The 64,184-nt window shown below is 41.2% G+C and overlaps 2 protein-coding genes across 2 annotated transcripts; both read right to left on the bottom strand.

Moving 5' to 3' along the window:
- Positions 1-12,029: 12,029 nt before the first annotated feature.
- arrdc3a (arrestin domain containing 3a) lies at positions 12,030-18,867 on the bottom strand. Its single transcript, XM_079478437.1, has 8 exons — positions 18,346-18,867; positions 16,659-16,740; positions 16,424-16,571; positions 16,183-16,285; positions 15,532-15,788; positions 14,896-15,043; positions 14,485-14,627; positions 12,030-14,394 (listed from the first exon to the last, which is right to left on the bottom strand). The coding sequence occupies exons 1-8, from the start codon at positions 18,623-18,625 to the stop codon at positions 14,326-14,328; spliced, it is 1,230 nt and encodes a 409-aa protein (XP_079334563.1). The 5' UTR covers positions 18,626-18,867; the 3' UTR covers positions 12,030-14,325.
- A 1,148-nt stretch (positions 18,868-20,015) lies between these two features.
- Positions 20,016-23,962, bottom strand: LOC306891258 (arrestin domain-containing protein 3-like). The gene is made up of 7 exons (XM_079451357.1): positions 23,089-23,962; positions 22,867-22,908; positions 22,407-22,467; positions 21,975-22,122; positions 21,498-21,594; positions 21,087-21,343; positions 20,016-20,913 (listed from the first exon to the last, which is right to left on the bottom strand). Exons 1-7 carry the CDS (start codon positions 23,345-23,347, stop codon positions 20,575-20,577), a joined length of 1,203 nt encoding a protein of 400 aa, XP_079307483.1. The 5' UTR covers positions 23,348-23,962; the 3' UTR covers positions 20,016-20,574.
- Positions 23,963-64,184: the final 40,222 nt, after the last annotated feature.

The raw sequence follows: 64,184 nt of genomic DNA, 5'->3' as shown, positions 1-64,184 counted from the left end.
AAAGATTACTTTTGGGATCTTCAGTTCTGTATTTCCGTACAGAATAGTACCATAGCCTGACAGCAACTGGATCTTGAAATAATAGCAGGCAGTACCATCTCTCCACTGGTATTCACTACGGCAACGGATATCATAATTCGTACATACCGCTGGGTGGAAAATTGGATTGCGGTTCACTCCAATTAGGGCATACATGGATGATATGACTAGCATCACGACAAATAAAGCTTGCACTAAGCGGCTGTTGGATACACTCAAGGAAAACATCAGATGGGCACAAATGGAGATCAAACCTCGCAAATCTCACAGCATCTCCATTGTTAAAGGCCGCCATTAGTGATAGGTTCTATATTGCGGCTGAGCCCATACCTACAGTCATTGAAAAGCCCTTCCAGCCTTGGACACTGATACACCGCATACCTTAAAGACTCCAAACAGATGGAACAGCTCAGGTAAGAGACAGTCAGTGGAGTCAAGATAATTAACAACACAGATCTTCCTGGGAAGTTAAAGCTGAGGTGCTTCCAATTTTGTCTTTTGTCACTTTTATGTGGCCAATTTCCATATAGAAGCTCACTCTTTCTCATGCCAAGCACTTGGAAAGATTGGTGGACACACATATGAGGAAATGGATTAGGCTACCAAGATGCCTTAGTAACATAGGGCTGTACAACAATGGAGCTCTCTCTTTTCCTATTTCAAGCCTTGTGGAGGAGTACAAATGTGGCAAAACAACACTGGAGATGACGATAAGAAAATCCTGTGATCCAAGCGTAAGAGATGCTGCTCCAACCTTGGTGACAGGGAGGAAGTGGAATCCGGGAGGAAGTGGAATCCGGCTACTGCCGTTGCTGATGAAAAGGCAGCCCTCAGACACTGGTATATTGTGGGGCAAGTCCAATATGGCAGAGGGGGACTTGGTTTAGATATGGTTGAGGAGGTAAACTGACAGGAGAAAGCAACTAGATGCACCAGAGCAGTCTCCCAAGCACAGCAAGGTCACTGGATGAGCTCCACTTTAAGACTTTTAAAGTCGGTGGGCATCAGAGGACAGGTCCAGCAGAAGATAGTCAGGGAACTTGCCATTGTTACTGAAAGAAGCAGCCCCTGGCTGTGGCTGTAGGATCATTACAGTGCGGGCTGCCAAATTACCTAAAAACTATATTACATACACCCGGGTCTTATCAGCCTGGGGTGGGTAAGGCTAGGCTGAGGGTGTCCTGTGATAATGGGCTGAAACACCAAATGAGGCTGTGGTACTGAACTGATGATGTGTTGCATAGTTGTTCATTCCTTCTTGCAATATTAGTCACGCATAAAGCAATTGTAAAACCACAAATAAATATTGGAGGCAAGAACCATGGACATGGCACTAGGCCAATATCAGAGCATATCAGAGCATAAAAATCATGATGGAAACCCGAATTATAACATCTAGTCCTACTATGCAATGAATAAGAGACCCGAAATCACACAAGTACATGAGGTCACCACAAATGATCTGTGTCAAATCCCCTGGTTACCTACATACAGGATGATAAAAGAGATGGGTTGTAAAAACCCACAATGGCTAATAATAAAGGGAAATCTTGAAGGTCACAAGCACACACTTCAGGAAATCTTTAGCAAACCCCTTGGCGTAGAATAATTTTTCATGAAAGCAAAGAGGTCTAGCTAATGCGTGATTATACGTTGACTACAAGGCAACCCTTTGCTCTCTTATCTTGAGGCAGTTGTGAAGTTTATCTTTAAGTGGGTACAAGGCATTGGTAGAGGATGATGATACTAGTTTGACTGCTGCTGCAAGATTATAATGGAGAATAAGGACCCTGTTTACAAAGAGCAATGGCGGTTGACTGAACTTGACCTTGAGTTTAAAATAAAGAGAGACCTATATAACTATTTCAAAAACCGCAAACATTCAAAGGTCAATAATTAAACCATAATTAAAGTTTGAATGGTTGAAATGTTGAGTATCTTTCCTCACACAAATAACATCTAACTTATTATACAGCATATTTCGGTCACATTTCAGTATAGGGGCAATTGTCGCTATTAACAAACCATTAACCAAGACTTTCCCCCCTAAATAAACTCTTAATTTGTTGCTTATTAAGGGATTGGTAAGGTTAAGGTATTGGGTAGAATTAGGGATGTAGAATATGGTCATGCAGAATATGTGCTTTAAAAGTACTAATAAACAGCCAATATGCCAATAATAGGCATGCTAATAAGAACTAGTTAATAGTGAGAATTGCCCCCTATACTGAAGCGTTACCCATATTTTTAATAATAGTTAACTTATTAGTGTTTTTATTTTTACTTTGCTGCAAATGTTTCAGTTCAGTTCCAGTAAAGTCTATCCATGGAATAGTCTGACAATCCATTGCTCTGTGGCATTTTTAATACACATCATACCGGCTTCAACAAATGAGAGAGAGAGAGAGAGAGAGAGAGAGAGAGTTGGAGAGAGAGAGAGATCTCTTTCGAAAACATTTCTTCAAACATTAAATACATTTGCTGTAACAACATAAAAAGTGATAAAAGTCATAGATTAGGTTTAAGCCACAGTCTGGGACTTCAAGTTTGAGAATAACAACCAATCTCTCAGTCTTCCACCTCTCTTGGTCTTACCCCTTACGATGGTGGCTACCAAAGTACAAACATATACCAAAACAAACTTGTAATCAATCAGCAGTGAGGGGCGTGTCTACTCATGTTGACGGAGGGAAGAGAGTAAACGGGCATTGGAAAGAATGTAGAAAGAGCAATGACTTATTTACTACACAAGTAAAGGGTCTGTGGATTTTAAATATAAAAAGAAGGATAAAAGTCAGGCAGGAGCTAGGACCCACGTGAATATTATAGAGAATTTCAAGCAGATACCCGCAAACAATCCCCCAAAAAGTTAACCAGTACTACCTATATTTTAACTGGCAGATGTGGCGGAGGGTCCATATGTATCAATCGATGCCACAACATAGATGAAAAAGTTGTTGAGATGTGTGGTAAAACCCACTACACAGATGACCTTAAACTTTTTCTAAAATATTGTCCCGATTTTTACACACAAAAGACTTATCACCAAGATAAACACAAAGATTCTTAAAACCACCTTTACTCTATGATAACCCAAACAGTAAGGTTATCTTTTTACTTAACAGCTATTGGCTTCGCTTTTTCTTCAGTTAACTTAAGTAGAAGATAAAACACCAAAATGATTTACATCTTACAAGAATGATAATATCCTTTTTATTATTCACAAAAACGACAACATCGTCAGCATAAGCAGATAATTTCTCAACTAAGTAACAACCAGAAATAATTGTGCCTGTAAGAAGCATTCTTAGTTTATGTAAGAGAGGCTCAATGTCTAGGGAGTAAAACATACCATATAGTGAACAACTCTGCTCAAAATGACCATATACTGCCTGATAGTGTATAGCCTGTTGAGACATTTGGGCATGAGAGTGCGGGTTCGCACATTGATTTCACAATTAAATAAAATCCATGGTTGGATTTAGTTTTTTAATTTGGTTTATTTTTATCCCATAAGTCAGAATAAATGCAACTTCAACTATTTCTAAAGTGCCTATTTTATAAAGAATGCCGCTTTCTCACATAAAGCAGTCTGTGTAGAGTGAATTATTGATTGTCGAGCAATCGACATCCTTTAATTCAGCACCACCGACGTGTACAGCACCTAATGTGGCACGTAGGAAAGTAACCTCCTAAGGTATAGTTCGGGAAACACGTAATAATGGTATACCTGTAGTTAAGAGTCTTCGTTACACACTAAGAGACAATCGAGAAACAGCCCTATTCACTGGCAGCCATGCTGACCAGCCATGCCGCCACACACACAAAAACAAAGAAAGCCCGCTGTTGCTAAGAAAACGTGTGATGGACACATACTCTGATTTTTAGCTAAAACTAAAATTGATCAAAACATCAGATTTTCAGGCATTAAGAATTTACCTTCCCAAGAACGCATTTAAATGTGCATCAGAGACACATCAGAGATGCATGTTTACTCATGGATTCATGGATCATACTCAGGATTTTAAAAGTCGTGTAGTTTGTTCCAGCCTTTAGATTGTTAGAGAACTTACAAACTTCAGCACGCTCCCATCTGCATTCACCACGCTAGAGAGAGAGAGAGAGAGAGAGAGAGAGAGCAGTGTGCAAATATACTACATGAGGATGGTGTATAATTTTGTGGTAAAATTATAAAACGGCCTTCTCATATAAGACTGTATTTATACACCTAATAAACCACTGAACACTGAATTGTTCTGCAGCTGCCAAAATGATTCCTTCTCTGAACTGTAATGTTTTTTTGTGACTATCAAAAGATAGCTAGACCATAATATATCAAGACTCCTGTCTTAGGAAGACCTGATCAAATAGCAAAACATTAAGAATGTTAATTCCTTTGCACAAAGGGCCATATATTTTTGCTTATGTTCTGACTGACACAAGATATTCTTTTGAACATGCTGGGATATACTAATAATGCAAAAAATGTATATGTAAATAAAAAAAGACTGGAATGAGTTAAATGGAACATAAATTTTAGATCTAGTCACAACATTTTTTATAAAATATCTGAGGATTTGTCGGTTTCCATGTCTAACACAGTGTCTAAGACAGTTTCTACCTTATCATTTGAGGCACATGTAAACAGTAGCCTATAGTTAAACTGGATATTTAAATTTGTCTTGTCAACTTTTCTTGTTGTTAAGACATTTCTGAAAGAAAATATTAAACTTAAGTAAATGTATCTTGATTTAAACTTTTACAAAATGTAATATAAATCTTAGGAGATCACAGAATGTGTCGGCGAGACAATTTTCAATCTTATGTTAGGAGCTATTTGACGCTGTTGGCCAGAGATGTTTTTGGAAACCATGATCCGGTTGTGTAACTTGGTGATTCACTTTCCAATGAAGTATGCTTACGAAGGATATCAGATGTGGTGGAAAATGAATCAAGACAAAATCCTGTTCATCATCTCATCAGAACAGGAGCTAATGTGTCTGTAGTTTACTGCAAAAACACTATTTTTGTCTGGTTTTGCAGCAAAAATAAACAAAATATATTTAATCAATTTAATTAATATTAGTTATTAAATTAATTAAAAAAAAATGCAAAACAACCTTAGACGTTGATTCTTATTTTTTTAAATAAAATGAACAAAGTGCGTTAACTTATGCTTAAAACAATCAAAAATATCTGTCAATGTGGTAAACCTCAAACCTCTTTATTAATTCAAATGTATATACTACATTGGCAGATATGTTTTCTTGTCAACTTGTTCTTGTTGTTAAGACATTTCTGAAAGAAAATATTAAACTTAAGTAAATGTATCTTGATTTAAACTTTTACAAAATGTAATATAAATCTTAGGAGATCACAGAATGTGTCTGTGAAGTTTCAGCTCAAAATACACCACAGATATTTTATTAAACTATGCTCTAAAGGTCAATTTTTGCCTGTGAGGAAAAACTGTTTTGATGTGTCTCTTTAATGCAACTGAGCTGATGGTCTCCGCCCCCTTTCCAGCAGAAAGCACAGGGCTGTGTGAGCCTTTGCTTTCAGTAACATCAAAACTGAAGAGAATGGTCACATAAAGCGAATAAGAAATACTGTCTCATCTTTAAAAACCAAACACATTGTTTTCTATGAGTGAAAGTACAAATGCGTCTCTATGTGTGAATCCAAACTAATGGCTTGATGGCTGTTGAACGTGTTTCCAGGTTTAAGTTCCTGGGGACCCACATTTCGGAGGACCTGTCCTGGACCACCAACACCTCATGCCTGGTCAAGAAGGCTCACCGGCGTCTCTTCTTTCTGAGGACACTGAAGAAGAACCAACTGTCTTCAACTATCCTGGTGAACTTCTATCGCTGCACGATAGAGAGCATCCTGACAAACTGTGTCACAGTCTGGTACGGGAACTGTTCTGTTGCTGAGCGCAAGGCACTGCAGCGGGTGGTGAAAACAGCCCAGCACATCACAGGGACTACACTTTCTCCCATTGAGGACATCCAGAAGAAACGCTGTCTGCGTCGAGCTCGCAGCATTCTCAAGGACTCCTCTCACCCCGCTCATAGACTGTTTACTCTCCTGCCTTCCAGTAGGCGCTTCTGGTGCCGCCGGACAAGAACCAGCAGACTAAGAAACAGCTTTTTTCCCAGAGCTGTTTCATTATTGAACTCTGCCCCCCACTGATTCCACTACCTCTCTTACCTTGAACTCCAAGCTGCTATAACATCGTTTACACTGCACTACAGGGCCGCATGCATGACTGAACTGTACACACCAGTACTTCATGTTATCTGCTCTACTGGACTGTTTACACACGCACAGCATCATTTGCACTCTATACTGCTCACTTGCACATATGAAATATGCTCATTTGCACTAATGGACCACTTTCATAACTGCACTAACTTATCTACCGCACTGTAATTCTAGTAACTGCATCTACTCATCTATTGCACTGTAAACTTAATAACTGCACTAACTGATCTACTGCACTGTAAGTCTATTAACTGCATTAACTCATCTTCTGGACTGCAACCTATTATTAACTCTTATACTGCACCGTAACTTTAATAACCGCATTAACTCATCCACTGCACTGTTACTTCAACAACTGCTTTAACTCACCTATTGCATTTCAACTTTAACAGCTAATGTCAATAATCTATGCACACTTAAATCACTTGCACTATTGTTTGAATTGTTATCTGCTCATATCCAAATTGTTATCTGCTCATATCCACCTGTACATTAATGTTCATAGTGTTAATGTTCATAGTATATAGTCATCTGTATATATTGTTCATAGTACATACCTACTGTAACATATTTTCATAACTGTATAATATTTTCTCAATATTGTATTCTGTATTTATTCAAACTGTATATCCTGCACTTGCTAATTGCACTTCTGGTTAGAGCTAAACTACATTTCGTTACACTGTACTTGTATATGTGTAATGACAATAAAGTTGAATCTAATCTAATCTAATAAACCAAACAGTTATAGAAGAGCACAGAACCGATTCAATGACAGCTGAGTAAAACTGTGTCATCTGTGTTTGTGGCAGGTTGAACCTTTTTAGTTGACGAAGAAAGTATAACCTCTGTTGGGCCTTTTTCACAATGGAGTTGTCGTGAATGTCCCACTTCAGTTCCTGTGAGATGGTAGTGCCCAGGAACCTGAATGACTCCAGATGCATTAGTTTTGCCTTTTTATATTGGACCTAAATTGGATAATAATACAAGCAGATTGACCGGGAGACATTTGCAAGCAGTATCAGGTCCTCCACCGAATCAGCAGCAAGCAGATATCCTGAGACCATGCTTCATTCCTCCACCACCCTGTTCACCAGCAAGCCCCGCCGCCGTTCCTCCTATTGCGCTCCTTCCTCTCCTTAGCTTCCCGAGCCTACCTGCATCTCTGCCTCTGATTCCAAGCCTCCTCCAAAGGTTCAACTGCTCCACAAGGTTGACCCATTCTACATGGGAGAAAACCTGAGTGACTTTAAAGGGGACCTAGTATGGATTTATCCCGACTTCCGACGGTCCCGTCTGGCGTTCCAGAGTCACCTGAGCCGGTTGTGGCAGTGTTCTACCCAGCACTACAGCCGCTCTTCTTGGAGCAAGGGGTTTGATCTCTTGAAGATCATACACGGTAGTATTTAGGCCTTGCGTGCCTAATTCACTACACTGATCAGGCACTCTGTCATTTCTGTAATCCCCGAGAGGATTTCAAGGTTTTCGTGGAGTGGGTCATTCTCCAGTGCAGATGAATGTGTAGATCCGGGCCCACTTCGGAACCAGAGATAGTTAGCTTCGAAGGAGCCTCACAAGTGGACCTCAATGAGTCAGCCGTTTCAGAGTTCCCCATATTTGGTCCTGTCTGGCGTACCAGAGTTCTCCGATCCGGTACTGCCTGGCAAACCAGAGCTCAGTCCCGAAACCGATGCCCCTGCGCTCTGTCCCAAACCCGATGCTCCCATGCTCAGTCCTGAACCTGATGCCCCAAGCTCAGACCTTAATCTCCTCATCAGACCCTGCTTTGACACCCCCTGTCAGGGGCTTCCCCTAGTCCTGCCTCAAAGGCGTCCCCTGATCCAACCTCTGGATCTCCCTCCGGCTTCGTTCTACCTAAGATTCCAGAGGTCACCACGGTGGCCACCAGGGCAGTGGCTTGCATCCGGGTGGTGCGGATGACCGGTGGGCTCCCCTGGAAATTTTTGTGGGGGCAGTACCGTTCAGCGGTGGCTGTCCCGATCACTCCCCCTTCAGGCTACCAAGCCAGAGGTGCATGAGCACTACTCGCTTGCCATGTTTGTGGTTCCCTCGACTCCAACATCATGGTCACCATAGCAATCACCTCCTACCCTGTGCAAAGGCTTAATATTTATCATCCGCATTCCGCACCTAAAACCCATGATCAAACTCGCACCTGAACCTCATCCCCAAGGACACTATACTGAATATGCTTTGTGTTTTGTGTCTTCTAGTGACGACCCAATAGTTATTATTTACCCGTTTACCTGTGGATTACTCACCTGTTAACATGCTAATTACTTATCAGTGTTACCTGTGTATCTCTTACCTGTTTACCTGTGGACTTGTAATAAACTATTATAAGGTATTTGTGGTGTTGTCTTGCGTCCAGTAAGTGTGCTGACAATAGTCCATTGGTCCAGTCTATGAATGTATAAAGAGAATAAACACTTTTCTACAGCTGACTGATTTTAAGTCATATTTTAAATATATGCAGTAAGCTAAACTCATCCAAAACAGTTGAAAGGTAATGGTGTGTTACTGTAAAATTATTGCAAAAAAATAACATAAAATGTAAATCCCAACTGCCCTCAAATTTAGTTTAGACCAATTTAATATCATTTACAGTCATTATATCATTAACAGTGTAATAAAATACTTAATTAATTCTTAAAGGTGGAGGGGATGGGGTTGCTGTGAGGGGCCTCCAAAATAAATTTTGCCTTGGGCCTCCAAATGTTTAGAACCAGCCCTTCCCCCACAGTTAAAAAATCCCATCTGCGCCCCCTGGGTCAAGCAAGGGTCCAGTAATGTCCTTCAAGTAGGCTAACCAATCTTTCAAAATGACTTCATGACCACAGATGTAAAAGCAACAGGTATGTAGTCCTTAAGTCCTGTTATTTTTGGTTTCTTGGGTACAAGGATAATGGTGGAGCATTTAAAGCAGAATAGGACTTCACATGCTCCAGTGATCTATTGAAGATCAATGTAAAGAGAGATGACAGCTGGACAACACAGGCTTTGAGTCAGGCTGGAGAGACACCATCTGGGCCTTTGGCTTTCTTTGCCTTCTGCATTCTGAAGACTTTGCATACTTCATCCTCATAGATCTTAAATGCAGGCTGAGAGGCAGTAGGGGGGAGGCAGGGATTACAAGGTGTTGATGGCTGTTGTGATACGGTCAGAGAGGGTCTGGGGTGTCAGACCAGGTTTTCAAATCTGCAGAAGAACTTATTCAAATCGTTTGCTAAGAGTTTATTCTCCACAGTGCAGGGGGATGGTGACTTGTAACTGGGGATGGCTTTCAGGCCCTTCCATGTTGGGTTGTTGCTAGAGAACTGGTTTTCCAGCTTTTTGGTGTAGTTTCTCTTAGCCACTTTTATCTCACTATTCAGTGTAGACTACTGTTTATTTGGCCTGTTTGTACTAGGCTTTGTCCTCACTCCTTGGGGCACCCTCTTTGGCCTGGAGAGGCTGTTTGAGTTTTGCACTGAACCAAGGGTTGTTGTTAAATTTTTAATAAGTCCTGGTTGGAACTATATACTACTGGATGTAGGATGACACAGTGTCAGTGTCAGGTCAGTGACTGCAACCTCAAAACTCCCCAATCAGTGCAGTCGAAGCAGGATTTTAAAATCCTGTTCTGCTTCATTAGTCCATCTCTTAATAGATCTTACTCAAGGGTTAGCAGATTTAAGTTTCTGCTTGTAGGCTGGTAAAAGATGAACCAAACAGTGATCAGAAAGCAATATTCAATGCCCTAATTCAGCAAGGAACTGTATTCTAGCTATTTTAACTTTGCATTCATGGAACTGTGTGGGCATCCATATCCAGTATGTGTAGCAATGCTAATATACATATAATGAAATCATCTCGTAATGTATATATTTACCAATTTTTCAATCAAATCCTTTTTTCCATATACTTAACTTTTCTCTACAGTATTTTCTTAAGTCTATCTTGTTTGTAAAGCTACTTTGCAACAAGGAAAAATTGCGAAAAGCTATTTTTAGAAATAAAATAGCTCACAACGTTTTTATTGCTTTAAGAAACCCTGGTAAACTTCCAGACCTATAATGTAAAAATGAAAGAACATCACTACATGATGTCCATGCATAGTATACATTCTGTTATTGCCCTACACTTAGCATCTCATGTACAAAAGTAAAGGCTCACAAAGGAGTCCCCTGTCTTCAGTAGGCTACTGATACTTTGCAAGAAATTTGTTTGCTCTGTTGCCATGGTCACAGATTGATGTGATATGTCTTGTACCTTAAATGTTACAATATTAAAAACAATTGAAAACAATGTAAGTTTATTGAATGTGGTGATTGTTACACCCCAATTCAGGGATTAACACAAGAAGCCAGTCATTAAGAATATTGAAAAACAAGTCACTATTGGCAGCCAAATATTTAAAAGACACAACAAATAAGAAAAGGTAAAGCAACATAGGATATACATAAAGGTCAGGAATGGTGAGCTAACTCTACAATTCTTAAAGAGTAAAAACCTTCCTAACTCCAGAGAGAAAAACAAGACAAGTTTTTGTGATGATCTGTTTAAAAAGGTACACAACCCGAGTCAAACCATTGAAGTGAAGAAAAGCAGAATGGAAAATATTGGTGAGAGATTGAAAGCATCTAACCAAATTTAGTTAAGATGAATAATGGATAAACTAAAGAAGAGGGAAAGACACCGGCAGCATTCTTCATAATGCAATCATTCAGAAAATATGATTACATCATTATAAATCATATTCACCCAATCTCTACATTCTGAATACAGCCTCGTCATGGGGTCCATCCTAGACCACCCATAAAATCTGGATAATATGACCCTTTGATTGTGATAAGGTGCCTCATAAGGAGGCACAGTAGTAGGATTTGGAAGTTATTGGAAACAGCTTAGGATATAATCAGCTAAAATGCTGGGTCAAAGCTGACTCAGTATAGGCCTTTTCCCACACAAGGACCAGATAAAAGTCCTCAAGTCGTTTGTAATGATAATTCACTGTATTACTGAGGATATTTGGACCTCACAAATATAGCTAAACCTGTACACCCACATAAACAACATAAAGATCCATACAGACAGTGATCCAAGGTTTACAGCATTCCTGCAATGATGTGCAATAAATGCCAAACTGTTAAGTATAAATTACAAAAGTTAAAGTAACTTTTGACATGTAATGTAGGCTTAGCCATGCGTATTTATTTGTAGTAGGCTATGACTTACTGTAAGGCTCTATTTAACGTTTCAACCAACTGTTTCGGTTAGTTTCTGACCTCACTCAACCCATATCTTCTCTTGACCTAAGTACCAGATGATAAGATGAGGTCATAAGGTCAGCCCTCATAGACCAAGCATAGAGGCCCCCAAAACTGTTGGGGAATACTCGCGCATGCCTACAGACTGATCGTGTATATGGCGTCATTGTTTTTGGACAACGCCGCCTTCAGAGTTTACACGAAAACGATAATGCCATCGTTTTCAAATACTTGCACTCTGAGACCCATTTCCAAAAGATTGCGTTTTCAGTCCCAAATAAAAAGGCCGTTGTCATGTAAACGTAGTGTCAAAATGCATACAAAGTTTTAATGATGTGCTAGTTACACCTTAACTTTATTACCTTTGCATTGACATTATCTGACAGTTGCTGCATCTATACTTATCAGTCGTAATAAAGAGAGAACACTCACAGAAGAACAACAAAAGTTATATACATTTTGGAGGTTTTTTATTTTCAAGTTAAAACTAAGCAGTTGAACATATGTTTTCAATTATAATAACATCACATAATAATCACTGAAATTAAAGAATGAAACAAGACATAAAAAAGACCACAGAGACAAAATGAACTCAAACAAGAAATATTGCACATCATCTCTGTAACATACCATATTCCCACCACAGATCTTTCCAAGAGTTAAGCTTGACTACAAAAAGGCGTGTTGGACCACAGAAATGATAATGATCTTTGTGTGTTTAAGCTTACTCCTTCATTGGTGGCCATTTCTATTTATTTTAAAAACACTTCAGTAGGTAACTGTTCTTTTTGTAATTATCTTGAATTATCAGGATTACCTACAGTACTTCTTTAAGGTGTTACAGCATTGTTCCCATAATAACTGAGATAAGTGGACCAGAACTGTATAAGGCGTTGGAAAAACAAACATGAATGCCCGCAGTTCTCATCAAATCCTATAACTGAAAACATCATTTAAACCTGGCAATGCTCGCTTTGAAGGACTTTTGAGTTTCCTTTTTATCCATTGAAACTAAAGGGTACTTCAAGACTGACAACAACGGCATGGTTAGTGATATTAACAAAGATGATAGCATGTTAAGTACTCAATGATGGCCACTTTAAGACCACTTTGCAGTGATTTTAAAACTTGCCGAATCATAAACTGCACTTAACACACAAACCTATAACACATGCTGCATATGCACACATCATCTGACAAGCTTTACAAATCCAAACTACCCTATCCCACTATGCTTGTTAAGCAGGCCAAACAGTTTAAAACATCTATCTTGTTTAATGCCACATTCTCCAGACCTCAACCAAGATACGAGCAGTATTTATAGCTTCAACTCCGTATAAAAGTGCTTGAGCAAGGTCAAGTACTTTCTGCCCCTAGGAAACCTTTCAAGCTTAATGAGTTTAAAAACAAATGTACAACTCATTTCAACAATATGCAAAATAGAACTTGAGCAATATCCAGAGTCCTCTAGACTTACAGCTTGGCCTTTTAAGTGTTTGATTCATTCCTGGGGTACTTTCCAATTTCTAGTTCATTTCTTTAGTATCTCCTTCATATCTAGTTTCACTGGTCTGAAGAAACATTTATAAGAGCATATGAATATGAAACATAGACACCGAGACAAATGGAGTCTGCAGCAGGTCATAAAGGGAATGTCATTAGTCATTGAAAGCTGCCTGGCACCTCTTCTCTTATTCCGTTTTTGAATGTCGGACCCGATTTCTTTCCATACTTCTACTTAAACAGTGCAAAAGAAAATGCATAGTCCACACCATTTTGTATTTTCATCATCTCGCAAATGAAATCCCCTGAGAGTGCAGTTGTTTCAACACAGGCTATACAGAAACCTACACTGCTATATTCTTCAAACACTTTAGGATGTTCGAGAGCAGCCTGCCTATCGCTCCTCTCCCTCACACACATGGCTAGCAAGAGTGGGACTGCTTCTCTAGCACAAACAATTTTAACAAAGAGCAAACAATGTTTGGCTTAAAGGTATTCTAAATGAAGAATCTAAAATAAAGTGAACATGCAAAAAACAGAAGAAAAAATATCAACACGAGTTATTGAGGCAACGTTGCAAAGTGCCTGTTACCAAGCACAAGATTATTGTCGGTGTGCCCAGTAGGAAACACCGTCAAACCTCAGAAATCAGTGCATTACATCAGTCACTCAAATCTTTCTCCTCCTAATCTGTTCTCTGCGTTGTTCATAAGTTGTGTTCATAAAACAAGACTACCTTATTTGCCTGCAATCGCAGGTCCAACAAAGCGAGAGGATGAACTGAAATAAAATTATAAATCAACTCAAGTGAGGAAAACTAAAATGTGCAAAAATAAACAGAGGCAAGAATACGATTATGTTTCTCTCAGTTGTACTGTGAGTGGCTGTAGTTGTAGTGTTTGCCTACATTTCTCTTCTTGGAAATGGTCTGTTATGCTGTTCTTTGTCAACCCAACCCGACAGAAAAACATTTGCAACATAACTACTATGACAAAGCTCTGCAGGCTTTAATCAGACTGGATCCACAGGGACGCGACACAGACAAGCTTTTGTGTCTGTGAATCTCCGGGTTGGGCAGGAAGAAATTTGCCAGTGACTTCCTGCACTCTTCTGGATTTTCCCGTTTCCCAGTTTGTTTTCTCTCAGTTGTGCCAGCAAAGTGAACAAATGCTGTCACAGAGAGACAAACAACTATGAAAGCTCATAAAGCCCAACTGCTTTAGACTCGTTTCTTTAGACGCGTTTCTCAGCGTGATGGGCAGGTGTGAAGTCTCTGCTCTACAGCTGACATGGCTTCATCTGGATGCGGATCAATCTAAAGGCAAGAAATACAGTAGATAATTAATGAAGTTTAATGCCTGTGACATTGCTGGAAACTGTCACAACAAAACGGCTAAAAACTTACCTCAGAGTAGGGTGGAGGAGGTCTGAAGCGGAACTCTTGAATGTAGGCGAATAGTGGGCCATCAAAGTTCTCCCGGCCCGAGGACACTTCCAGACAGCCCTGTCGCTGCTCTTCTGTTACTATCTCTGCGTAGGCTGGTGGAGCTGCAAATAGCAAAAGCCAATGTTAACAGTTACCATACCAAACCTGTGACCAGCTTCTTCTGCTCCGTTTCTTCTTCTGGTGTCTAGGCAAAACAGTATATCCTAGGAAATCTTCTACTTCTATAATCTTAAGAGTCATCCCAAAGACATTACATGACCTCTAAACACACAGTCTTTGAAGACATCTCAAGGTCCCTCTAAACAAGTGGTTCTAAATGACAACCTAGATTTTCTAGATTAAAAGGAAGTATCACACAGAGTTTCATACCTTCAGGCATGCCTAACCAACTCATGGTCATGCTGCATTGGCTGCTGACAGAGGAGGTACGGCTGCCAAAGGGGTGAAGTGGGATGGTGCCAATCACCAGGGGCAGGTTAAGGGACAGATTCATGGCGCCAGGGATGTCCACATACACCTGCAGATAGAAATCCTGGGTCACCCAAAGCAATAACTTGTATCAAATTCTATATGTCTGGGTTCACCTGTTGAAGGCAGAGATTCAAATAACGAATATGTCAATGGACATATATTAGCAGTGATGTCCCATGCAGGGGATAGGGAGCCCAGTGAATAATAGGAACAGTGTACACTTATTACACAACTGAGCACTGTCCGATTGGTTTGTGTGGTAACAGGTCATCAACACTCAATGGCCTGAATTTTATAAGACATTTAAGGCTGAGCTTCTTATCTATGTGCTCTGGGAGCACTTGGAATGATCTCATTATCATTCATAGTGCTCCGTATGTGAAAAGAGCTTTTAACAGCTATACACTGATAAACTACCACATCATGAGTTGTAAAGCAACAGAATAAGTGCATTACGTAAGACTTCAATCAATACAAAAAGCTGAGGTCAAAAACTAATACATCCAATAAGAACTTCAGAAGCAAGGAACTTACCATGAGTGAGTACTCCACTCTTATGATACTGCAGTCTAGAATGGAGGGTGAAATGGGGGGGATTTTCAACATCTTTCCATTCCAAGTCTCAGTCTTTCCAGACGACAGAGAATCCCCCCGGATGTTGGCCACCAATTGCTTGATCTCCTTCATCTTGCCCTTGGCATAGAAGGTCTGTGTTTGGTAAATGGCAGCCTTTGGGACAACCATACGCGAAGAGCAGTTTTCAATTTCAGCAAAGATCTGTATGGACTCTCCTGTGGAAATAAACATTGAACTGTGATACAAATACACAGTACATCAACTGAACGCAGTTACAGTGGGATACCATTGTCTAATAATGAATCCAACTATGACACCATTACTGAAAATACTTCTTGACAGTTTGAAATGTATTATTATTAATTAAAAAAGAAACATTGTAATACAATAATAACAGTATTTGGTGTAATACTGTAATTTGGCTGGTATATGCATAGCTGATGATGTTCCAAAGAGACTCTCATAGAGAATCTCATGTCCTCAATAAAATCAGTCACAAACTTGTAGTCTTCACTTTCTCGAAATTAGACTATTGATACCCACTGTATAAGACACTCGATAAGTAAACATGAGTTGCAACATCAATTGCTAGCAGAAACTAGAATTTACCTGGAGTATAACCCTTCCGTTCAATTTTGGCACTTAAAGAGATTGGACCTGAGGTGCAAAACCAGCAGCATAGTGTCTTTTCTTTACTGCCCGCTTGGGGGGACTGTTGAAAGAAAAACAGTAACACTTTCAAATTCAAGAACCTTCTTCAGTTATTCCTCAACACTGACTGCATCGATCAAAAGATGATCCAAACTACAAAAACACAACAGAGACCGGTGTAAATGATGCAGGCACCCACCAGCAAGAGAGGAGTGTTGATGTCAATGTGTTCAAAGACAGTAAACTCTTTCTTGGTCTTCATGGGCAGAAGCCACGGCCTGTGCAGCTCAGCTTTCACCCAGTAGCGCACACTGCCGTGCTTTCCTTCAAACGAAGTAGCCAGCGGTCTGCATGTGTATGACAGAGAACAAATGAGAATTACAATAAACAGGCATGTCATTTTTGGCTTGGTTCCATATCCAACCAACACTTACGTTTGTGGAATCTCAAAGCTGAATGCATACTCGTGTCTTCCTGAATGAATAGTGGTAAGTCCCTCTTCGGAGTCATTGTCATCTGAAACAGAAGAGCACAAAATTCCAAATAGGCTACCTTACCTGCCAAAGCATTGATCTTCTTGTTTAGTACATGATCTAATTTATAGTAAGACCAAACAATAGTTGTCTTTTTCACCAAACCCAATGATTATATAACATGTATCAAGCTTTATTATACCTTTGATCAAACGATCTCAAATGATTAATCTACAAAACCGGACACAGGTGTAATGTTTTCCAGCGTTCATTTCCCTTGCTTGTACTGAAATGGAAATACTCATAACTAGACAAATTGTGTAGTGCAGTGCATGTTATAAGAAGAATGGGACTAACTAAAATAATATTAAAACATAAAGTCAAATAATTTATTTTTGGAACACCGATGGGCTTTGCTTTTAAAAGCCAGCTCAGCTGAGGCACAGAGAAGACAAGCTCTTAAGGGAGCACACACACACACACTCCAGCAAGAGAAGACCGGCCTAAACCGGAGCCAGCTGCATGCCGTGCCGCCGCCTCGCTCGGAGTCATTACACAGACAAGCCCCCATTCGGTCTGCGCGTGTGCCTTGTTATGAGTATTCTCCCGTTCAGTATAACAAGTGAATGAATAATGACCAAAGCATTTAAGTGCATCTTAAAAGGAAAAAGTCAACAACAATCACAAACGACAAAAAAACGAGCAATTTCCACACATCGTTCTTTATTGTAAACCAATCACGTTACAAAAGCATCAAACTGACACAATTAAACATATTTGATTAAAATTGTACAGATTTACTTAAAATTACAAAACTCATGCAGCTAACAAAGTCATCACATGCACTACTCGATTTAAATACAAAGAACTTCACCATTAGGCAAAACAATATCGACCATTGCAGGATTAAACTGGAAAAACTTAGAAACTAAAAATAGCAACTCATTAAGAATGATTAGATCACTTGGATCCATACAGGAACATTAATGCAGTCATTGAAACTCCGAATGCACTTTAATGTAACCCAAATAATGCATAAAGAAATAAGTTGATTACAAAAAGAATTATAAATACAGCCACTGGTGCAAAGTTGCTGCTGTTTTTCTCACTTTCCGCAAAAGCATGATGTCATGGAGGACACGTTGAAGCATCCACCAATCAGAGACAAGAACGGCTAGCCACTGCATCAAAACAGGATTGAACCGCTTCTAACAATGTGTGAAAACTTCATAGATTTGGGGAAAATACCGGTCATCGCTGCTTTTAACGCTGCTATTATACCAAGCGGATCGTGTTTCTTCTATAATAATGACATATCGTTGGAACAGTGAAGATTTGTTTTCGTCTTTTAAGATAGATCATGAGAGAACAGCAATAAGCGTTGCCACCATTCATTCAAAGCACTTACAGCTGATATCTGAGCAACTGAGAGAAAACGATATAATAATTAAAGATAGACAAAGCAAGCTGCATCTTTGTCCTTTTGAGGCGGACATGAACGGTTTCATACACGGGGAGCATTGTGATCACCGAGCTAATGAAAATACAACAGAAACTGTATATCTACAAATATGTCATGTAATCACTAGACATGTCAACCGTACATTTAATCGTTCTTCAAAATGAGCATTTCGATCTATATGCTTACCTCTTTCATGACCAATAAGGATGTCTCTATGACTGAGATATTCCACTTCCTCTGTGTAATTTTGTGTGTAGGCAGTGTTGGATCCAGCATTTCGCGATTCTGTCCAACGAACTTTTGCAAATCCTTTTGCATTAATGTTAAGTGACTTTACACGAATCTCCCCGGTCACTTCGATGATTACTCTTCCTGAGACGGAGTCCCCACTTGAGAAAACAGGTACATTGCTGTCGTTTAGACAGTCGTAGCTTATAATGAAGCTCTTTACCTTTCCTAGCACCATGGTGGCAACAACATAAAATGTACAAACTTCGCGCAGTCTATCAAAAGAATGTTCTATTAACAAAGCTAGAGTTAACACTGGATAGTGTCATTAAGACGCGAGAGCTAAATAACAGCAAATGCTGTTATCGCGTCTCGGTGAAGGGTTGACGGTCTGCAATAAAAGACGGAGAAAACACGCCACCCGGCTCACTTTAAACCCTGCTCGTGTGGAAAAACAACTTGCAGAGCATGCGCAAACCTTCAGCCGTCCCCTTCTTCCGCTTTTTGTTCAGAATGAGAGTTCTTTGACCTGTCGACAAACAACAGTGAACAGCTGAACAGTGTATTCAGAGAATACGTGGAAGTCTGGATATCTCTCACGTTTATGGACAGTTTTACATTAATGTTCGGTTAATATGTTAGCTTGTTAGGAAAAGCATGCCTGTGGGAATAAACAACATTTGCTGAAATAAAATATGCATTAAATATGACAAAATAATATGGTGATTACATATCTTGTTGTAATGAAGCAGTGAATCTGCAAAGCTCTTCCGCTTACTTCAATGCATGCTCAAAGGTGTACAAAACATAAACTGTTTATAATGTGGGAAAGCATAGACTTGTGTGACTTAAGTATTTAGATTCATATTATGTTGCCCTTTAAATTGATCCCCAAATGATATCTCCATTATAGCTGATGTAGGCCACGCGTTCATTTGTAATTAAAACTGCAGCGCCACACAGTGGCTTTAAAAACTCTTGCGTTTTGTTATTTTCTGTATGTGAATTAAGTTAATGTAGAATTCTGCTTCCCTCTGGTGGTTAGTGAGTTTACTTGATGTCGTATCAAAACGACTGCCGAACATTAGACGACATGTACTGCAAAGAGTATGTGAATTACTGTTATTAAGGAATTGGATTTGTGTTTGTTTGAAGGTTTCCAGCATCAAGACCTGTACCTTTGGTCCGGTAACAAATTGAATTTATTAACAAAAGTTGCAATAGCTGACATAAAAAGTCCTTGCACACCAAATATTCATTGTTATTTGGCTTATATGTAAATATTATAAATTAATGTACATTGTTAACAAAAGAGTGTAGTGGTGTAAAATATGTTACACGGTACTTTATGCCTTTTACAAATATTGCAATCAAAATACAACAGATTACAACTTGAAATATAGTTGACATTGTAATTGTTATGAATTAATCTAAATTAACTTTAATAAAAGCCTGCAACAATGTATTCGTGACCAAAATATAATAGCTCAATTATGAAATTACATATGATTGTGTTTTGGTAGTGACAAATATAGAAAACCTTAACCTGAAAATAGACTATTGGAATTTACTGCACACTTACTGGAAATGTTTAACTCCGTTATTATACGGTTTGCATACAGACAAAATCGAAAAAAACACCTTTATTCCATCAATTCCAATAAAAAAAGTTTTAATGCCTTACTATACAATACACCTTTGTTACAAAATATTTGACTTTTTTTTCTGTTCCCGTATACAAGTCAAGAGGGGTTTGAGTGTTAAGTGGTTCACTCAAAGCATTACAAGCCATATCAAAGTGAAGTGGTTCTGCTTGGTTCAGGTCTGGGCTTTATGCCGACCAGTGCAGTTCTTCCACACTAGACTGAATCAATCTTTTCTTTTTAATTTACTTTTTTCATTATTATCATCTTATGACAATTTCATAGATAGAGTAAATAGTGCAACAGCTGGAAAATGTGAAAATATTTTAAATGCACTTCTAAGTGGTTTGTATCAAAGTTTCTGCCAAATGCTGCACCAGGAGAAAGCATAGTGCACAGACACAAAGACTAAACATTAATATATTTTCTCAAAAGCAGCAATTTATACATTTTCTGTAAAATCAGGCACCATAAGAGATTGAATGGATGCATATTAAGCCATTTCGACATAGTTTTACTCTGACATTGTATCTGGTAAATGAGACTAATAAGGCATATTAGAAGAAGATCCTTGAGTGCTTTGATTAGAATAAAGATCTGGTACAACTGGAGCTGGAAGGAAACCAGATGACATGGCATTTGGATATAACTCTGCTGCAGCGGATGACATTACCCCTGGATAAGGTGGATTTGTGTATTCTGGGTTGTACAGACATGGGTACAGCCCTTCAGCTTGTGCAGAAGGAAGCCCGCCGGGACCTGGAGGTGGATAGGGAACAGGGTTAGGTGGGCCTAACCAGGGAGAAAACTGCTGGACGACTGGAAGAATGACCACAGGTAATGTGACTTCTGGATCCGAGGCAAAGGGCACATCCAGATAAATCTGAAAGAGAATAATGTGCAGAACAGTTTAAATATACCATGAAATGGAAAATAATTGTATGCATATTAGAAAATAGAAAACATTCAATAGATTTGTTTTACTTATTGGTTGATTGGGGGCATAAAATCGATGGTATTAGATGAAACATTAGAGAGAAATACATTATTAGATACCTTGAGTGTATATTGCACTTGAATAATTCTACAGTTTTCAATAGTGACCATTAGGTCCGTTGGAAGCTTCAGGTCTATTGGGACTTTCGTCTTTTCTCCAGATGGAATGCGTTCCTTAACTTCTTTGACTATATTGCTATATTCGTTTTTAGTACTCTTCCCGGCAATGAAGGTCTGTTGTTGCTTGAGGCTGTATTTTAGCTTGACATCACGAGACAAAGAGTTGTCAGCATCGACAAAAACTCTGATTGTCTCACCTGCAGCAGTAATACATAATAAGTAATGTAACTGGGACAATGAATGCTAACAATGGAAGAATACTGACATTGACATTTCAGGTTGTAGCATCTTTTGTGCAGCTTTGATTGATGCACTTGAAAGCTGCACCTTTCTTTCAGAAGATAACCTTACCTTGCATATAACCAGTTTTGTCAGTTGTTGCGGTCATTGAGGTTTTTCCTGAGGTAAAGAATTTCATCTTCTTGTTTTTTGTGCCAGTTTGTGGTTGCTGTATAAAAACAACACATTATCTTTATTTATTTGTATATCTATGAATCATATATATTTATTTAGCAACTTAAAACCACAGTAAACAGCTCTATAATAGTCACAAGCAAATTATCTAATGCAGAAATTAATTTGAGTTATAAGCAGCCTGCAAAAAACATCTCATACACTATATATATATACCACATTTACTGTAGTATAGTTACTGATCTCTGGAATCTGTATATTTGCGTGAATTAGCATAATGGAGTGTCAACGAGATTAAAATACACAATCCATTGCAGTGCGTTTTGAAATGTTAAACATAAACTGTGAAAGCATGCTGATCATTGGCACAATTTAATAAATAAAAGGAAATTTAGAAAAAATATGAATTCATACCAGTAAATGATCGCTGGTACCATCATTTCTTGGCACAAAGGTCAATTCTTTTGATTTAGTACACGCCATCTTCCAAGACCTATCAAGCTTTACTTCCACAGTGTACTTTACCCATCCATGACTTCCCTGAAAAGATGGGGGCATATTTCTGAAATATAAAAGCAAAATCGTTTGTTTCACACAAATGACTGAAAAGCAGTGTACAGTATCAGTATACCATATACTGTACAGTATGCTTTATACAATGTTTCAGTCATCGCGGCTAAATAGGAAGGACAATTTACAAGATACACCACTTTAAGTCATCTGTTAAGTTCAGCACACAATTTTATGCCCTTGAAAATGTGTCCTGTATATTGATATTATGGGATGTAAAACACATCTGCTAAATCTTTTCACTGAGAATTAAAACAATTCTGCAATATCACTCACACTTGTGGCAGCTGAAATCTAAATGGAAAAACATGGCTTCCAGGTTTAACAACTTGCCCATCTGAGAAGTATAAAAAGGAGGATGTTAATACCACACACACACACACACACACAAATATATACACTGTACTAAATTATATACGCAACACTTATGTTTTTGCGCCCAATTTTCATGAGCTGAACTCAAAGATCTAAGACTTTTTCTATGTACACAAAAGGCATTTATAACTAGCATAATACACAATAAAATATTCATTTAAATTAATATGACTCAAAATTAAACTATTAGTTATATTATAACCAAATATAGACGGGAAGTTACCCTCAGGGCAGGCTGTGTCCAATGAAACTGTCTATATGTTAGACGGTGTGTATGATATAGCAAATTCCTAGTATTTTACTGGTTATATCATATATATTATTTATATCTGTAAAATGACCATAAAATGCCCATACTTACACGTCTCACCAACTATAAGAGTGGTATTCTTTTCTTCTTGACCTAAAGGCATGAAAACAAGAATATAGTCACATTATTTTTATTTTCAAAGACTGCTCCATCACTCTTTCATGTATAATTTATAACATGAACACATGCACACGTTTGATATAATTTACTAAATACACATAGGAAAGCATTTTTTATTAAGGTTTATAAAAGCTTAAGTTAATGTATCTTTACCTTTCTTGGAGCTGTCTTGTATGAAATACTGCTTGAATTTGAAGTATCTTTCATGGTCGCTGTAGCTAGTGTCCGAATCATCGCTTGAGCTTTCTGTCCAGTGTACGTGTGCATCCCCCGTAAACTTGACGAAAAAACTATTCACCTTGATTTCTTTGGTTACTTCCAATATAACTCGACCCTCCACAATGTCACAATTAGTGAAAGTATTACTTTCGTTTACCGGATCGTAATGAACACTAAGCTCTTTGATGGTCATTTTCGATATCGCATTGAGCTGCTAACCCGATCACCTTGTTCCTGTAGGAAGTTTCTTATCAAAATGTGACAGAGATCACGCCTTTGTCCGACACTAAAATAGCAACTTTTAAAGGCGTTGCCTTTACTGTTACAGATTTCCATGAGTTGTTGAAAGAGGGTTGCGACACTTCCATCGACTTCTAAAATCAGGAAATGTCAAAACATTGGTAGTGTCCGAAATCTTACCACGTAACCCGGCTTTATTCACCCAGAAGTACAGGAAATGAAGTGAGTTCTGAAAGTGAATGCGCCGGGAAGGCTAAGGACGTCACCTCCTGCCGAGACGCAGAATTGCATTCGGCTAGTTGGAGTGGATGTTTTCCTTACAACGGGATATTTTTCACTTGAATGTTTAATAACGTCTCGTTCATTTACCAGCAGCTAGTGATTATTGCAAGTGAGGTTTGAAAGAAATTTAAAAGCTAAACCTACAGCCCATCACATGGTGTTGGTTCCTCTATCACTGATGAAGTGAGTATGATATAAATACCTGTTTTGCATTAAGAGCACATATAAAAAATCATACATGTGGGTAGGCGTAACCCGACAGTGTCAGAATAAACATGGAACGTCCTACAACGAGAGACAATGGTCATTTTGAGCAACGGTATGGAAGGCCAGTTGGGCCAAAACGTGTGAAACTATAGAAGACCATTTGGACCAAAACACGTATCTAGGTGTAAAATTTTTGGGATGTGATGACCACGGGTGCGTTTCACTTCACTTTTAGACAGACTCTCGTGAACTTCCCTGAGCACCTTGGGGGAATCCCCGCCGCCATTTGGAAGTGCGTTCCACTTCGTGAACAATGGAAGATTTGACGGAGGGTGCGAGTCTACTTCATCTGTACACTTCAAGCTGCTCTAAATCCCACTATTAAACTTGATCTGACGTCACAGCAGATCGCTCAACTGTAGTCTATGGTGTAGTCTCCATTATTTGTAAAATAAACGTATATTACATATATTGTGAGATTGAATTGCATACTTCTAGTTAGTTTGTCCTGTGTTTACAGTCAAAGTTTATACTATTGTTGTTATGATTTTGTAATTGTATTTTCTCCGATAGCTACTAGGATTTTAAATATTTTATTCAACAACTGGTCCCCACGTCCTAACAACCAAACAGTAACATTGTTAAAATCTATTTTTAATTTAATTTAAACTATTATCAGACCTCACATGGAGGATTTAATTATTTTGTGATTTAATATGTGCGTTTAATATGTAAAAATTCAATTTTATGCATAATAAATATCTAAAACTATAATAAGCTATTAGAAATTTATAAAACACAGTATAACGATAAATAGAAGTCTACACAGCACTGTACATCACAAACAGATATTTTATTTAGATACTGAAGTAAATTGCATAAATAATCAAATAATTAAACACAATTTAAAGCAGATATTTATTGACAGAGATGAAGAACAGCTCAACACGGGGGTGCCACAGGGCTCCGTGCTTGGACCGCTACACTCTTCTCCATTTACATGACATCCCTCGGCTCGGTCATTCGGAAGCATGGCTTCGCCTATCACTGCTATGCGGATGACACACAACTCTACTTGTCATTTCAACTGGATGATCCGACGGTCTCTGCTCGCATCGCGGCATGCCTGAGTGACATCTCGCTTTGGATGAAGGATCATCATGAACCTTGCAAAAACAGAACTGCTTGTGATCCCAGCCAACCAAAAGAATCACCACAACCTTGCCATTCAACTAGGCTCATCAACTTTTACACCGTCCAGCACAGCCAGAAACCTGGGGGTGGTGGTCGATGATCGGCTTAACCTCACAAGTCATGTTGCCAGTACCACCCGATCCTGTAGATTCATCCTCTACAACATTAGGAAAATTTGACCTTTCCTATCAGAGCACCCTACGCAAGTCCTAGTCCAGGCTCTTGTCTTGTCCAAACTGGACTCTTGCAATGCGCTTCTGGCTGGACTTCCTGCTTGCACAATCAAAACTCTCCAGATGATCCAGAATGCGGTGGCAAGAGTAGTCTTCAATGAACCAAAGAGAGCGCATGTAACTTCATCAGGTTACACTGGCTCCCTGTTGCCGCCCGCATAAAGTTCAAAGCTATGCTCCTGGCCTACAAGACCACCACCTAGTCTGCACCATCGTATCTTCACTCGCTAATACAGACATATGTTCCTGCCAGATTCCTGCGGTCTGCAAAGGAACAACGACTAGTGGTACCATCCCAAAAAGGAAAAAAGTCACTCTCCCATACCTTCTCTGGATCTGTTCCACATTGGTGGAATGATCTACCTGCTGCTACAAGATCAGCAGACTCTGTTGCCATCTTTAAAAAACGCCTGAAAACGCATCTCTTCCGTCAACACGTCTCTGATTGATTTATCCTAATTCTTTTCCCTTTCTTCTCATTCAACAAAAAAAAAATACAAACTAACCTCACTATTTTTAGTTTTGTATACTTTAATGTAATGGGCTATAATGGACTAGTTTTGATGCACTTATGTATTTTGTTGCCTATGTTGTTATAATTGCTTCCAATGTTTCCTCATCTGTAAGTTGCTTTGGATAAAAGTGTCTGCTAAAATGACTAAATGTAAATGTAAGAAACATTATTTTTAAGTTTCCCATTATATTCTTGTCTTACCACATAAGTTTAGCAGGTTGTCCGTTTTTAGTAACAATCATCAAAGCCTCTTTAGTCACAATTACAAACATAGGGTCCGTTCTTTTCAAACGCACTAAAACGATCGTAAATTACTAAAACATGCGTTTACTTTTACATATGTAAGGTGTCACAGATGGTGTGTGTCACAACCTGGCTCAAGTGTCATGACAAAAGAGGGAACGAGGCAGCATAAATAATCAAAAGTGATTTATTTAACAAAAGAGTAACCAAGCATAACTCTTTAAATGTAGATGGTAAGTTTCTATAACATAAGTAAACCCAAAACAAGATATGGCAGTCGGCGTGATCAGGCCATGGTTGACGTCTGGATTGCAGAGAAAAGGCGGCCCGCATTGACCAAGTGAAGCTTTATCTCCCTTAGCTCACAGGTTCCAGGTGCATTCAATCAGCAATCACCTCAACAGAACAAAATGTATTAACACAGGGGCCGTCACACCTGTGACTTATGACTAAAAGGACTTTCCTCAATGCTTAATGTTTTGTTGTGTTATACGATTTAACATTTAAAGAAACCACACCAAACTCTTGTACAAATGTTAGTAGTTTATTTCCCCTGTAATAAACTAATGTAGTGGGATTGCCCTTTTAAGATTAGTCTGCGTGGCCCTTTTAAGAAATAGCAGCTCATTAAGTGGGTGGGTACGTCAGGTAATCAACCAGCTATATAAACTCAGGTGAGTTAGGTGCTTCATGACATTCAATTGATGTGACCTGTTGGTGTAGGTCTTGGTTCTCCTTCACTCCTCGAGAAAGGTATGTGTTATATTAAACTGGTGGCTCAGAGATGGGGAAATATAAATCTAGAGTATGGGTGTTCGTGGGAATTTAACTTAATTCACATGTTTTCTTAGTGTTCTTGCTTGATGTAATTTTAGAGTAGTCGGGTGTGTCCAGACATTGCTAGTGAGCATGTGAGTCAGTTTTTTACACGTGAAAGGTAATATGTTTCCCTTACCTGGTTTGTGTGACTAAATCTGAGAGAAGTGGGGAGGGAGCAAACGAAAATGTCTTTGTTTTTCAGAGGTTGCCAGCTGCTGTTTTGCTGCGGTTTAAATAGCGTTTCCAGTTTGGGACGCTGGATTCCCCTGTTGTTAAACGCTCACGATTGTCGTGAATGCTCGCGATCGCCTTGAATGACTGCCTTGACAACTGTACCACAATCACGGATGCGCTCTAAACCCGTGGTCGTTGACTCTGGTGCTACCGGGTTCGCTCACGTAGCTGGCGTAATTCCATTTGATTTGCGTTTATTCGTTGTCTGTGTATTTTGTTCAAATGTGGGTGTAATGGAGTTGAATTGAAATCGCTTCATTGTGTTATTTAGTATTGTTTATTAACCAATTTAGTTGTTTTTGTTACTTGGGTTGGTTGTAATCCTTTCGTTGTCATGCTTTACATTTATGCTGCTCTATTACGGAGTTGAGTATTTATCTGTTTTGTTGTTCTGTTGACCTTGGTTCATTTAATGGTTGTTGAGTGGGTTTAAATTTACTATTTCTTTTTGGGTTTGGTTGGTTTGAAGTGTTTTGATTTGTATTTATTTTGTTTTTGAATTGAGCAGTGAAATGTGTATGCAAAGACATAATATCAAAGAAGGAAACCAACTTTAATTTATTTTTGTTGTGCATTGTATTTTGTTCTTTTGGCCAGTGTATGGGTGGCCGGCCCAGGGAAACGGTGTAAACGAAACCCATTGGGATGATTCATTGACATTTATTAAATTTTACCATTGATATTGAGTTACAGGTGTTTTTTAGTAATTTTGATAAATAAATTTAGTAGTCTATGGTTTTGTCTCTGCTTGTCCTTTTCATTCAGTTGAAAGCCTGTAATTGGGGAGGCTCGATAATTGGGCTTTGAGCAAGGGCTTTACCAGTATAAGCTAATGATCGTCATACGGTCTCAAGTGGCGTAGTCGGCAGGGTTCTTTTTTTTTCGAAGTTACAAGCAGAGACTGACCAAAAAAAAAAAAAAAACATTATATCTATATTTTATTTGTGGTGTGTTTCCGTTACAGCAAAACAGCAGCTGGTAAGATACAGACAGGAGTGTGGTAGTGGAGGAAACTCTGGTTAAGTGGTAAGGTTTTTTTTTTTTTTGGTGGGGAAGCGTGTAGACATGGAGGGTGAATTGGAGGAGTTGCGAAGACAGGTGCAGTCATTGAGGGGAGAAAATGAGCGGTTGCACCAACAGCAAGCAGGGCAGGCAACGGGAGGTGCGGGCCCCTCAACTGTGAATGTCCTACCTGCCCCTAGTCCCATAGTTGAACGAGTGGTCTATGTCCCTAGGGAACGGCGGGGCCGTATGTTTAGTGGTAGAGGGGAAGACAATGTGTTCGAGTGGGTGGAAGAGATACACGCTTGCTTACGGGTCCGACATCTGCCTCTGGTTGAACAGACCTTATTTGTTTTAGATCATTTAGAGGGTCCTGCTAAAAATGAGATTAAGTATAGGTCAAGGGAAGATAGGGAAACACCAGAACAGGTGTTTTCCATCTTGAAGGAACTTTATGGGTGTTCACAGTCCTATATTGCCCTGCAGCAAAACTTCTTTTCCCGTAAACAGCGTGAGGGTGAGTCTTTGCAAGAGTATTCCCATGCCCTTTTTGCACTAATGGATAAGGTGGTACATCAGGCCCCAGGAGGTATGACTAATTCAGTGGTTTTACTCCGAGACCAGTTTGTAGAGCATGTGCTGGATAGTGGCTTACGGCGGGAGCTCAAACGTTTTGTTCGATTGGATCCTGACTCCACCCTATTGGATGTTCGTAAAGAAGCCATTAGATGGGTGGATGAGGGGTTTCATTATGAGATGAGGGAGAGGAGTCATTCGGTCCCAAATTCCTCTGCGCTCCAGTATAGAGTACAGGGACGGATAGAGTCCTCTGGCCCATCGGACGGTAATGTTTCGGAGCTTACAGAACTGAAGAGAATGATGAGGGCCCAGCAGGAACAACTTAATGAATTGACTCAGAGTCTACGGCAACTACAGTCTCAGAGTGTAGGAAGCCATCCTAGGCGGCTTGGCCCTATCATTTGTAGGCGATGCAATCAGCCTGGGCATATTGCTCGGAATTGTACATTAGGACAGGCTCCGTTTAGAGATCAACAGGCTCGTTTGTCCCATGTAAATGTATTGTCTCTTAATGGGCAGGCGGAAAACTGCAACCCTCTGAACTGATGAGCCACAGTTCAGATGGGATAGGGCCTGGCTCAGGTGCTCATGCCCCCACTGGTAGTGGACCTTCCACTTTGTTGGGTAAGTGCCCCTCCGTCATAGTTAATATGGGTGGGGTTAACGTTCCATGCTTATTGGATACAGGGTCCATGGTAACCACCGTCACAGAGAGCTTCTTCCTGGCACATTTTGAACCCTGGGGTAAGGAACGGTTGAATGATTGTGGATGGTTGCAGCTTCGGGCCGCTAACGGTCTATCTATCCCCTTCGTAGGGTACCTGGAGTTGGATTTTGTTATATTGGGTAGACGCATTCACAATAAGGGTGTTCTTATTGTAAGAGACCCTCCGCAGGTCCTTCCTACATCGGGGTTGCCGGGGCTATTGGGAATGAATGTTATAGGTGAGTGTTTTCAGGAGCTGTTTAATCAACATGGCCCAGAGTTGTTTGAGCTCCCTATAGTTAAAGAAGTTCCAGCGTGGACATTAGCAATGCAATATTGCCAGACTGGTTGCTCTCGGAGGTCGGAATTTAGCGGGGGGCCTGTACGTGTTCGGGGCAGACATACGGTCCGCATTCCAGCCAACTCCCTGCAATTTGTCCAAGTTACTTGTGCTGTGCAGTGTGGGTTCTTATCTATGGCTCTTTATGAGCCTTTGGATAATGGGAATCCACTTCCATCTGGCTTGTTGGCGTCTGTAGCACTGGTTCCGGTAAGAGGTGGTATCACTAAAGTCCCGATGGTTAACATAGGTGAACTTGATGTCTTTCTGCAACCACGGCAAGTGGTGGGAACATTGTGCCAGGCCCAGCCCATGAGCTGGCCAGGAGAGATTATTGCTACTCGTCCAAATGCTGCCAGTGACCAACAGGCTGTAGTTTCCTCACAAGTTGGAAGTGTTGATGGGGTCGAAGAGGTGATCCAGCAAATGGATCTGTCGCATCTCTCCGTAGAGGAGCAGAGTCAGGTGAAGGGTCTGTTGGGAAAATATAGATCTGTATTTTCAACAGATGATTCTGATTTGGGGTGTACCAACCTGATTACACATGAGATTCCACTATTGGATTCTGCTCCTATACGACAGAGGTATCGTCGTATCCCTCCCTCTGACTATGTTGCGGTTAAAGAACATGTGCAACAATTGCTCGCAAGTCAGGTGATTAGGGAAAGTAGTAGTCCCTTTGCTTCCCCCATAGTCATTGTTAAGAAAAAGGATGGCAGGATACGGTTGTGTGTCGATTACCAAAAGTTAAATCAGAGGACTAGGAAGGATGCTTTCCCATTGCCACGCATCGAGGAGACCTTGGATGCCCTTTCTGGGGCTCAGTGGTTTTCAACTGTTGATCTAGTAAGTGGTTATAACCAGGTTCCAGTGGCAGAGCAAGACAAAGGTAAGACAGCTTTTTGCACACCCTTTGGGCTATTTGAATTTAATCTGATGCCCTTTGGGTTGTGCAATGCCCCAAGTACATTCCAGCGGTTAATGGAACGCATGTTTGGGGATCAACGATTCCAAACTTTGTTGCTGTACTTAGATGACATCATTGTCTTCTCGACCAACGTAGCTCAACACCTTGTGCGATTGGAGTTGGTTTTTAGCCGCTTACAGCAGGAGGGCTTAAAGGCCAAACTGGAAAAATGCTGTTTTTTCCGTCAGCAGGTTCACTACTTGGGGCATGTTGTCAAGAGAAGGAGTTTCCACTGATCCCGGTAAGATTAGCACAGTGGCAGAATGGAGGCGACCTCTTAACGCGGCAGAGTTACGATCTTTTTTGGGCTTCGTGAGCTACTATCGCCGCTTCGTAGAGGGGTTTGCCAAGTTGGCTGCCCCTCTGCATCGCCTGGTAGCAGAGTTGGTCGGCACAAAGAAAAAGAGGGGCTCAGGCAGACCCATAGAGAGCTGTTGGACCCCAGAGTGTGAGCAAGGGTTCCAGTCTCTAAAAGAGAAATTGGTGGTAGCTCCTGTGTTGGCCTATGCTGATTTTGCTAAGCCCTTTGTTCTTGATATCGATGCTAGCCATTTGGGGCTAGGGGCGGAGCTTAGTCAGGAGCAAGATGGGAGATTACGGCCATTGGCCTATGCCAGTCGAGGGCTTAGGCCTACGGAGAAGAATATGGAGAATTACAGTTCCATGAAGTTGGAATTCCTCGACCTTAAATGGGCGATGGCAGAAAAGTTTAGGGATTATCTTCTGGGCCATCAGTGTACTGTCTATACAGACAACAACCCACTGAGCTACCTGAATTCAGCCAAGCTGGGTGCAACCGAGCAGCGTTGGGTGTCTCAGTTGGCAATTTTTGATTTTGAAATTAAGCACCGCCCTGGTCGGGTTAATGGTAATGCCGATTCATTGTCAAGGCAGTATTCCTCTTGCATTCCGACACAGTCCTTTGGTACACCATTGCCTAAGACACTCTGCACAGTTGACATCCGCCAGGAGGAGGGTGAGTTGGTAGGCGCAGAGCAGCATGCTATTGTCGCCTTCCCATCTCATTCTAAGGAAGAGCTCCAGCAGATGCAGTTGGAGGATCCAACGTTGAGGGGATTTCTTGCATTTTTTTCCGGAAATAAGTATCCATCTAAGGTGGAGCGACAGTCAATGTCTAAGTCTGGGCTGGAGCTTTTACGACAATGGGGCCGATTGTTCTTCAAGGAGGGATTGTTGTACCGCCACCTTCAACTTCCTGATGGTGGAGAGGAGATAGATCAATTGGTATTACCAGAGGTTTTATGGAATGAGGTATTTACGCAGTTACACGATGGGCATGGCCATCAAGGCAGGGAACGGACCTATGAGCTAATTCGAAGGAGATGCTATTGGCCAAATATGAGTGCCTATGTTCAAGAACATTGTCAGAACTGCCGGCAGTGTACTATTTCAAAGTCCAGTTATCCAGTAGCTCGTGCTCCCATGGGCCACTTGTTGGCATCTAAGCCAAACCAAATATTGGCTGTTGACTTCACCTTATTAGAACCATCTAGTGATGGACGGGAAAATGTCCTTATTATAACAGACGTATTCTCCAAATACACATTGGCTGTCCCAACTAGGGACCAGAGGGCAACCACTGTAGCCAATGTTCTGGTACAGGAATGGTTTTACAAGTTGGGTGTGCCAGCCAGACTTCATTCTGATCAGGGTCGGAACTTTGAGAGTGCAGTTATTGCCCAATTGTGTAATCTGTATGGGATTCAGAAAACTCGCACGACTCCGTACCATCCTCAGGGTAACGGACAGTGTGAAAGGTTCAATCGAACACTGCACGATCTTCTTCGTTCCCTTCCACCCGAACAGAAACGTTCCTGGACTCGGCACTTGGCACACGTGGTCTTCACGTATAACACCACGTGCCATCATACCACCGGTGAGTCTCCGCATTTTCTGATGTTCGGACAAACTCCACGGTTGCCGGTGGATTTTCTGCTGGCAGGAGTGAAGGATCCGGTGGGGGGTAGTGTGGAAGATTGGGTGGCTGAGCATCAGGAAGGGCTTAGAGTAACCTATGGAAGGGTAAAAGCCCGTCTTGAAGCAGCTGCGGAACATAGGAAGAACTTGTACGATCAGACAGTAAGGGGTCAATCACTGATTGAGGGCCAGTTAGTACATTTACGTGAGCATGGAGTTCGAGGCCGAAATAAGATTCAGAATCATTGGTCAACGGCTCTGTATAAAATTGTAAGAGCCCCTCGGGAAGGTGGTCAGGTGTATAGTATATCTTCACTGGATGAGCCCACTCGGGTAAAACATGTGCATAGGTCTCTGTTGAAGCTGGCTCCTGACACTGTACAACAGGCTTATCATATTGATCTGGGCTTACAGGGACAAGATTTTCAGGAAGGTTTGTGGGACGGGGACTCTGTGATGGTGGTTATTGAGCCCCCATTGCCTACCCTTGTAAATGACGCTTCTGTGGAAATTGTTCCAAAGGTGACCACCGAACGTATCTTCCCTTTGGTATCCGGTTTAAATTCACCGTCTTGTGAGGCCTCTACTTCGGGGGCACAGGGCGTACGAAGATCAACTAGGACAACGGCAGGGAAACATCCGAATCGTTATAATTTGCCCAGAACAGTAATTGGTGATGTATCTGCTAGTCTATCACTACCGGTTGAGAACCCCCTCCTGGGACAAGGAAGGGACTGTCATTTCCGCCCTTGGCTGTAGAAAGTTGAATCACTGCTAGTCTATCACTACCTGTTGAGAACCCCCCTCTTGGGACAAGGAAGGGACTGTCATTTCTACCCTTGGCTGTAGAAGGTTGAATCATTGGGACAATGATTGAAAATCCTGGGGTAGATTGTAGTGGGATTGCCCTTTTAAGATTAGTCTGCGTGGCCCTTTTAAGAAATAGCAGCTCATTAAGTGGGTGGGTACGTCAGGTAATCAACCAGCTATATAAACTCAGGTGAGTTAGGTGCTTCATGACATTCAATCGATGTGACCTGTTGGTGTAGGTCTTGGTTCTCCTTCACTCCTCGAGAAAGGTATGTGTTATATTAAACTGGTGGCTCAGAGATGGGGAAATATAAATCTAGAGTATGGGTGTTCGTGGGAATTTAACTTAATTCACATGTTTTCTTAGTGTTCTTGCTTGATGTAATTTTAGAGTAGTCGGGTGTGTCCAGACATTGCTAGTGAGCATGTGAGTCAGTTTTTTTACACGTGAAAGGTAATATGTTTCCCTTACCTGGTTTGTGTGACTAAATCTGAGAGAAGTGGGGAGGGAGCAAACGAAAATGTCTTTGTTTTTCAGAGGTTGCCAGCTGCTGTTTTGCTGCGGTTTAAATAGCGTTTCCAGTTTGGGACGCTGGATTCCCCTGTTGTTAAACGCTCACGATTGTCGTGAATGCTCGCGATCGCCTTGAATGACTGCCTTGACAACTGTACCACAATCACGGATGCGCTCTAAACCCGTGGTCGTTGACTCTGGTGCTACCGGGTTCGCTCACGTAGCTGGCGTAATTCCATTTGATTTGCGTTTATTCGTTGTCTGTGTATTTTGTTCAAATGTGGGTGTAATGGAGTTGAATTGAAATCGCTTCATTGTGTTATTTAGTATTGTTTATTAACCAATTTAGTTGTTTTTGTTACTTGGGTTGGTTGTAATCCTTTCGTTGTCATGCTTTACATTTATGCTGCTCTATTACGGAGTTGAGTATTTATCTGTTTTGTTGTTCTGTTGACCTTGGTTCATTTAATGGTTGTTAAGTGGGTTTAAATTTACTATTTCTTTTTGGGTTTGGTTGGTTTGAAGTGTTTTGATTTGTATTTATTTTGTTTTTGAATTGAGCAGTGAAATGTGTATGCAAAGACATAATATCAAAGAAGGAAACCAACTTTAATTTATTTTTGTTGTGCATTGTATTTTGTTCTTTTGGCCAGTGTATGGGTGGCCGGCCCAGGGAAACGGTGTAAACGAAACCCATTGGGATGATTCATTGACATTTATTAAATTTTACCATTGATATTGAGTTACAGGTGTTTTTTAGTAATTTTGATAAATAAATTTAGTAGTCTATGGTTTTGTCTCTGCTTGTCCTTTTCATTCAGTTGAAAGCCTGTAATTGGGGAGGCTCGATAATTGGGCTTTAAGCAAGGGCTTTACCAGTATAAGCTAATGATCGTCATACGGTCTCACTAACATACATATACACATATAAAATACTATTGTACTCACATTGTGGGTCACCTCTCTACTGGCAAACCCATATGCAGCGACTTTGAATGTGAAACCTCACTATTCTTAGCTTTGTATACTGTGCTAGACTTTAATGGACTAGTTTTGATGCACTTATGTATTTTGTTGCCTATGTTGTTATAATTGGAACACACATAGGGGGATCACACTTCTCAGCCTTCCCGGGAAAGTCTATGCCAGGGTACTGGAAAGGAGAATACGGCCGATAGTAGAACCTCGGATTCAGGAGGAACAGTGTGGTTTTCTTCCGGGCCGTGGAACGCTGGACCAGCTCTATACCCTCTACAGAGTGCTGGAGGGTTCATGGGAGTTTGCCCAACCAATCCACATGTGTTTTGTGGATTTGGAGAAGGCATTGGACTGTTCCTTAGAAGCATCCTGTGGAGGGTGCTTCGGGAGTATGGGGTCTGTGGTCCTTTGCTAAGGGCTGTCAGGTCCCTGTACGACCGAAGCAGGAGCTTGGTTCGCATTGCCGGCAGTAAGTCTGGCTTGTTCCCAGTGCATGTCGGACTCCGGCAGGGCTGCCCTTTGTCACCGGTTCTGTTCGTAATTTTTATGGACAGAATTTCTAGGCGCGGCCAGGGGCCGGAGGGTGTCAGGTTTGGGGACCACACGATCTCGTCTCTGCTATTTGCGGATGATGTTGTCGTGTTGGCCCCTTCAAACCAGGACCTTCAGCATGCATGCATGAAGCGGCTGGAATGAAAATCAGTACCTCCAAATCCGAGGCCATGGTCCTCAGTCGGAAAAGGGTTCCTCCGCAGGGTGGCCGGGCGATCCCTTAGAGATAGGGTGAGAAGCTCGGTCACCCGGGAGGAGCTCGGAGTAGAGCCGCTGCTCCTCCACATCGAGAGGGGTCAGTTGAGGTGGCTTGGGCATCTGTTCCGGATGCCTACCGGACGCCTTCCCCGGAAGGTATTCAAGGCCCGTCCGACCGGGAGGAGACCCGGGGAAGACCTATGAAACGCTGGTGGGACTATGTCTCCCGGCTGGCCTGGGAACGTCTCGGTGTCCCCCCGGAAGTGCTAGAGGAAGTGTCTAGGGTGAGGGATGTCTGGGCATCTCTGCTTAGACTGCTGCCCCTGCGACCCACGGCCCCGGATAAGCAGAAGAAAATGGATGGATGGATGTTGTTATAATTGCTTCCAATGTTTCCTCATCTGTAAGTCGCTTTGGATAAAAGCGTCTGCTAAATGACTAAATGTAAATGAAACAGGGGCTGCTCCCGGTCTCGACGATCGGTTCAGATGGCGGTTAGACTCGAGACCCATCACCGCTTCCCTCAATGGTCGCACTCGCAGCGGAATCCGGGTCGTTGGTTGAAGATGCTGCTGGGGGCTCTTCGCTCTCAAGGCTGCGAGTGGATTCAAGTGGATCATGGGTTCTACTACAACCTCTACTACTGCATCAGCTGTGGCATTGCAGGTCTTTTTACTTTGGTCCACAGCACAATCTAGCGGGTGCCACAGGTTTCCACCTAAACAATTTGAAGGACAAAATGTAAATATGACAGGAAATGCATCATTATATTTGTGTCATGAAATATTCATCAAAGTTTTTTTCCAAAATAATAAAAAAGATATATACTTGTAGTTGCAGCCTGTTGACTTGTTGATGTTGAGATGATGTTTCTGTTGAATCAGTGGTTGGCGTCAAAGGGGTTTGTTCTTGGATTCTGATGATGGTGGCACACTCCGCTTTTAGCCTTCTAACAGCTTCAGTCATTTTATTTTGATTGAGGAACCCAAAGGGTTTAAACCTTGGGTCTAGCAAGGTTGCCATGGTCATTACACTCATAGACTCTATATTCCATATATGTTCTCTCAGTCATCTGGTCAGGTTTTCTGTCAGTTGTTTTAAATGATCCATGGTCAACCTTATTTAAAATGGCTTGGTCACATTTGCAATATTAACATTAATATGAACGTTTTAACTGCTGAAGAAAAACAAATAAATATCAGATTTTTTTCTCCCTGTAAACAATGGTGTATCTTTTTTATCAGCGGAATGACTTTTGAACCTGAGATATGTTTCTCCTCAGACAGTTCTACTGTAGCCTGCTGGAAAGTTGAGAGCACACGGAGGACTTAATCTATTGCTTCATAGTCCTGTGGATAAATTGGACTGATGTCTGTTCTGAGAGAGGCTAAGGATGCCCTCACAGCTTGCCTTTCTCCATAAAGGCGTTGAAGCATCAGAAAAGTGCTTTTCCACCGTGTTTCCACTTTATTGATAAGTTTAAGGGCAGGTTTTGCACATGTCTTGCTGCATCTGGTTCAGCTTCTCTTTGGCAATGGTGCTGGATCTGAAATATGTGACAATTTTCTTTGCCTTGGTGCGGATGTCACAGAGGGTAGAAACTTGATCGAAAGATTTTTTAACCATTAAATTAAGTGCATGCGCAATGCAGAATTTTTGCCTCACTTGTAGGATCTTTGCACAAGCAATCATATTTGCTGCAGCATCTGTGACAAGGCATTTGACCTTTGCCTTGATTTCCCACTCCTCCATATATATATATATATTTTACGAGGGCTATATTTTCAGCTGTGTGATTATTAGGAAACTTCTCTACCCCCAACAAGACAGTGTTGAGCTTATCATTCCAATCAATGCAGTGGCAGGTTATGGTCAAGTAAGCTTCCATGTTAAGTGATGTCCACATATCTGAAGTTAAAGACACAGCCTTGTTATTTTCCATTTCAGCCTTTGCCTTGATCTTGGCTTCCTCATATTTTGAGTCCAACATTTTCTTCAAGGCCTAAATGTGCAACAATAAAATAAATGTAAAAGAAAGGTTATTATTAAAATATTATCCAGTGTAAATAGTTAAATTGGACTTTTCTACACACCTGCCTGCTTGGCACAACATCCGTACGATCCAGAGCATGGATGAGACCCCTGAAGCCTTCATCCTCCACCAGTGAAAATGGCTGAGAGTCTTTGATGATCATATTTACCAGTGCCTCATCAATCATCTGCTTTCGAGAACCTGAAGGGAAGGGCATTTTTGATGACAAATACAAGTCACATGTAAATGTCAAAGTGAAATTATGATAATGCACCTTGTGTGTGTACAGGATCGGTATCAGGCGCAGTCTCATGCAGAGCTCTAAAGTGTCTGAGCATGGAGGAAGTATTATTTGAATACTGAAGCTCCTTATCACACACCAAACATTTTGCCTGTTACATCAATTAAAAAAGATGTAGATGTCCTGGGAAATATTAGTGAAATAGTGATTTGCATTATATAACAAAACATACTAGGAGATATCTTCTCAAAATGTTCCCAAACAGGGGATGTTTTCCTTTTTCTTCCAGATGTCAGCATTAGCTGACAAAATTGTAAAAACTCAACCTCCAAATCTGTCCTATGAATTAGCACCAACCATCGCTCCAAAACAAAGGCTCCAGCGTTTTACACCTATAAAACAGGAAGATTTAATTAAACTTATCGCAACTTCTAAACCTACAACTTGCTTATTAGACCCCATACCAACTAAATTATTAAAAGAGCTACTACCTGTTGCAATTGAGCCCATTTATAACATTATCAACTCGTCAATTAATCTAGGCCATGTCCCAGGACCCTTTAAAAGGGCCGTCATTAAGCCTCTAATCAAGAAACCAAACTTAGATCCAAATGAACTTGGAAACTATAGACCGATTTCAAATCTCCCATACCTGTCTAAAATACTAGAAAATGTAGTGTGCACTCAGTTGTGCTCTTTCTTACAAAATAACAACATGAAAGAAAAATTTCAGTCAGGCTTTAGACCGCATCATAGCACTGAAACTGCACTCGTTAAAATTACAAACGACCTGCTTATAGCATCAGATAAAGGTAACATCTCACTCCTGGTCCTGCTTGACCTTAGTGCTGCGTTCGATACCGTAGACCATAACATACTTCTAGATCGCTTACACAATTATACCGGTATTGAGGGACAGGCACTACAGTGGTTTAGATCTTACTTGTCAGAAAGACATCAATTTGTCCATTTAAATGGGGAATCATTCAATCTAACGCAAGTAAATTGTGGATTACCTCAGGGATCGGTTCTGGGACCTGTGCTGTTCTCCATATACATGCTTCCCCTCGGAAACATTATTAAAAAACATGGAATCAGCTTCCATTGCTATGCAGATGATACTCAGCTATATATCTCATCAAAACCAGATGATTCCTCCCAGCTATCCAAATTGGCAGAGTGCATTGAAGATATACAACATTGGATGACCTGTAATTTCCTTCTTTTAAATTCTAATAAAACAGAAATATTACTTATCGGACCAAAGACACGCAAACCGAATATTTCTGATTATAAACTGCAAGTTGAAGGATGTACCGTTACTCCAACAAATACAGTAAAATATCTAGGCGTTATATTAGACAGCAACCTGTCATTTCGAAATCACATCTCAAATTTCACAAAAACAGCCTTTTTCCACCTAAGAAATGTTGCCAAGTTACGAAATATTCTGTGTGTTGCTGACGCAGAGAAGCTTATTCATGCATTTATGACCTCAAGACTTGACTACTGTAATGCTCTACTTAGTGGTTGTCCTGCATCACCAATAAACAAACTACAGTTAGTTCAGAACGCAGCTGCCAGAGTTCTAACCAGGTCCAGAAAATACGATCATATAACCCCAATTTTATCAACCCTTCACTGGCTACCCATTAAGTATCGTATTGACTTTAAAGTTATTTTAATCACTTATAAAGCCTTAAAGGGTTTGGCCCCTACCTACCTTACAGAGCTTCTATCACACTACAACCCATCACGCTCTCTAAGATCTCAAAATGCAGGACTTTTGATAATACCTAGAATATCTAAATCCACCAAAGGGGGCCGAGCTTTCTCATACGTAGCACCTAAACTCTGGAATAGCCTTCCTGACACTATTCGAGGATCAGACACACTCGCCCAATTTAAATCTAGATTAAAGACACATCTTTTCAGCCAAGCATTCACTTAAAGCAAATATGCTTAAAAAACCACCAGGAGATGCTGACATTAGATATTATTTACTAGAATAATTGGATTTATTATAAAACACACCATGTAGTGTGTTTTACCCTTTCTTGGGTTTTTCGTTTTTCCCCTGTAAAGCTGCTTTGGAACAATGCAAATTGTGAAAAGCGCTATATAAATAAAAAAAAATTGAATTGAATGCCATTTCTCATATACTGTAACTTACCACCACCTCACCAAAACAAAAAAAGGAGAAAGAGAAAAAGAAAGCAATGAAACTTAAGTAAAAATATTAAACTAACTAGCTAGCAATCAAAACCAGAAAGTAACTAAAAATTGAATATTGATTTATTTAATATTATCTATGTCTTTAAAGTTTAACTACAAACTACACTACACTCCTTACAGTTCAACCAACCAGACTGTGCCAGATAGGACCATTAAAGTAGGGTAGGAATTTGACACGCAAAACGAAACACTCACGTGATTGGACAGAAAGTGAGGCTTCGCTTGTCATCGACCACTTGATTCAGTGAAAACAATACACGTCTCAAAACGGTGCTTCATTGGATATTGCGCTGCGTGCTCGATATGCGCATCGGGTCTTCGGTGTCATATGTAACATCACTACCTCTTATAGATTTATAATAAATTTATTTTGCTTTAATTTTTGTCCCTGTAAATATTTTGCTTGGGAATCACTTTTTTACCAAAAGAAACACCCTGGATCGTGGACTGAGAAACAGAAACAGCAGCTGATGGGATGCTTACCTGGCCAACTTTTCATTGAGTCACCCGGTAGGACAGACCTGATCAGTCACTCTATCATTCTGAACGACCCCAAACCCATCCGACAGCCTGCGTGTACCTGAAAGACTGCTGCCAGTGATGAAAGAGTAGTTAAAGACCATGCAGAGTCTGGGGGTGATAGAACCATCCACCAGTGAGTGGAGCAGCCCTATTGTGCTGGTACCTAAGAAGGATGGTATTCTCTGGTTCTGCCTGGACTTCCGTAAACTGAATAGTGTCAGTAAGTTTTACCCTTACCCCATGCCAAGAGTGGATGAACTGGTTGAAAGACTTTGAAGAGCAAAATACCTCAGTACGTTAGATCTCTGCAAGGGGTACTGGCAAGTTCCATTGAAGCCAGAATGCAAGGAGCTTATGGCATTTAAGACCCCCTTTGGACACTTTCAGTTCCAGGTTCTTCCATTTGGGCTTCATGGGGCTCCAGCGACATTCCAAATAAGAATGATGGACCAGATTCTCCAAGGGACTGAAATGTTTGCTGCAGCCTACTTGGACGGTATTATCATCTTTAGCCAGAGCTGAGAGGAACAACTAGGGCAGCTCCAAGAGGTGCTTAAGAGGATAAAGTCTGATGGATTAACCATCCGCTCAAACAAGTGTGGCCTGGCCAAGGCTGAGACCCAATACCTGGGGTAGTTAGACCACAAGTTGGTCAAATTGAAACCATTAACAATGCTGAGAGGCCTGTGACCAAAAAGCAGGTACGGTCCTTTTTTTGACCAAACTTTTTAGCTAGGGCAGTTGCCCTGATTAACCTCACCAAAAAGTGCCAGCTAAACAAGGTGAATTGGACTATGGACTGTGAAAAGATCTTCCAGGATTTGAAGGACTCGTTATGTAAGAAACCACTGCTTCAGAGTCTTGACTTTGAAGAGCTGTTTACCATGCAGACTGGTGCTTCAGAGCCTGGCCTAGGAGCTGTGCTGTTGCAGGGTGAACAAGGGAATCTAAAACTCATTGCCTATATTAGCAGGAAGCTCCTTCCCCGGGAGACAAAGTACTCAGTGGTGAAGGAATGCCTTGCAATTAAATGGGCATTAGACTCTCTGTGGTACTATTTGCTGGGACGAAAGTTTCGGCTAGGGACTGATCATCGTGCACTGGCCTGGTTGGGCAAAATGAGGGACACTAATACCGGAATAACTAGGTGGTTTCTTGCCATGCAGCCCTTTGATTTTGAGGTGATGTACAGGAAAGGAGCACAGAACTGTACCGCTGATTTTCTCTCAAGGACACTTCAAGAGGTGTCAGGAGAGATGAGGGGGAAATGTCACCTGTGACTTATGACTAAAAGGACTTTTCTCAATGCTTAATGTTTTGTTGTGTTACATGATTTAACATTTAAAGAAACCACACCAAACTCTTTTACAATGTTAACACTTTATTTCCACTGTAACAAACTAATACTATTGTACTCACATTGTGGGTCACCTCTTTACTGGCAAACCCATGTGCTTTTGAAAGCTTCTAATTGCCCAGTAGGAAGGGCACTTTCATTGTCAGTGACATCACAGGGGTAAATCAGGGAAACTATCATTTTTCAGACATTTTCTTTGCAATATTTTGACATCAAGTTGTAATTAATAGTGTGATGCATAGGTTGCATGTTAATACCATTTGGTTAAAGTATTTGGGTAATTTGATCTTGCTTTAAAATGTTCAATTACTGCTACATGGTATGTTCCAGAAATGGGAGGAGCCCAACTCTATAAAATGGCTCCTGGTAGCCATTTTTTGGTTGCCTTCTTTTTAGGAGTGTGGGATCGCTTCTTGTATTTTTGGGCCTGAATATTGGCATAACGAGAATACACACGCTAACCTCTTATAGATTTGTAATAAATTTATTTTGCTTTAATTTTTGTCTCTGTAAATATTTTGCTTGGGAATCACTTTTTTACCAAAATGAACACCCTGGATCGTGAATTCTTCTCCATCGTCATTGATTTTACACCTTCACCGACGTTACACCCTAACATAAGGTATAAAGTAAAGAAAGAATATTAATAAAACGCTAAAGTAATATATCAGGCAGTGAGGTAAAGAGAAATGACATGTGCCTGACATATGCGCGCAGCCCTGCGACTTGTTCGTCAGACACAGCGACGCGACCTGTTAGACACATAGAGACGTGGGCTTGCAGAAATAAACATGTAAAGAACAGAAAGTAGAAAACGTACTTGGTTACTAACGTAACCTCTGTTCCCTGAGATACGGGAATGAGTACTGCGTAACAGGACGCTATGGGGAAAACTTATTCTTCTCCGATGACTGAAGCTTTTTCAATAGTGCAGTGAAAACAGAACGGCCATTGCTACCTCAAATAGCACTGTGGAAAGTTCGGGGAGCCAGTGAGAGTCCGAAAGGAAGGAACATGTATTGATAATCAACCCCCTCGTAGGCGAATCTCAAGAATCGTGTGTGACGGGGGGCTATCTGGATGTGCTCAACTGAATTTGAGCTCTGCACTCGGTTGGGGATCACCCGTGGAATCGCTGGGGTCTGCGAGTGAACTGAAGTGAATATACTTGAGATATTATTTCCAGGACCCAATCCGAAACACCAGGGATGGCCCGCCAGGCCTCGGCTCGTGTAGCAAGGGGTTGGGCGTAATGAGGAGGTAAGAACAGACCTGGTACCAAAACACATTTCCGCCGGCACCCGGAACTGAACGGGGTGACTGGGCGCACACAAGAGCCTTTTTTGAGGGAGGTCCAGCCATAGCGGCACCTGGTCCCTTCCTCTGCCTCACCTTGGTCTCAGGAAGGAGCCTGAGGTGCAGGGTTCAGTGTGATCTTAGGCCAGGGTCCCTGTCGTTGCGGTTGTGGGAAGCATCTCCCTGAGCAGGAGTGTTGGTGTGTCTCAGCTCCTGTAGTCTTCTGAGCAGCAGGGGTGTTCACCGGCTGCTGAGTCGGAGCTGGCTTGGGACGTGTTGCCACATGCTTCATGGCCTGTGAAGATTTCTGCGATGCCGTGAAGCGTTCTGCGAAACCCTCCACTGCCGGTCCGAAGAATGCATGTTCTGCATGGCTTAGAGGGATGAGTTGCATTTGCTGTCCATCCGATGGCCGTGGGCGGACACAGATGTGCGGCCACTGACTTATCTAGGGGGGGCAACTTCTCGTAGCCTTTCTCCTCAGCGCCGTCAATTGAGGTGAGAGCGGAGGAAGAAGAAGGTCATAGATGGGCCGTGTAGGGGGCGTGCCATGACTTGGTGAGTTTGTTGTGAACTTCCAGGAAGAACGGTGAAGTCCGTTGACGAGGGGCCTGACGGCGCCCCGGCAAGAACCATTCATCCAGGCGGCTGCGAGCGGGTTCCCCCGGGGGAGACTACTCCAAACCCGAGAAATTCGCTCTCTGAAAAGAAAGCTATCAGCGAGCGCAGAGAGGAGGGACTCATGCTCTCACAATGAGGCGGGTGCCCTCGCCATTGGTCCGTGCAGCTTCGGTGAAAAAGCTTCAGTCATCTGAGAAAAACAAGTTTTCCCCATAGTGTCCTGCTACGCAGTAGAAGTGAAATATCGATAGGGAACTTGTTGATGGGCGTATGGTACACGGATTACTGTATGTTTACAAGAGCTTTTCACAACATACACATGTGACACAACATGTGAAAACATTCATTTAGTCTCAGATCAGTTTGTTCTTCATATACCAGAGTACTGCATGTTTTAGATCATCTTAACAAATGCTCTGAGTTTAGTTAAATGCATTATAAACCCAAAACTCAGGTTCACAGTTGTGTAGTCTACATTGATATCAGGACTAGATTACATTTACAGAAATGCTTGTCTCTTCTGTGTTTATCTATTCTTTAGTCTCTGTGTGTATATTGCAAAATATCTTCTTATGATAATAATAATTTAAAATATTGATTAAATATCACATTAAAATACTGGCGTTAATATTAATTTAATGAATAGTCTATATAGGCCTATATAATCAGAGTAACTAGCTACTTGAGTAGTTTTTTCATTGCATACTTTTTACTTTTACTCAAGTAATTTTTAAAATAGTGACTTTTACTTGAGAAACAATTTCTCTAGTTACTTGTAAAGATTTTGGCTACTCTTCCCACCTGTGAACATAATAAATTGAAATGACCAGATTCATTAATCAAATGACCAGTGTTTAGGTTATCTGAAGACCAGTACATCATGTCACTACAACGTCTCCATGAGATTAATTCACAACATTATTTGAAGAGTTGGCTAGGACGTTTCTGGGATGTTTGCAAAAATTCTAAGAATTGGAACGTTGCCAAGACGTCCTCAGTACGTGGTCACAAAGTAATGTCACGGTGACCAAAGGAAGATGAACTGGCAATGTCGTTAGAACGTACTGTTTGCTGGGGAGGCATTGTGAGTTTGGCCCACGTCACTTCAAGTGTGTATCTGTGTAGTGTCAGATGACCACTAAATCGGGGCACCAGCTAGGGAATTTCACCCTAACAGTGAAAATTATCCAAATAGATCACAAAATAAGAAAATGTATGTAAATTGTAAAACCTGGTTTAGCTGAAGGATTTTGTGAGATTCAGATAACCTTTTAAAGCCCTCTGACCATATAATCAACACAAGGAAGACACAGATGTAATAAAATAGAATTTATTAACAAAAGATGTTGTAGGGTCTGGGTCATTGAAAATTCATTGAAAAATTACGTTACTTATGGTCATGAGATAACGTTAAGTGTATTAATCATTGATGCATTTGCTGGACGAATGAATACCAATATTGTTATACTGTACATTACTAATCAGAGACTGTAAAATATGTAAATTTAATCACAGTTATTATACGTATTTTACTTTGAGCTAAACTACCATTGGCTCTACTGCAAGAGATGTGGTTAGAAAGTTCGGAAAGGGAAGACTCTACCAATGTTGTCTCTTATGTTTTGCAGATGAGGGAACGTCTACAGGAAATGACTACTTTGAGTCACTTGGCGGAAGCCACAAAACCCTTGTCGTTAGCAAATAATTTTGGCGTTTTTTATTCTACATTTACATTGAGTCATTGAGCAGACGCTTTTATCCAAAGAGTTCAGCGGATCTATAAGCGATATGTCATACAAAGAGCAATAGTACAATAGGTGCCAATAAAAAGTTACTAGTTTCAACAAAAGCTAGACCACTACCTATTGAGAGAAGAGGGTTAGTGTTTTTTTTGTCAGGTATTGTTAACAGAACCGGGTTAATATACTTATCCTTTTTTGAATGTGTCATGATTCTGCTGCATCATGTCATGTTTCTCTTAGTATAGTGGCAGGATCATGACATAACCTCATGTTTAATGTGGAGAGAGGCAATTATTGTTATTGCCTTCCATACGCTCTCTCCGGGTCTCGTCTCTGTTCCCATCCTCTCGTTATTGATTAATGCCCTACACCTGTTTCCCTCTTGGTTTGCTCCCTTATGTAATGCCCTTGTGTCTGCTGTCTTGTGCTGGTTCATGTGGTGAGTTCGCGTGTCTAGTCTAGTCTAGTTTTGATGTTCATCTTTAAAAGTTTATTTTAGTCTTGTTTAAGTCTATTTAGTATTAGTTCTGTCATGTTATTGTATCCCTGTTTTGTTCTGTTACCCCCACGTGGGTCTTTGTTTTATTATATATGTTAACCCCTTACCCGCTGTCTGCACCTGGGTCCTCTGTCTTTCTCATCACTCGAGAATCATGACAGAATGAACCAGCCATAATCGGACCCAGCAGACAGAGGGATCGTTGTGGCAGCAGTTGAGGCTGCCGGGTTCCCCTCCAGGGTTAGAGGCTGCCGGACTCCCTTCCACGGTCGAGAACGCCGGACTCCCTACCAGGGTTGAGACTGCCGGATTCCCGCTCAGTGCCGAGACCGCCGGACTGCCTTCCAGGATTGAGACCACCAGTCTTCCCTCCAGGGTCGAAGCTGCCGGAATCCTGTGGCCGCCAAAGATCCCCAGCCGGGCATTCCAGGTCGGTGCAGCTGGGCGTTCCAGGTCGGTGCAGCCGGTCATTTCCGCCCTGTGGAGCTGGGCATTCCTGCCCGGCGGAGCCTGGCATTCCAGCCCAGTGCATGCGGCCATTCCAGCCCAGTGCATCGTATCCTTTCTGTGTCTGCCGGCTATCCTGTCTGTGTCTGCCGACTTCCCTTTGGACCCTTGTGTGCCCCTACCCTTGAACTCTTATTTCCCAATTTTGGTTTATTGTATTATGTTGGCATTGTCATAGTCTGTCTTGTCTTGTTTGTGCCTTGAGGAGCATCAGGTTGCTGCTCCTTAAGGAGAGGATTTCTCACTTTCATGATATACTGCTAGCTAAGTTATATCAGCAAGCAGTCGGGACTGCAACGGCATGCAACCAGTGCCACGTTCCCACTTACCGTTTTGTGGCTGAACTCGGTTTATTCACCGAAGGCTTCAAACTTCTGTGAATGAACAACTTGCTTGCTATAACGTCAATTTAGATACAGGTGTCTTTGTTTCCGTCTCTGTTCTGTCTCAAAAGTCACTCAACTCAATTTTTGGCAGTCAATCCGTTGCTATTAGTAACAGGCAAAACTTGATGATATTGAGTTGTTTGAGCTCAAACACATAATTACAATAAGATAGGCCATTAAAAAGTACAGTTTACTCAGAATTCTTAATTAATGTAAAGAAATAAAACATGTTTAAGTAATACAAACTCAGTTTGTTTGAGTAGAAACTACTGATTGGACTTAAAAACACAATTACAATGAGAAAGGACATGAAAAAGTTAAGCTTAATCAGAATTAACAAGTAATGTCAACAAATTAGACACATTTAAGTAATATGAACTCAATCTGTTTGAGTTGAATCAAAATCTGGGTTTACAGTGAACACTTCGCTCAAAAGATGTGTCTTTAATCGATATTTAAATTGGGAGTGTGTCTGACCATCGAATAGTATCAGAAAGGCTATTCCAGAGTTTAGGTGCTACATTTGGAAAGCTCTACCCCCTTTGGTGGATTTAGTTTTTCTAGGTATTATCAAAAGTCTGGAGTTTTGAGATCTTAGAAAGCGTGATGGGTTACAACGAGTGAGCCATCCTTCTAACCTTTTTATATCTTTTAACGGATCCGAAGACTCGCGGCAAGGCAGTTTTCATCACAGACATGCAATTCCTTTCCCACATTGAGGTGTAAAAGAAAGGCTGCTAAAGATGCCACTTTCCCCCTCTATTGAATGAACCTGGTTTCATAGCTCTGTCTTCCTGCTGGACAAAGCTATTACAAAAAATAGGTTAATTTTGGATGTGCAATTTCCTTTTTTCGCTAGTAGGGGTAAAAAGAGTGGTTGTGAAAGATGGACAGGGCTATTACAAAAAGGTTCATTTTGGACGTGCAATTCCCTTGTCCACCTGTTGGAGTAAAAAGAGAGGCTGTGAAAGATGGCCCCCTCTACAGAACTACTCTGGTTTCATGTCTCTGTTTTCATGTTGGACAAAGCTATTACAAAAAGGTGTAATTTTGGACTTGCAATTCCTTTTTCCAACAGTGGGGTAAAAAGTGAGGTTGAACTGGTTTCCTGTCTCCTTCTGTCTAATGGCAAAAGCTATTACAATTATTTCTTAACATGTTGTTTGAGAAGCAGAGAAGCTGTGTGCTCAGTGGATAGAGCATGGCACTAGCAAAGCCAAGGTTGTGGGTTCGATCCCAGGGGATTGCACGTATAATGAAATATAAGACACTTTCATTTAAAAGCATCTACCAAATGTGTAAATGTAAATGAGTGAATGTTGTACATGGTCCACCCACTAAAGAACGACACTGGTCCCATGTCTTTATGCCCTGTAACAAGAAAGCTATTACAAAATACCCACCGGGCTATATAACAAACACTCCCCCTGAAGCCAGAATTGCCACAGCCTGTGCTTCCATCTCGTAATCTGCCTCAGCAGACACCTCTCTTCCAGAAGCCAATATCCCCACAGCACGGAAAATACGCATGCCTTTCGCCCACTGCTCCATTGTTATTATCTGCATAGGCAAAAATCGTAAAATTATGTTTAATTAACAAAGTCCGGGAGGAGCTGGAGCAGATAATCAGCCCAGCTGATCCGCTATCAACAATCACTGCATCTACCCTATCAGCTCCAGCAAACCAAGCCTAACCAGGGGATTCCAGTTCCCCTCTGGTAAAAGCTGCAGAGTCTGCACAAGCTCGACAGCAGGGGTGTCCCTGTCTAAGTATTTACATAGTCGAATCAGAATTATCAGGTCTTGACTATAGTTGACTGATAGTCGAAGCATACGTGTGTTTGGGGGGACGACACCAGGTGGTTAAGAGTACAGCGCAAAGTGCAGTGCAACTGTCACGGAACAGGTGGTGAGAAGAACCCAAGTGCAGGCAGCAATACGGGGTAAAACAGGATTTAATAAATAAAAACCGCAAATTACAAATAATACACCCACAATGGGGGGAAAACTGAACTGAGGCACAATACAAAAACAGAACGTAAAGACTTCAAAAAATACAAGGGAACACGAGCCAAGGTACAGGTAAGGAAACATGTACAGAGCGGGAAACATATACAACCAACGAGCAACAAGACAATAGACAAATGGGTATATATATAGGGAAACTAACAAAGGAGATAACGATGGGCAGGTATGGGTAATAAGACACAGGAGGAAAGCTATACTAGAAACGAGAGGGGCGGGGCCAAATGACGAGACAGGAGAGAACGCATATTATGTTCTGATTGACAATAATATGTTTCTCTCCACATAAAACACGTGGGTCTGTCATGACTCTGCCCCTAGACCAGAAAATCAAGACAAGAGAAGGCAGAATCATGACAGAATCCCCCCGCTTAATGAACGACTCCTGGCGTTCACCAAGGGAGCAACTAACAAGACAAGACAGACTGGGTAACAGACATAAACCAACAAAACATTGCAAACACGACTAGGGGCATACAAGAAATAATAACAAAAGGGTTGGGGTGAGACAATAAAAATAACAAACAAGGGAGGGGGGGTGGAGGCATAGAGTGCCTAGGGGGCAGTCCAAAAGGGAATGGATGGGGTGGAACAGTCTTAGGGGGAGTCATAGAGGCTCTAGGAGTCCCCTGCTGTGACACCGGCTGAAAGGCCGGCTGAAAAGCCTGCTCAAAGGCCGGCTCAAAGGCCGGCTCAAAGGCCGGCTCGAAGGCCGGCTCGAAGGCCGGCTGGAAGGCCGGCTGGAAGGCCGGCTGGAAGGCCGGCTGGAAGGCCGGCTGGAAGGCCGGCTGAGACACCGGCTGGAAGGCCGGCTGGAAGGCCGGCTGGAAGGCCGGCTGAGACACCGGCTGGAAGGCCGGGTGGAAGGCCGGCTGAGACACCGGCTGGAAGGCCGGGTGGAAGGCCGGCTGAGACACCGGCTGGAAGGCCGGCTGGAAGGCCGGCAGGGCAGGACTTGACGCCGGCTGGAAGACCGGCTGGGGCTGAGACGCCGGCTGGGGCTGAGACGCCGGCTTGAAGGCCGGCTGGGGCTGAGACACTGGCTGGAAGGCCGGACTTGACGCCGGCTGGAAGACCACCGGGACCACCGGACTTGACGGGACCACCGGACTTGACGGGACCACCGGGACCACCGGACTTGACGGGACCACCGGGACCACCGGACTTGACGGGACCACCGGGACCACCGGACTTGACGGGACCACCGGGACCACCGGACTTGACGGGACCACCGGACTTGACGGGACCACCGGGACCACCGGACTTGACGGGACCCCCGGGATTGACGGGACCACCGGGCTCGACGGGACCACCCTTCGAGCCGCCCTCCGTTGCCTCTTCCTCAGCCGAGCCCCCCGCCTGGAGGCCGGCTGCAGGAATGAAGAGAATGGGATGAGCGGCTCGGGATTGGAGGTCTCAAACGAGGACCCCCAGGATTCCCGTCTCCCTCGCTTGCCAGTGAGACTGGGCGGTTGTGGAGAGGCTGCAGAGGTTGGGGAGTGGTGCGTGGCGATGCCCACATTCCTGATCTGCAGAGGACCACTCTCTGGTATCGCAACCAGCGGAGATGAGTCAAAGGAGTTCGATGAGGTCGTGGACCACGAACGACCTGTGGCGGCATCCCACACAGCGTCGAAGTCCAACGGCCTCATCGCCCTCATCACCGATCGAGAGAGTGGCTCTCTGAGACCGGTGTTAAACAGCACCGCCAGCTCCTCCTCCCCGAAGACGCCCTGTCCTGCGATGTCCAGGAACCTCTCCACATAATCATCCACAGTCTCACTTCCCTGGCGAAGGCTGCAGAGGCGGCGGGCCAAGCTAGACCGGCCAGTGTCCATGCTGCTGCTGGGTTCAGTCTTGGCTCGTTGGTTCTGTCACGGAACAGGTGGTGAGAAGAACCCAAGTGCAGGCAGCAATACGGGGTAAAACTGGATTTAATAAATAAAAACCGCAAATTACAAATAATACACCCACAATGGGGGGGAAAACTGAACTGAGGCACAATACAAAAACAGAACGTAAAGACTTCAAAAAATACAAGGGAACACGAGCCAAGGTACAGGTAAGGAAACATGTACAGAGCGGGAAACATATACAACCAACGAGCAACAAGACAATAGACAAATGGGTATATATATAGGGAAACTAACAAAGGAGATAACGATGGGCAGGTATGGGTAATAAGACACAGGAGGAAAGCTATACTAGAAACGAGAGGGGCGGGGCCAAATGACGAGACAGGAGAGAACGCATATTATGTTCTGATTGACAATAATATGTTTCTCTCCACATAAAACACGTGGGTCTGTCATGACTCTGCCCCAGACCAGAAAATCAAGACAAGAGAAGGCAGAATCATGACAGCAACATTGATGCACAACAAAACAATCACACATTAATTTACAGAATTGGTTTAGAACAAAATTGAACTTTAAAATAAATAAAAATAAGAAATTAAATTAAATAAGCTAGTATCAAGTCACAATGCGCTAAATAAATTGGATATTTTCCTTAACCATCAGGTACATATGCTGACCAGATCTCGCCTCAAAACTATTTTACAAACGGAAATACAAGTTCATTACCAATAAAGTTACTTTTACCACATGTAAAGGAGGAATGTAATAAAGCATCTTATCATTTGAACAATCAAAAAGTCCCTTTCACCTTTTTTCCTGCGCACTGTTTCTCCTTCCTCCTGACACGCATGCTTGCTTTCAGGTCAGAAAGTCTGCGCCGTGCTTTCCATATGCATTGATTTTGGTTATATTACTTTATTATTATTTTTGTATGATGCAGCGCAAAGTTCAGTCTAAAAAACAAACTATGTGCATTTACAGACAAAGTGTTAATTAATATTTAAATGCTCAAACATACAAAGGTTTGGAAACGGTGTACAGTGTTCATTTGCGAGTTATCTGCGGGTGCTTGTGGAACGAGCTGCTTCTCGTTACCGGTCTCCGGAGATCCAGGGTCACCCCTACTTGACAGTGCTTGCACAACATCGCAAAATAAAAAAAAGTTAGATGTAAGATTATCATTAATAATCTAATAGCGGCTGAAGTTTTTTATAGTCGCCACGTCCTTCATCCAGCTCTATCATCACAGCATTTGTCAGGTCAAGCCCAGAGGAGCAACTATGTCTAGCATTTCTCAGAAGGTAGCATTAAAATTTTCAAGTCAAGATCTTCAACGTTATTACTCATGCTAGAGATTTGAGACAATTCAGGCAAATTATCAAGAAACGCACCTTTTGTAGTAAGAGTTATTGTTCTATCATATTGGTAACTAGGAGTTTGATTTTCCACCATAGGGTAGTGAAGCAAGCATGATACCAGATAATGATCTGAAATGTCTTCGCTCTGCTGAAAGATTTTTACGTCGTCCACATTTATACCGTAAAACAATATTAAATCTAAAGTATGATTACGAAGGTGAGTGGGTCCTGACACATGTTGACTAACGCCCATGGAGTTAAGAGTGTCTTTAAAAGCCATTCCATTCCTTTCTGTCAGACAGAGCATGTCTATTTTATGATCTGTTATCATATCGTTAACAAAAAGTACTTTATTAGAGAGAGATCTTATATTTAGCAATCCGAGTCGTAACAGTTGATTATCTGTATTTTGTTCATGTTTAGTTAGTTTAACGTTAATTAAATTACCTTTGAGAGGTTTACGCATTATTTTATGTTTGCTAATCCGGGGAACAGACACAGTCTCTAGTTTATGATGTTTGGGAGAAAGAATTATCGCATGTTGTGTATTTAGTGTATTCTGCGACGTGAGACGGCAAGCAGACAGTTGGTTATGCCATTCTGTCTGCTTCCTGACCTGGTTTTGCATTAAGACTATGTGTCATATTTCTAGACAGAAGAAAAGCTCCTGCCCAGGAGAGGTGGAGACCGTCACTTTTCAACAGGTCAGGTCTGCCCTCAAAACTCGTCCAGTTATTTAAGATTATTTGAGCTTGTTTATTTAATTACTCGTTGACTGAGTGTTAAGGTGTTAGCGTTTGTTGTTCCGTTTGAGTACTGTGATACTGTAGTAACATCAAGTTGCCGTTAGCCGCTCGTTACGACTAGACATTCAAGTTTTTCATTTAAAAGCGGGGAGCAAGTTGATCGCTGTTTGATCCGTGGCCCATTCAAGTCGTTCAGCTTTTGTTTTGCTAATCGAGAAGGCGTGTTAAGCTCTTTTCTGTTCGCACTCATCTCAACAAATACGTAAACTGTGACTCTGTGCTGACGCGGTAAGCGTGTGCAGCCCTCCTCGTGTGAAGAACGACGAGAGCAAAGACCTGCGCCTCTACCTGCGCGACTCTTACTGACGAGAGTAAAGACCTGCGATTCTAACTGCACAACTCCACCGAGCAAAGACACCGGTAAGGCACATCATTATATTTAACATACCTTTCGTTTATATTTTAATAGTAAACTAACGTCATGTGTTTCCAGTTTATTCCTGTTCTCCATCAGAGAAAGTGCTCTCGCCGAAGACGCAAGGCATGTCGCATTCGCTCTCATGCCCATCCCATTCATGCCTCAACTTTGACACCCCTGACTCTCTCTGTGGGTCTCTGGAACTGCTAGTCAGCGGTGAACAAGACGGACTTCATCCATGGATTTGCTAGCCAGTCTGACATTCCCATTCTAGGTATTACTGAGACATGGATTCGTCCTGAGGACTTTTTTGACAATAAAAAACAAGTACAATCAAGCCCAAAAGACAAATTCATACACATTTTAAGAAACTGTCGAGGATAAAATACACAAAAAAGCCATGAGCTTATTTCCATTGTGGTCCTCTGTATTCAAAAATGGACAAGCAGTTCATAATGGGAATGAAATCAACAGCACACATCAACATATCATATAATACTTTCAAACATAGTTAAAAAGCCATTTCTTAACTTCTCTTCTAAAAAGACCCGCTTCTTGAATTTGTTTTAAGCAATCAGGCAATTCATTCCAAGCAACCCAAATAGACTCTTAAACCGACACAAGTATTTATTGTTTATCCTTGCCCTTGTAGAAAAACCATGAGCATCTCTTACGAAAACATAGTAGTCATACAAATACTTTGGAACATTTCTCTGTAATATTTCATACACCATCATCAACTTTAGAAAAAATAACCTCTTATCCACTTTTAAGAACCCTATTTCCCTATAATGATTAGTATTGCAAATCTTTTGCGGATAAAGCCTTAGAATAATTCTACACAACTTGTTCTGAGCAGTCTGTAATTGATTTTTAACTTGTTTCGTAGAGCCACTATACAAGAAAGTTGCCGCATAATCAAAATGTGCTTGCACTAATGCACCAGCTAACGCTATTAAAGTTTGTTTATCTGAGTAAGTAGCCTGTCTTGCTAAGAATTTTATTCGATTACATACTTTAGAATGAACTTGAACAGCCATACTATCCCCAGTTAATTTATTATCCAAAGTACATCCTAAATATTTTAATTCTTGCTTAGCAGTATCTGTCAAATCTCAAACACTCACTTCTAATTTGAAACATTTCCTCAATTTAGTCGCAGAACCAAATAAAATAGCTTCAATTTTCCCTAAATGTAAAAACAGCTTATTTTTTTTTTAAAACAGTTGGATACTTCAGCAATCTCTCTACTTAATTAACTTTCTGTTATTTATTTCCTCTTATCAGTAACAATTATTGTAGCATCATCAGCATATAATAAAAGGTGGCTAGAACAGGCCATGTTTAGATCATTTATATACATTAAAAAAAGTAAGGGTCCCAATACATAACCTTGTGGTACTCCACAGGAAATGGGCAAATTATCTGAAAACACACCGTTTCAGTCTACCATTTGACTCATATTTGAAAGATAAGAGTTAATCCATTTACATGCTTTAGAGTCAAAACCCATGGCGTTTATCAAAATATTATGGTCAACTGTGTCAAAAGCCTTCTGTAAATCGAGCAATACCATCCCACTTAATTTACCTTTATCCAAGTATTTCTTCTGTATTCTGTCAAATACAAAATTGTGGTCTCAGTGGAGTGCATCATCCTAAAGCCAGACTGAAGTTCATACAAAATATTAAATTTAGACATATAATCTTCAATTTGTTCAAATAAAATATTTTCAAACACTTCGATAAAATGGATACAGGCCTATAATTGTTACACTCAAACCTACTCCCTTTCTTAAAAAGGCGAAAAACTTAAAACATTAGCTTGGCCAATAGAGCGATTTAAAATATGAGTAACCACAGGGGTTATAAAATTTGCTGAAATCTTTAATAAACCTGGCTGGAATATTATCTAAACCTGTCGCTTTATTACATTTCAAATCCCTTAATTTCTTATAGACTGTAGACTCATTTACCTCATTAAATGGAAAAACCTCCTAAAGTGACATCACTAACTACTCCTTCTCTCACTCTCCCCACCAAACTGGAAGAGGAGGAGGCACAGGTTTGCTTATCAACAATAATTGGAACTATTCCACACTATCTTCCCTATGCAACAACTATTCATTCGAATACCACGCTGTCAATATAACTTCACCTACTCCGCTCAGTATTGTCGTAGTATACCGCCCCCCCGATCCTCTGCACAACTTCATTGAAGAGTTAGATGTTCTGCTGTCATCATTTCCGGGGGATGGTGGCCCTCTTGTAGTCTTTGGGGACTTCAATATCCACCTGGACAAACCTTATGCCTCTGACTCACACTCTCACTGCCTCGTTCTACCTCACACACCTCGCCACAGCCGGTACTCACAGATCAGGAAACCAGCTTGATCTCATCTACACCTGTAACTGCACCACAGACAACATTAAAGTCACACCTCTTCACATTTCTGACCACTTCATCACTTTCAACATGCTCCACCCTACATGCACTACACCAACACCACCACCTGTTTATTTTAGACCGAACCCTCGCTCTCCCTAGCACCCTCTCTGCTACAGCAACATCCTCTCTTCCCTCCAACTTTGCATCTCTAGATGCTGACACTGCCACCGACCCCTTATGCTCTACACTTACATCCTGTCTAGATAATCTCTGTCCTCAGTCCTCCAGACCAGCTTGTGCCACCCCCTCCTGCTCAGAAAGCTTGTTTCTGACATCCTCCGTGAACAACAGAGTACATTCAGGGCTGCTGAAAGAAAATGGCACACGACCAACAATCCTGCCTAGGGGATCCTTCCTAGGGGACTACCAGCGAAAACATCTTTTTATACCACCAAGATGAGCAATGCACCTAATACTCTGCAGCATTTCAAGACCTTTAACTCAATTCTTTGCCCCCTCCTCCCCCGCACACTACCTATTTGACTGCTGAGGACTTTGCAGTATTTTTCACTAAGAAAACATCAGCCATCAGCAAACAATTCTCAGCACCTTCAAAGTAAACTTCAATCATCGAACTCTCCTCTTTCGCCCCACTGACTGACACCGAAGTCACCCGATTTCTTTCCATCACCTGTCTGCTAGACCCAATTCCCTACCGTCTCCTTCAGGCCATATCCAGCACACTCACACACATTTTCAACACCTCCCTGCTCACCGGCACTTTTCCATCCACATTCAAACAGGCCCAGGTCACGCCCCTACTCAAGAAACCCACATTGGACCTGCTACTACTGACAGTTACAGACCTGTCTCTCTCCTCCCTTTTATTGCGAAAACTCTTGAAAGGGCAGTTTTTAACCAAGCTTCTTCATACCTATCCCAGAACAATTTACTGGATGACAAGCAGTCTGGCTTCAAAACAAACCACTCCACTAAGACTGCACTGCTATCAGTCACAGAAGCACTGTGGCTAGCCAAGGTGGAATCCAAATCCTCTATCCTGATTCTGCTAGACCTATCTGCAGTGTTCGACACGGTCAATCACCAGATACTGCTAGTAACCCTGTCATCCTTAGGAATCACAGGCTCTCTCTCCACTGGTTCCAATCCTACCTCTCCGGCAGATCATTCAAGTTGTCACGGAGGGGCTCGCTGTCCACTGGTCACCACATGATCACTGGGGTCCCTCTGGGATCGGTGCTTGGACCGCTGCTTTTTTCCCTTTACATGATATCCTTAGGACCGATCATACGGGCACACAGCTTCTTGTATCACTGTTATGCTGACAACACCCAGATCTACATCTCGTTTCACCCAGACGATACCACTGTAGCAGCTCGCACAACAGCCTGCCTAGATCATCTCAGCTTGGATGAAAGAGCATCACCTCCAGATCCTGCAGATATACCTTATTCAACATTCAATTGGGCATTAAATCGCTTTCCCGCTCATTCTCCTTCACAACTACTTCCTGGTGAAACATTCTTTCCAACACGGTCCGGTCAACCACATCTCTCACAACCTTAAAAAAACTACTTAAAATACACCTCTTCTGTGAAATACTTGAAAGACAAAATACTTACTTTTGAAGTAAAAGTCTTTGTAAGTTGCTAAATGACTAAATGTAAATGTTTTCAGAATCCCTCCACCACCTGAGCTCCTCTCCTCGAGCCGGCTTTCTCCCACATTGGGTTCAGGCCACACTTTTAGACATTTCTGTAATTTTTACAGTTTTTTACTTTATATCACCCAGTATAATACAGCAATTTATCTTTACAGTAAATAACTGTAATTTGCATTGTATTGTGGGAATTTTGTGTGACGTCAAACACTAAGTACAGTGATTTACTGTTTTTTCTTCAAATTGATGTGCTATACTGGATTTCCCCTAACGGTCTTTGGCGGTCTTTTAACGCAAAGTAATTATTTTGTTCATTTATGAGGGACAGACTTTGCTCTATACGTTTTGAAAAAGGAATCCACCGCAGAACGGAGAAGGTTTTACCAGGGAAGTATATTTAAGTGGCACAGTTCCTGAAAACACCTGAGGAGCTGAAAGGACGGTGCCTTTTCAAAGAATATTTAATTTCCAACAGAGCTGAGTGAACTTTCCCGACAGAGCCGAAAGAACAGTACATTTACGACGGAGCCGATAGAGCCGCATTTTTACGACGAAGCTGAGAGAAACGTACATTTTCAACGTAGATTGTATTCCCAAAGAGAGGAGATCAAGGTAAAGTATTATTGCTACTTTGTTGTAAGCTTTCAGTAAAAGACTGCTAGCAATATGTATTTCTGTAAGGTTTGCAACCACCATACTTCCAGTTTTAAAACTTTTTTTGCCCATCAAAAAGATTTTCATATGGCATAATACATTGTCCTGGGAATTTCAGAACGTTTTCTGCATTGTTTTCATCTGCAAAAAAGTGGATGGTGAACCTAGAGAAAAAATTGGAGGATTGCCTGGGTTTTTGCAGATGCCTATTCCAACATAGAATATCAGGAGACAGCTTGTGCTACATTGAAACTAATTCAACAGTAAGTGCCTCCAAATCAGGGAAAGGTAAAGTTGGTCCTGGAACGCCACTGTCCGGCATATTTCAGGTCTAACCCTACTTTGACTCCAGGACCTAAGTTTTTTTATTCCTGCATCACATTTTCCTTTTAAGGAGAAGCTCTTTGGATAATAAATATTTTTCTATAGTTTACACATCCCCATGTCATCTTAGCTGTGTAGTCAGCCATACAGAGTGTAAGTGATTGTTTTACCAAAACTGAAAGTTCTGACATTTACTAACCCTCTTGTCAGTGCAAACCTGTATGACTTTGTTTCTTCCAAAGAACACAAAAGATGATATTTTGAAGAATGTTGGTTGCTGATACCCATTCATTGCATTGGTTTTGTGTTCATATAAGTGAATGGGTATAAAAAATGGATTTTTTATGCTGTTCTACAGGATTTCTAAATTATTTTATTAAGTTATTTATATGAATTTTCTTCACATTTGATGCTGTTAAGTGCTGTTTGATGCAGTTAAGGGTGAATTCCATTTAAAATCAGTTCTGTTTGTATTCCAGATAAAATTCTAAACTTAACTTTATAAAAAACATAAACTAATGACTAGGATTACAGTAGTGTACTGTTAATCCAAGGTTTAACAGTACCTGGACTGTAGTTTATAGTTACTGTAGTTTTTAATTCCTGTAAAAATTAAATACAGTTATGGTACTGTAAATCTCAATTACAGTAACTTACTGGCAATAGTGTCCTTAAATCCATGCGTCCTTTCCTCCGGTCACTTACTATCACGTTCTGATGAGAGGATATGATTGGATGCTACCAATTTGACATAAAGGGCAATTACAAATTGCCCTCATTGTAATCCGTCGAGATGATGGACAAGCCTTCAGATTTTTCCGTAACTGTTAAAAAAAATCAGTCAATGACTGCAGAATTTTGGTTAATGCCAACTATGGATGTTGTGTGGTGGGCGTACTGGAGCCGTTGTAATGTGGTTGCCGTTGCAGACTACTGCTTACTGGTGGTGGTTGAGGAGAGATCCCCCTTCAAATGATTGTAAAGAGCTTTGGGTGCACAGCGATACACAATAAAGCGCCATATAAATCTCTAGACATTAGTCTTTCAAGCAACTGTTGAAACAACATGGCAAATTCCATGCAAGGGGTATATAGATCGAAATAGCTCATTCTAAGGTAATAAAAACATAACGCTTCATTATGTAAGGGTTTATGGGCCATTCTACAGAATTGGTACAAACTGCAGCCCCTCATAAAAAACACATTTAAAAAGCATTAGAATATTCAAATCTTAGTTTGTTTACCAAGTTCTTTGTAGTATCTATTAAAAACCCACAATAATATTTATAATATTGGTAAGCTTAATGTATATAAAATCATAATTTATAAAGGTCTTTAAATTGGCAGGTGACTGTCCCGAACCCTAACCCCTAAATTTCAATTTATGAAAATAATATTCAAATAATTTTTGCTATTTTACATTGTTGTTTTTAAAAATACCAAAAAGTTTAAAAAATATATATTTTATTTTTTAGAGAAAAAGTATTCGGTATTCGTTTAGAATGGGTTAGAGTGAATCCATTAAGGAGCAAGGAAGTGATATAAAAAGAAAGCGTGGAAAATCTTCTCTCGCAAACATATTTGCGCTATCTCGCAAAACATTCTGCAAGTTCGAACAAACACTTCATGTATAATGTATTGCTGGCAGAGTTTGAGACTAGCTCTGTACATAAACATCGGTCTATAGTTGCAGAGTCCCGGACAAATATCTCGTAAGCTAAATATTCTTATAACACAAATGACACCTCATTCTATGTAACGTAAACAATGATGCAACAACTTAATTTTCTACAAACCCAGGCGATCTCAGGCGGCAGCCGGCTGAGACAAGACCGTTTGTCCAAAATCAAAGAATGTTTTGTAAGAGGACCCAAATATGTTTGCGAGAGAGTGCAAAGGTTTTCAGAGAGAATGCAAATATATTTGCGAGAGAACGTAAAGGTTTGCTAGGGAACGCAATGTTTGTCAGGGGAACGCAAAAGATAATGAGAAAAAGCTTTAAAAAATAGTTTTCTCTTACCTCTCATATATTTTCCACCACCATGTCCCCGAAGGGGCGCCATAATATATATTGTATATATATTTACAAAACTAAATCTTAATACCTTAGGTCAATATAATCCTCCTTTTTACATTTTATATTATTGTGTTTTGGTAGTGACAATAAGGAGAGCCTGAACTGGTAACTTGTAAAGTGGTCATGACCATAGCCCCCCCTGGTGATTAATATAATAGACCAGTGTTGTCATTTCTGACAAGCACATGCTGGCTTCTGAGGTCTGGGAGTTTCAGTGGCAGATCCATTGCCACTTAATATTGAACACATTGTTATTTTTTCGGAACAATGAAATAACGACTGTAAAAGCCTGACTCCAGCTCATGAGGAGGCACATTCTCTAATACCTCCTAGAGAGTTTTTACTTGTTCCATCTCCAGAGCCTGCACGGGGTCCATCTTGGTAAATAACACCCTTTTGAATAGGGTGGATTAAGTTGTAACTGAATTCTGTAACCATCTCTACTCTTTGCAGGACCCATTCTGATAGATTGTTTCCAGACTTCGAAATGATCTAAAAACGGATCTAGTCGCTTAGCCTCTGGTTCATTGGAGATCGCTGCGGCCCGACATGCCTCTGCTGTCAGAGCTGGCAGCACAATCTCCGGAGGGCAACGAAGAGGAATGGGCTCCTTATGCTGAGTTGTGTTACTGTCAGGACGACTTCTCCGCAGTCTTCCTCGCCTGAATGTAGGTCTGTCTTTGGCTGAGAAGGCTGTAGGCGAGAAACCATGCTTTCTGGGGTGGGGCCTGGGAAGTCCTTTTGGCATTTCAAATAACTGGCCGATGTTTGTGGCTGCTCCCACCCAGCCACAGGACTTGAATAGCACCTGAGTGCTGCCTGTGTTTTTGTCTTCAGGAACCTGTCGATGACACAAACCAGATCCCACAGGGTGTCAGCCTGGAACACCTGCAGGAGCGACATGGTGTGTATGCAGGCCCCATCTGCCCAGCCTCAGCATAGGCCTTGCTTACCAAATCTGATGTCACCCTGCATTGCCTTGTTGGCAAGGTGGGAGCCGATGGCATCCCACCCTATACCTCTTTATACTCGAGTACATTGAGGACTGCGGCGGGAGACCCCAGCCAAATGTGGATGCTTTCAAGACCTACAGACCTTCTCATGGAGAATAGGGAAGAAAAGAAGGCTTCTCCACAACGACGGAATATTCAATTTTTAAACAGCGCTTGTCAATCATGCTCTATGACTTATTGTTTTACTAATGGATGATTTTGACACATGCTTAGAACCTTGTCACACTGAGGCTTTCCCCAGAAAGTGTCACATGGTGACGCAGCGTCTCATTCATTCTAAAGGAAACAATGGTTAATTTTTCAGGATAATTTACCAAGAATGGCTAATGCATTGTGGATGCTTTCAACTGAAAAGCGTTTAACACATGAGATTCCCGAGTTCATGCAGTCATTCAAAATTTTGTCAAGATTAAGCATCAACCTAATTCTTATTAAAAACACTTTACAAATCTTATAGAGCACTATAGAGTACAAATCTTTTAGTTTTAATGTGCTCTTGTAAAAAGATTATTAAAAAATAGGAACGAACAAAAGATCTAAATTTCAGAATGCAAAACAATGTGTACTTTAAGAGCGTTCTGTATTTTATTACAGAGCCTGCCAATCCATATTAGAGCACTACCCTCAAGATGAATTATGCAAAGACAAAGCAAAAGTGTTCTGCATATTTTTAGTCAATCGAACGAAAAAAAATAGGCTACAAGCAGTTCATCATATACAGTATATCCTACAAAATGTAAACAAAACTTCCCCACCTTCATTTATGGCTACTTTATGGTCTACCAACTGTGGTTTCAGTGTTAATGTCTACCAGTGGCGGCCGGCCAATAGAGGGCGCTAGGGCGCCGCCCCCCTTAAGCCACAAAAAAAAAAATTAAAACAATTAAAACAAAAATAGTAATAATAATGAGAAAAACATCAGTATGTCAATATTTGTGTGTTTTAAATATGGAATGCACCCAGTAATACATGTAAAATATGATACAAAATCATATTTGCAACCTTTCCTCTGCCTGTCTGACCGCTTCATCAGCTCTGGGGCGATAGAGAAAGCGCCCCAAGGAGGCGGGTCTATGTAGCAGTTAAGCCAATTGCTAATTTAAGATATGAATGTATGACATAAAATTTAGCCAATCAGCGTTCTTAAATAGAATCCAAGAAGGGCGATCATTTTATCGCCCCAAGCCCTGATAAAATAAGGACTGGGCTCTAGGGGCGCCATTTTTACTAAACGACAATGGCGAGCGCGGACGTTACTCCTCCAAGACCCAACCCTAACTCGGTGAAATCTCTCCTCCAAGATCCGTTTGAGAGGAGAACTTTGTCGGAGAAAGTTCGGGTGAAAGAGCTGGGCCCAGATCAACCTGACCTCTCAATCAAACAGCAGGCTAGCGAAAAAGGGAAGCAGTATATGCGCGGCTTCTCCCGTAGCTTCACACACACACACACACACACACGTTTCTTTGTATATAGTTGACCTTAGCATAAAAATCATTCAGTTATATATGGTACTCTAAAAAATGTTAATAGTGTGTTTGCTAATATTACTGTATATATGTTTTGTATCAATTAATTGTTGCAGTTCTGGAGCACATTAACAATTAGTTACATTTAGTTTGATCATAAAATACTTTATGCTATTCTTCCAGTCAAAGGTTTGAGTTCAGCCACTTGATATCCATTTCTATATTATACATCCTTTATACAGTGTAAGAATTCCTATAAACTTTATAATAATTTAATGTTATTGTCCACTTTCCACTCTGTTCTGACAGCATGCATATTGTGTTGCCTATTTACTACCAATGGCACCAACAGCCTTTCCAAAAGATGTTACTTATATGTAGAAATAGTCAATTGTTTACAAGTTCAGTTTAAATGCAAATAAAAGGCTTGTGTTTGTGCATCATGATGTTTATGTTTTTGTGTACGAATGCCTCAACTTTTTAATATTGGCATTAAATAATTACTGACTATTTCACTGAGCACTGCTGTCCTGCAGTTTGTGTTAAATTTTATTGCGATGGTTACGGAAACAAAAAAGTATGGCACAGCCCCACCGAGAATATTTTTCACCAGCCGCCACTGATGTCTACCCTTTGTGCAGAAAAGAGAGAAACACAAAACATACAGTTGCATTTCAAAAAGTCTTTGGATCAGTTTTGCCACTAGATGGTGCCATGTAGCTGTAAATCCTGCCTCCCCTCCTGTTGTTTCAAGCCATTCCCACAGAACAAAGGAGGAACATTTTGAAGAATGTTGTCTTTTTGTCCATTCACTGAAACGAACGGTGCCTCAGGGTGTCTGTGTTTAGTGCTACTAACATTTGCCTTACCTTTCACATAAAACTGCTTCACAACAATGCAAATTTGTGGAAAACACTATATATATTTTTTATTTGAATTAACCTCCTCAATTGCTCTATCGCCTTCCCAAGAGCAATATGGAATAACAGCTGACTGCCAGAAACTGCGAGCTCTACTAGCCCCAACCATGAACA

The sequence above is a fragment of the Barbatula barbatula genome (genome assembly GCF_947034865.1).
Source record: "Barbatula barbatula genome assembly, chromosome: 2".
In the NCBI taxonomy this organism is placed as follows: Eukaryota; Metazoa; Chordata; class Actinopteri; order Cypriniformes; family Nemacheilidae; genus Barbatula; species Barbatula barbatula.
Note: the sequence above shows the minus strand (reverse complement) of the source record. Positions and strands in the feature narration are given on the sequence as shown.

Excerpts from the sequence above, each read along its gene's own strand:
- arrdc3a (XM_079478437.1), bottom strand. The coding sequence starts at position 18,625 with ATGGTGCTAGGAAAGGTAAAGAGCTTCATTATAAGCTACGACTGTCTA. Across the intron at positions 15,789-16,182 it reads ACGGAAGGGTTATACTCCAG|GAGAGTCCATACAGATCTTT; the intron begins GTAAATTCTAGT and ends TTATTTCCACAG. Across the intron at positions 14,628-14,895 it reads TTGGTTAGGCATGCCTGAAG|CTCCACCAGCCTACGCAGAG; the intron begins GTATGAAACTCT and ends TGCTATTTGCAG.
- LOC306891258 (XM_079451357.1), bottom strand. The coding sequence starts at position 23,347 with ATGACCATCAAAGAGCTTAGTGTTCATTACGATCCGGTAAACGAAAGT. Across the intron at positions 22,909-23,088 it reads ACAAGACAGCTCCAAGAAAG|GTCAAGAAGAAAAGAATACC; the intron begins GTAAAGATACAT and ends TCATGCCTTTAG. Across the intron at positions 22,468-22,866 it reads TCTTATAGTTGGTGAGACGT|ATGGGCAAGTTGTTAAACCT; the intron begins GTAAGTATGGGC and ends TATACTTCTCAG.